The following is a 72,089-nucleotide window of genomic DNA, read 5'->3' as shown; positions in this document are numbered from 1 at the left end:
AGCATTATCCTAGTATGTATGGCCCCCTCAGCATTATCCTAGTATGTATGGCCCCCTCAGCATTATCCTAGTATGTATGGCCCCCTCAGCATTATCCTAGTATGTATGGCACTGCGGCTCCTGCTGCTGCCGGGCTATAGCGTGTGCCTGCTTATTAAAGGGAATGAATATTCACCCCCTCCCCACGGTCTGTACTGTATATATACACACCCCCCCCAACATTCGGACTATAAGACGCACCCCCCATTTTCCTCCAAAATTTTGGAGGAAAAAAGTGCGTCTTATAGTCCGAAAAATACAGTATTTATTTTTCTATTTTTATATATATATTCCTTTGGCTCAGTTTAATATGTTAAGCTGTTTGCATGTTTTGTTTAAAACCTACCTCCACCAAAAATGCTTAATGCTGTGAGAGCAGGATTTATATTTATCTATCCTGACTCCATTTTTATTTTTGTACATGTAACTTCTGCTTACCAGAATAGAATTTGTGCTAGTATGTGTGTGTGAGATAAGGAGTCTTTGGAATGTCTTTGTCTAAAGACTTAGAAAAAACGAAACTAAAAAGTGAGAGGTTCCTAAAATCCAAAAGCTGGGTGTAGACAGAATTACCTTTAGCCAATGATATGTATGTATGCTAATGTCAACACATATGTAGAGAGAAGCTGAGCCAATTATATTGTTACCATGTATAACTATAAACAAGCTAGAAGACCCTGACCAATGATGTAATAAAAACAGATCTGCCCTGATGCTCAAATGTATCAGACATGGTTTTTCCGTGCACGTATTTGAATTTTACAATTTAATTTGGAACAGGCACAACTTCTCAGAACGTCTCACATTATGTGGCGACGGCAATGCATAAATAAGGGAGCAGAACAGAGTTTATCACATAGAAATGGGAACAGAAACAAACTTACTACACAAACTCTCCAGGACCTTGAAATGATTTTTACGGAGCCACTCCTTAGTTGTCCTGGCTGTGTATTTTGGGTCATTGTCATGCTGGAAAATCCAGCCACGACCCATCTTCAATGCTCTTACTGAGGGAAGGAGGTTGTTGGCAAAATAGTCTTGGCAAAATAGCAGGGAAGAGGGAGAGGGAAAAAATATCAGCTCACCCGTTAGTAGACAGCTGGAGGCTCTGTGTTAGAGGTGATCCGACAGCGGAATAGCCTTGGTTCCAGGCAATCACTTGGAATATAGAGCAAGGAAAAGGAGAGCAGCAGGAATCCAGCGGATCTTCATTAAAATATAGCTTTTATTGAAAACATATAAAAGCAGCCATGTCACAACGACAACACACGGAGTACTAATCCACAGAGCATGGCTGTCCCAACGCGTTTCGGCTAGATGTTAGCCTTAATCATGGGATAAATTCACTGTGAAGCATAGTAGTATATATAACTAAACATACAAAGGTAACTCCACCTAGGCACATGTGGTAAATAACTAATTAGTGAATAGGAGTAAATTTAAAAGTGACATGCTCATATAACAGAATACATGTTAAAAGTAACGATATTATACCATCACAGCAAAAAACAAATCTAAGAAAAGTGTATATATAAATCATGAAACAAACAAATAAAAAGAGAGAGAATATAAGAGAAATATCCTGTGTGGGGAAAAAAAAAAAAGAAAGTTTTTTTCCTTTTCTTTCTTTCCTTTTTCTCCCCACCCTCTTCTTTGGGAAATCAATTGTTTAGTTTCTACTAAATCATTGTTTATACCAGATAGGGATTAGTTTAAATAACTTATTCATGGGAGACAATTGTTTATATTCTATAAATTTGATGAATTAACTTGCAAATATGTGGGAATTTATTTAGTAAGAGGAATATCTTTCCATCTCGATAAGTTTTTATTCAATATTCTTAGTCATTATAAATATAAAGAGACTCAAAAGATAGATTTCCAACCGATTAATTTTATGTATTATAGTATTAAATCTTATCTGATGTTCAGACCTTACAATATTCTGGTAACTGATCTAAAAATCCAAAAATGATTCTCTATTGAGAATTTTCCCTTTATGTTCCCCTCCTCTAAATGGTTAACATATTATCTCTATGTAAAATAAAACTGAAATGTTGTGCTTTTCTGGACATAGACGCATGAAATGCAGCGTGTGTGAACACAGCCATAGGAACCTCTTAATGTTGGCCAGGTATCTGACATATAATTATTTCCTGATAGAGAAAGGCTGGGGGACAGAATTGCTCCAGGAGTAGTTACCTGGGGGCTAAAAATTGTAGAGATAGATTTCCAACCCATTGAATTATGTGTATTGTAGTATTAAATCTTGTCTGATATTCAGACCTTGCGATATTCTGGTAGCTAATCTAAAAATCCAGAAGGATTCTCTATTGAGCAGTTTCCCTTTATGTTCCCCTCCTCTGAATGGTTAATATATTATCTCTATGTAAAATAAAACAGAAATGTTGTGTTTTTCTGGACATAGACGCATGAAATGCAGCGTGTGTGAACACAGCCATAGGAACCTTTTAATGTTGGCCAGGTATCTGAGATATAATTATTTACTGATAGACAAGGGCTGGGGGATAAAATTGCTCCAGGAGTAGTTACCTGAGGGCTACAAATTGTAGAGATGGATTTCCAACCCATTGGATTATGTGTATTGTAGTATTAAATCTTGTCTGATATTCAGACCTTGCGGTATTCTGGTAGCTAATCTAAAAATCCAAAAGGATTCTCTATTGAGCAATTTCCTTTTGTGTCCCCCTCCTCTAAAAGGTTTATATACTTTCTCTATGGCTTTAAATTTGAAACCTGACACATCTCCATTATGTGCACGCTGAAAGTGTCTTGATAAGGATGAACAATTAACAATTTTTAGGTTACTGGCATCAGATAGATGCCTCCTAATGCGTTTTTTTCAGTGGCCCCGTAGTGCAGCCGACATATTGTAGTTTGCACAAAAAACATTCAGCGAGATAAATCACATTGTCAGTATTGCAATTTATAAAGGATTTAATGTTATGGGTCTGACTAGTAGTATAAGACTGAAATGTTGTGCTTTTCTGGGCATAGCCGCATGAAATACAACGTGTGTGACCACAGCCATAAAAACCTTTTAATGTTAGCCAGGTATCTGAGATATAATTATTTTCTGATAGAAAGAGACTGGGAGACAAAATTGTTCCAAGGGTAGCTGCTTTGCGGGCTACAAATTGTATATTGGAAGTTTCCAAAATTTTGCAAAGTGTCTGGTCTTGATTCAAAATAGGTAGATATTTATTCACAATATTAATGATGTCCTGGTACTGTGGACTATATTGGGTGCTAAATACGATTTTATTTTTCTGAACCTGATTTCTTGCGCTTGTTTTCCTCGTAGGTTTTTTATAAGATCTGATCTATTAATTTGTGCTACAATATTGTCTGCCCTACATAGGAATTTATTAGAATAATCTCTGTGTGAAAGTCGTTTTTTAGTAGATTGGACCGCAGTGGTATAAATCTCCTGATTAGAGGAGTGTCTCTTCATCCTAATAAATTCTCCCACAGGAATGTTTTTTTATTATATGCTTGGGATGACAGGAAGAAGCTTGTAAGATAGTATTCCCTGCTGTGGGCTTTCTAAAGGGAAGAATTATGATTCTCTCCGTATATTCATCACCAGTTAAAGTAATATCTAAAAAATTAATGGTGTGTTTTTGAAGGCAAAAAGTAAATTTCAGATTATAATCATTATTATTTAGATAATCCACAAATGTTGAGACTTTTGAAACAGTACCCTTCCAAATAAAAAGTAGGTCATCTATATATCTAGCATACCATTCTATATCCTTTAAGAAAGGATTATTATCTGAGAAAATATATTTTTCTTCCCACACTGACATAACAATGTTTGCCAGAGAGGGGGAAAATTTGCCCCCCATACTGACTCCCTGTTTTTGGAAATAAAAATCTCTGTCAAATGAAAAAAAGTTATTTTTTAATAGAAATTCAGTAGAAAGTAATAAAAAATCTTGGATGCATATAGTATATTTGCTATACTTGTGTAGAAAGAATTTGAGACAGCGTAACGCTGTGCTATGTGGTATAGCAGGGTACAAGCCCACAACATCACAAGATAGCCAATTGAATGGTGGAAGCCAGGTGTACCTATCAAACGTGTTGACTACAGTGTTAGTATCTTTTATATAGCCGGGAATACTGGGGATAAGTGGTTGGAGATAGTGATCTACCCATGCTCCAAGTTTTTCACTCAGAGACCCTATCCCGGCAATAATCGGACGAAGAGGAGGTGGAAAAATATTTTTATGCACCTTCGGTAGTGAATGAAAAATGGGTACTACCGGATGATCTATGTATAAATATTCAAATATTTTTTTATTAATGGCACCCATATGTAAACCTTCATTCAAAAGAGACAACAGCTCCCTTTGTACCTGAGATGTAGGATTGTGTGTTACTTTTGTATAAATGTCATGATTGTTCAACATCTCAATATTAAGTTTTTTATAAAGACCAGCATTCATAATAACTATGTTGCCGCCTTTGTCTGCTTGGCGTACTAAAAGATCATTGTTCCCCTTCTAGTTTTTGGAGAGCCACACGTTCCTCAAATGTTATATTCGATTTATGTATATTAGGTGTTAGGTCCAGTTTAGCCAGATCTCTTTCAATATGACATTTCAGTCATATTTTACATAGAGATAATATATTAACCATTTAGCGGAGGGGAACATAAAGGGAAAATTCTCAATAGAGAATCCTTTTTGGATTTTTAGATCAGTTACCAGAATATTGTAAGGTCTGAACATCAGATAAGATTTAATACTATAATACATAAAATTAATCGGTTGGAAATTTATCTTTTGAGTCTCTTTATATTTATAATGACTAAGAATATTGAATAAAAACTTATCGAGATGGAAAGATATTCCTCTTACTAAATAAATTCCCATATATTTGCAAGTTAATTCATCAAATTTATAGAATATAAACAATTGTCTCCCATAAAAAAGTTATTTAAACTAATCCCTATCTGGTATAAACAATGATTTAGTAGAAACTAAACAATTGATTTCCCAAAGAAGAGGGTGGGGAGAAAAAGGAAAGAAAGAAAAGGAAAAAAACTTTCTTTTTTTTTTTTCCCCACACAGGATATTTCTCTTATATTCTCTCTCTTTTTATTTGTTTGTTTCATGATTTATATATACACTTTTCTTAGATTTTTTTGCTGTGATGGTATAATATCGTTACTTTTAACATGTATTCTGTTATATGAGCATGTCACTTTTAAATTTACTCCTATTCACTAATTAGTTATTTACCACCTGTGCCTAGGTGGAGTTACCTTTGTATGTTTAGTTATATATACTACTATGCTTCACAGTGAATTTATCCCATGATTAAGGCTAACATCTAGCTGAAACGCGTTGGGACGACCATGCTCTGTGGATTAGTACTCCGTGTGTTGTCGTTGTGACATGGCTGCTTTTATATGTTTTCAATAAAAGCTATATTTTAATGAAGATCCGCTGGATACCTGCTGCTCTCCTTTTCCTTGCTCTATATTCCAAGTGTTGGCCAAAATCTCTTGATACATGACCCCATCCATCCTCCCTTCAATACTGTGCAGTTGTCCTGTCCCCTTTGCAGCACCCCCAAAGTATGATGTTTTCCCCATTATGGTTCACGGTTGGGACGGTATTCTTGGGATTGTACTTATCCTTCTCTTCCTCCAAACACGGCGAGTGGAATTGATACCAAAAGTTCTATATTGGTCTCATCTGACCACATGATCTTCTCCCATGCCTCCTCTGGATTATTCAGATGGTCATTGGTGAACTTCAAATGGGCCTGGACATGTGCTGGCGTGAGCAGGGGGATCTTGCATGCCCTGCAGGATTTTAGTCTACAACGGCGTAGTGTGTTACTAACGGTAAAGTTTGAGATTGTGGTCCCAACGCACTTCAGGTCATTGGCCAGGTCCTCCTGTGTAGTTCTGGGCTGATTCATGACCTTTCTCAGAATCATCTTTACCCCACGAGGCGAGATCTTGCATGGAGCTCCAGACCGAGGAAGATTTACAGTCATCTTGTGTTTCTTGCATTTTCTAATAATTGTGCCAACAGTTGTTGCCTTCTCACCATGCTGCTTGCCTATTGTCCTGTAGCCTATCCGAGCCTTGTGCAGGTCTACAATTTTGTCCCTAGTGTCCTTGGATGGCTCTTTTGGTCTTGGTCATGGTGGAGAGGTTTGAGTGTGTTGGATTGAGTGTGTGAACAGGTGTCTTTTATACAGGTAACGAGTTCAAAAATGGGCAATTAATACAGGTAATAAGTGAGGAGTAGGAGGGCTTCTTAAAGAAAAACTATCAGGTCTGTGAGAGCCAGAATTCTTGCTGGTTGGGAGGTGATCAAATACACATTTCATGCAATAAAATGCAATGTGTTTTTTCTTTTTAGACTTTGTCTCTCACAGTTGAAGTGTACCTACGATAAAAATTACAGACCTCTCCGTTCTTTGTAAGTAGGAAAACTTGCAAAATCGTCAGTATATCTGTAGCATCGGCGTCTCTGCCCCGTGCTAGGCAGAGACGCCGTCCCTCTCACCTCCCCACTCCTGGCGCGGCGTCCTCCAGCGCTTCTCTCCCCGCTGCTTCCGGCACGCGCTCCTTCCCCGGCAGTGTGCTTAGGGCACGCGCGCACTCCCCCGCTCTTAAAGGGACCGCGCGCGTCGTCCTAAGGAGTCCCCGGCCAATAGCCGGAGGACCTCCCATTTATAAGGCACTTCCTCCAAAATGGAGGTGCCCGAGCTATGTTGTTTGCACTGTGTCTCACCTGTGCTTCAGCCCTCAGGTTCCGCTGCTAGCCTGACTTCCCGTCCTGCATGCCAGCCTGTTACTTGCCTAGTCCGTCAGACCGCTCACCTGGGAGCATCTTCTACTTACCTGCCTTGTCTGCCAGTCCGCTCACCTGGGAGCGTCCTTCAGTTACCTGCCTGTTACCTGCCTCGTCTGTCAGACCGCTCACCTGGGAGCGTACACCAGTTACTTGCCTGTTACCTGCCTTGTCTGCTGACTGCTCACCTGGGAGCGCCCACCAGTCACCTGCCTGTCTCCTGCCTCGTCTGTCAGACTGCTCACCTGGGAGCGTCCACCAGTTACCTGACTGTTTTCTGCTGTCTCAGTCTGCCCGCTCACCTGGGAGCGCCCGCCAGCTACCTGTCAGGTACCCGCCTCGCCTGTCTACGCAGAGACTGCCCCGGTCACTTGCCGTGACCACCTGCCTATCTACCCAGAGACTGCCCCGGTCACTTGCCGTGACCACCTGCCTATCTACCCAGAGACTGCCCCGGTCACTTGCCGTGACCTCCTGCCTATCTACCCAGAGACTGCCCCCATCACTTGCCGTGACCACCTGCCTGTCTTCCCAGAGACTGTCCCCCGTCACCTGCCGTGACCACCTGCCCGCTTACCCAGAGACTGTCCCCGTCACTTGCTGTGACTACCTGCTTGCCTTCCCTGGGAGTCACCCGCTTCCTTACAAGGACTTCCCCCTTGGATTGCAGCTCAGAGGTTCCACTTCCCGGACCCGTAACAGTTAGCTCGGGCCATGGAACCCGGTGGCACCCAAGCTCCCTCGCTCTCTGACCTATACCATGAACTCTCCCGTCAGAGATCCCAGCAGGAGTCCATCCTGAACCACCTGCGGAATGTCAACTCCCGCCTGGACACACTGTCTGCTCCACCAGCAACCACCGCTAGTGTCACGACTCGCACCCCGGCAGCACCGTTGCCCACCAATACCATGGCATCCTGTCCCGGACCCCGGCTGTCTGCACCTCCTCGCTTCGGAGGCGACCCCGCTCAAGCTCGGGGCTTCATAAACCAGTGCACCCTGCACTTTGAACTCTTGACTCACCAGTTTATCTCCGACCGGGCCAAAGTGGCATTCATCATGTCCCATCTCACTGGGGAGGCACTGGCATGGCTTAACCCCCTGTGGGAGAGAGGGGATCCCCTGGTGTCCGACCTGTCGTCTTTCCTCATTGCTTTCCGGAGAGTCTTCGATGAACCGGGACGAAAGACCTCATCTGCCTCCTCTTTGCTACGTCTCCGTCAAGGGAGTCTCACCGTGGGCCAATATGCCATACAGTTCCGCACCCTCGCTTCTGAGCTTGCCTGGGATAATGAGGCCCTGGTGTCCGTCTTCTGGGAGGGCCTTTCCTGTCGGATTAAAGATGAGCTCGCCGGTCGGGATATTCCTACCACCCTGGATGACCTGGTGTCGTTGGCTACCCGGATTGACATCCGGTTTCAAGAACGCACCAAAGAGACCACCCGTGAGAGAAGGTTTCCCCGCCTAGCTCCTACTTTCCAGAAACCTGTCTCCTCTTCTGTCACTCCCCGGGCACACTCACCCGAGCCCATGCAGGTCGACCAGACCAAGATGGTCAAATCTCGCCAAGAGTCTCGCCGAGCCGAGGGGAGCTGCTTCTATTGTGGCAGTAAGGAGCACTTGATTCGTTCCTGCTCGGAGAGGCCGGGAAACTCCAGTGTCTAGGACCGATCGGAGAGGTCGCCCTAGACAAAAATAAATCCTCTCCAACCCTGACTTTGTCTGTATCTATCTCGTGGGGAGAGACCCGTCACTTTGAACTCGCCCACCTGGATTCTGGATCCGCTGGAAACCTCATCTCCCAGTCCCTGGTTGAGAAATACCGTATTCCCACCAAGTCTCTGGCTGAACCCTTGTCGGTCGCCTCAGTGGATGGAAGACTCCTTCCGGTGACCATCCTGCTCGCCACGGAACCCATAACCCTGCAGGTGGGAATGCTGCACTCTGAGGTAATCTCCTTCCATGTGTTGCCCGGACTCTCCCACTCCCTATTGCTAGGTCTACCTTGGCTCCAAACACACGAACCCGTGTTGAACTGGCATTCCGGTGAAGTACTCCGGTGGGGGCCGGACTGCCATAAGACCTGCCTGGTTCCGGTTCGTCCGGATCGTCCTCCACCTACCCCAGCTAATTTACCCGGTCTTCCGGCTCCTTACTGGACCTATGCTGACGTCTTTGGTAAGAAGGAAGCAGAGACATTGCCACCTCATAGGCCATATGATTGCCCGATTGACCTGGTTCCTGGCGCCACTCCACCCCGTGGGCGTATTTATCCGTTGTCTGCGGCCGAAACCCGGGCCATGTCTGAGTACATAGAGGAGAATCTGGCCAGGGGATCATCCGGAAGTCTACTTCCCCGGCTGGAGCCGGATTCTTCTTTGTCAAAAAAAAGGATGGCTCGCTACGCCCCTGTATTGACTATAGAGGACTCAATCAGATCACGGTTAAAAATAAATACCCCCTTCCGCTCATCTCCGAGTTATTTGATCGCCTTAAAGGCGCCAGGATCTTTTCCAAGCTGGATCTACGTGGAGCGTATAACCTGGTCCGTATCCGTCAGGGAGACGAGTGGAAAACGGCATTTAATACCCGTGACGGACACTATGAGTACCGTGTGATGCCCTTCGGTCTCTGCAATGCTCCCGCCGTCTTCCAAGAACTGGTCAACGACATCTTCCGTGACCTTCTTTACTCCTGCGTGGTGGTATACCTGGACGACATCTTGGTCTTCTCTCCGGATCTTCCCTCACACCGGAGGGATGTTCGTGAGGTCCTGCTGAGGCTCAGGCAGAACCACCTCTATGCTAAATACGAGAAGTGCCTTTTTGAGCAGACCTCTCTTCCATTCCTGGGCTATGTTATCTCCCAGACGGGTTTGCGAATGGATCCCGAGAAGCTCTCTGCTGTCCTAAAGTGGCCCCGTCCGGAGGGCTTGAAGGCGATACAGCGATTCCTGGGCTTCGCTAATTACTATCGTCTCTTCATTCCTCACTTCTCGTCTCGGACTGCGCCCATATCTGCGCTCACCCGTAAGGGAGCAAATCCCAAGGTATGGCCACCCGAAGCTGAGGAGGCCTTCCTTTCCCTGAAGCAAGCCTTCTCCTCTGCCCCTGTGCTGCACCGTCCGGACTGCAACAAACAGTTCTACCTGGAGGTTGATGCTTCCTCCTCTGGAGCCGTAGCGGTGCTCACCCAAAAGTCTTCTTCCGGGAGAATGGTAACCTGCGGCTTCTTCTCTAAAATCTTCTCCTCCTCTGAGCGCAATTACTCCATAGGAGACCGAGAACTGCTAGCCGTTAAATTGGCGCTGGAGGAGTGGCGTTACCTGCTTGAAGGGGCTCTATACCCGGTGATCATCTACACGGATCACAAAAACCTGGCATATCTCCAAAATGCCCAGAGACTTAATCCACGTCAGGCCCGGTGGTCTTTGTTTTTTGCCCGCTTCGATTTCATCCTTCATTTCCGCCCGGCGGACAAGAATGTCAAAGCTGATGCCTTGTCCCGATCCTTCCTGTCCTCCGACCAAGAGGAGGAGCCTATGCACATTATCGACCCCTCCAAGGTGATGAATGTGGCCCCCCTGGATTTGACTCGTCTTCCACCTGGCAAGACGTTCGTGGCGCCTCCTGACCATAAGAAGGTTCTTCACTGGGGTCATTCTTCTAAACTTGCTGGCCATGCCGGCCAAAAAAAGACCTTCCTACTCATTTCCCGGCATTACTGGTGGCCTACCCTGCGTAAGGATGTGGTAGACTTCGTCTCTGCATGTTCATCTTGTGGCCGCAACAAGGTTCCCAGACACTTACCAGCTGGTCATCTCCTGCCACTTCCCATACCTGTTGCCCCGTGGCAACACATCGCTATGGACTTCATTACCGATCTTCCTGTCTCTGCCGGGTGTACTGTCATTTGGGTGGTCGCTGACCGCTTTTCTAAAATGGCCCACTTCATTCCCCTGCCTGGTCTTCCATCTGCACCTGAGCTGGCTAAGGACTTTATCCGCCATATCTTCCGTCTTCATGGCCTACCCCTCCACATCGTGTCGGATCGAGGAGTTCAGTTCACCTCGCGCTTCTGGAGAGCCACATGTAAACTGCTGGACGTCACCCTGGACTTCTCCTCCGCTTACCACCCTCAGTCCAATGGTCAAGTGGAGCGGATCAATCAGATCCTTACCAGCTATCTCCGGCACTTTGTTAATGCCCACCATTCTGATTGGGTGGACCTCCTCCCTTGGGCCGAGTTCTCTTACAATAACCACGAGAGCGAGTCCTCTTCCAAATCCCCGTTCTTTGTTGTCTTTGGCCAGCACCCCCGGATTCCGTTTCCCGTCTCCGCCTCTGTGGACAACCCTGCCGCGCAGTCTCTTGTCAGCGAGTTTTCTACCATTTGGGAGAGTACTAGATCCGCACTTCTTCTGTCCTCCGAGCGGATGAAGAGATATGCTGATAAGAGACATCTGGATCCGCCTCAATTCCGTCCGGGAGACAAGGTTTGGCTCTCCTCCAAACATGTACGGCTCAAGATACCCTCCTACAAGTTAGGTCCTCGCTTCATCGGCCCATTCGAAATCCTCAGGCAAATAAATCCGGTGGCCTACAAACTAAAACTCCCGGCCACCTTACGGATTCCTAACTCCTTCCATGTGTCTCTCCTCAAACCCGTTGTCTTTAACTCTTTTTCCAATAATCCAGGTGCCCCTCCTGCTCCGGTTTCCGCTGATGACGTCTTTGAGGTAGAGAGTATTCTGGCCTCCAAGAGGGTAAGAGGAGAGACCTTTTTTCTGGTAGATTGGAGGGGGTTTGGTCCTGAGGAGAGAACTTGGGAGCCCAGGGAGAACATCAACGCCCCGCTTCTCCTTGAAAAATTTCTTTCTGGCCAAAAAAAGAGGGGGCCTAAAGGGGGGGGTACTGTAGCATCGGCGTCTCTGCCCCGTGCTAGGCAGAGACGCCGTCCCTCTCACCTCCCCACTCCTGGCGCGGCGTCCTCCAGCGCTTCTCTCCCCGCTGCTTCCGGCACGCGCTCCTTCCCCGGCAGTGTGCTTAGGGCACGCGCGCGCTCCCCCGCTCTTAAAGGGACCGCGCGCGTCGTCCTAAGGAGTCCCCGGCCAATTGCCGGAGGACCTCCCATTTATAAGGCACCTCCTCCAAAATGGAGGTGCCCGAGCTATGTTGTTTGCACTGTGTCTCACCTGTGCTTCAGCCCTCAGGTTCCGCTGCTAGCCTGACTTCCCGTCCTGCATGCCAGCCTGTTACTTGCCTAGTCCATCAGACCGCTCACCTGGGAGCATCTTCTACTTACCTGCCTTGTCTGCCAGTCTGCTCACCTGGGAGCGTCCTTCAGTTACCTGCCTGTTACCTGCCTCGTCTGTCAGACCGCTCACCTGGGAGCGTACACCAGTTACTTGCCTGTTACCTGCCTTGTCTGCTGACTGCTCACCTGGGAGCGCCCACCAGTCACCTGCCTGTCTCCTGCCTCGTCTGTCAGACTGCTCACCTGGGAGCGTCCACCAGTTACCTGTCAGGTACCCGCCTCGCCTGTCTACCCAGAGACTGCCCCGGTCACTTGCCGTGACCACCTGCCTATCTACCCAGAGACTGCCCCGGTCACTTGCCGTGACCACCTGCCTATCTACCCAGAGACTGCCCCGGTCACTTGCCGTGACCTCCTGCCTATCTACCCAGAGACTGCCCCCATCACTTGCCGTGACCACCTGCCTGTCTTCCCAGAGACTGTTCCCCGTCACCTGCCGTGACCACCTGCCCGCTTACCCAGAGACTGTCCCCGTCACTTGCTGTGACTACCTGCTTGCCTTCCCTGGGAGTCACCCGCTTCCTTACAAGGACTTCCCCCTTGGATTGCAGCTCAGAGGTTCCACTTCCCGGACCCGTAACAATATCAAATACTTATTTTCCCCACTGTTTGGTACCAAACAGTGTCAAATAAGTACCATAATTTTCCAATTGAGTGCCATACAGTACTCACAAAGTGCCTCTCTGGGCCTATATTGTTCCTAAAGTGCCATGTAGTGCGAATGGATGACCATTCTGTATCCACACATTGCCAAATGGTGCCTATAAAGTGAAGTATTTTCAATTAAATAAATAGCATATACACTGTGTTTTAAATTATTATGCAAATAATATTTTCTCAGATTTTCCCAAATTACCTATATGAATTGCAGTCATTGTAATTTTCCAGTCAAATAACTATTAGAGTACAATTGAAAGGTTTCTGTACAAACTGCCTATGATAACAGTATATTTTTTTAAAAATAAAACACTCAAACTGCACTCAAAATGCATGTTCCAAATTATTATGCACAGCAGAGTTTTCAACCTTTTCATATTAATAAAGAACAAAAAAATGGTCATTTTTGAAATTATAAGCATTAGCAGGTTATTACAAACTGAAATCAAACAGTTTTCAACTCAAAACTTTATTCTAGGTGATGTAACATTTGCACATAGGACCCCTTGTTCAAAGGGAGCTTCTGAACTCTCTCATTCTTTGAATTTGTCAGGTTTTGGATGGTTTCTGCTTCAGTTGTTTTGCATGAGGACAGAATACCCTCCCAGAGCTGTTGCTTAGATGTGAACTGCCTCCCGCCATCATAGACACTCCTTTTGATGATGCTCCAGAGGTTCTCAATGGGGTTGAGGTCAGGGGAGCATGGGGGCCACACCATAAGTTTGTCCCCTTTTATGCCCACAGCAGCCAGAGATGCAGATGTGTTATGTGCAGCATGAGACGGGGCATTATCATGCATGAAATGATCTCGATGGTCCAGATGGATGGAGTGGAGGATGGCTGGTTGATGGACACCCCATGCAAACACGGCTACGGCGCCAACAAAGAGGAGGTGGAGTAATGTTTTGGGCTGGAATCATGGGGAGAGAGATTGTCGGCCCTTTTAGGATCCCTGAAGGGGTAAAGATGAACTCCATAATGTATGTTGAGATTCTCAAACAGCACTTCCTGCCATGGTTCAAGAAGAAGAACCGTGCATTCAGCAGCAAGATCATTTTCATGCATGATAATGCCCCGTCTCATGCTGCACATAACACATCTGCATCTCTCGCTGCTGTGGGCATAAAAGGGGACAAACTTATGGTGTGGCCCCCATGCTCCCCTGACCTCAACCCCATTGAGAACCACTGGAGCATCATCAAAAGGAGTGTCTATGATGGCGGGAGGCAGTTCACATCTAAGCAACAGCTCTGGAAGGGTATTCTGTCCTCATGCAAAACAACTGAAGCAGAAACCATCCAAAACCTGACAAATTCAATGAATGAGAGAGTTCAGAAGCTCCTTTCGAACAAGGGGTCCTATGTGCAAATGTTACATCACCTAGAATAAAGTTTTGAGTTGAAAACTGTTTGATTTCAGTTTGTAATAACCTGCTAATGCTTATAATTTCAAAAATGACCATTTTTTTGTTCTTTATTAAAATGAAAAGGTTGAAAACTCTGCTGTGCATAATAATTTGGAACATGCATTTTGAGTGCAGTTTGAGTTTTTTATTTTTTGAAAAATATACTGTTATCATAGGCAGTTTGTACAAAAACCTTTCAATTGTACTCTAATAGTTATTTGACTGGAAAATTACCATGACTGCAATTCATATAGGTAATTTGGGAAAATCTGAGAAAATATTATTTGCATAATAATTTGTAACACAGTGTACAGCTGAAACCAGAAGTTTACATACACTATATAAAAAGACACATATGCATGTTTTTCTCAATATCTGACATGAAATCAGAATAAACCTTACTCGTTTTAGGTCAATTAGGATTACTATAATTTTTAATATTTGCCAAATGCCAGAATAATGAGAGCGAGAGAATGTTTTAAGGCATTTTTATTACTTACTGAAAAGTCAAAAGTTTAAATACACTAAAGATTACTATGCCTTTAAACAATTCTGGGCTGCCCATATAATGATGCCATGTGTTTGGAAGCTTCTGATTACTTAGAGAGACTCCTCTGGATGTATTTTAATGCACACCTGAAACACACTGCTTCTTTGTGTAGCATAATGGGAAAGTCTAAAGAAATCATCCAAGATATCTGGAAGAGAATTGTGGACTTGCACAAGTCTGGCTCATCCTTGGGTACAATTTCAAGAGAACTGAAGGTGCCTCCTTCATCTGTACAAACAATTACAAACAAGATGGGAATGTCCAGCCATCATACCGCTCAGGAAGGAGACGGGTTCTGAGTCCCAGAGATGAACGTGCTTTGGACCGACATGTGCATAGCATCTCAAGGACAAAAGCAAAAGACCTCTTGAAGATGATGGCGGAAGCTGGTAAGATTGCATTAATATCCACAGTGAAACGAGTACTGGATCAACATGGGCTGAAAGGCCACTCTGCCAGAAGAAGCCATTACTCCAAAAGAAACCTAAAAAAGCCAGATTAATGTTTGCAAATGCACACAGGAACAAAGACCTTAATTTTTGGAGACATATCCTGTGGTCTGATGAAACTAAAATTTAACTTTTTGGGCATAATGACCATTGTTACGTTTGGTGGAAAAAGGGAGAAGCTTGGAAGTCTAAGAACACCATCCCAACTGGGAAACATGGGGGTGGCAGCATCATGTTGTGGGGTTGTTTTTCTGCAGGAGGGACTGGTGCACTTCACAAAATAGATGGCCTCATGACTATAATTATGTGGCAATACTGAAGCAACATCTCAAGACATTAGCCAGGAAGTTAAAGCTTGGGTGGAAATGGGTCTTCCAAATGAACAATGACCCGAAGCATACTGCCAAAATGGTAACAAAGTGGCTGAAGCATAACAAAATCCATGTTTTGGAGTCACCATCACAAAGCCCTGATCTCAATCCTATTGAAAATTTATAGGCTAAGCTGAAAAAGCAGGTGTGAGCAAGGCGACCTACAAACCTGGATCAGTTAAGCTATATGCCCACGATGCAGAAATGCTCAGGATTTTTTCCTGAGCGTTTCGGCATCTCCCTGGCAGAAAAAACGCATGCAGATTGTACATGCATTTTTCCTGCCAGGGACATGCGGATGTGACAAGCGCTTTCCAAGCGATTTTAGCATCACTTGGAAAGTGCTTGACAACTTGGTCACACTATATAAATCCATGCAAACGGCATGGATTTATATAGTGTGACCGTAAAAGAATGGTAAAAAATAAAAAAATAAATCTATACTTACCTTCTGATGGCCCCCGCAGTCTTGCTTTGCTCCGTCCTGGCTTGCCGGCAGCTCGCGATACACTGAAGGACCTGGCGTCACATGACTAAATGACGTCAGTGCAGGTCCTTCAGTCCACAGCGCTCTGCCGGCAAGTGAAGACAAGGAGACCACGGGCCATCAGAAGGTAAATATAATATTTATTTTTTATATTATTCTTTTTTTCACAGGTTCTATGGTACCCGGGTGTGGAGGAGAGTCCCCTCTCCTCCACACCCGGGTACCATCCGCACATAGAAACGCATATTATCTGTGTGTGCAAATGTGCTGACACGGATAATATGCGTTTCAATGCAAGTCAATGGCGGCAATTACGCTGCGTGTCCGCAAAATGAATGGATATGCTGCGTATTTTTCCGCAATGATAATCCGCAGCGGAAATTTCCGCAGCATGTGCACAGCATATGCGGATTATCATTGAGGAACATGGCAGACCTTCTACCATACGTTTTTTAAGCGTTTCTGCAGCGTTTTTGCCGCTGCGGAAACGCTTAAAAAAAAGCATCGTGGGCACACAGCCTTACACCAGTTTTGTCAGGAGAAACGGGCCCAAATTCCGACCAACTATTGTGAGAAGCTTGTGGAACGATATCCCAAATGTGTGACCCAAGTCATTCAGTTTAAGGGCAATGGTACCAAATACTAATGAAATGTATGTAAACTTTTGACTTTGCAGTAAGTAATAAAAATGCCTTTAAACATTCACTGTCTCTCATTATTCTGGCATTTGGCAAAAATTAAAAATGATGGTAATCCTAATTGACCTAAAACGGGAAAGGTTTATTCTGATTTCATGTGATCTATTGAGAAAAACATGTATATGAGTCTTTTTATATAGTGTATGTAAACTTCTGGTTTCAACTGTATATATTTTTTGTTTTCTTATAACAGCATGTGCATGGGGTTTCATATGCTTTGCAATGTACTTTTTTCACCTAAAATCTCTGGCACATGCACAACATGTAAAGTCAGCCTAATTTCTCACTGTCATAATGTTTTTATTAGTCTTGTTTAACAAATGCAGGATTCCCTAGAGGTAAAAGTTTTCTCCATAGAGAGATATAACATTTTGGTTGCATAGATCCCAGTAAAACCACTTTCTTGCTGGATAGTGTAGAAATCTACACACATAGTATTAGAATTGCTGCTACACTGCTTGCAGAAAAATGTAGACTTTTAAGGCATACATTTCAATAGCTCTTTATATTATACAGAACTATTAAAATACTGTAACTTAAATGACAAGACATTGCATAAAGAAATGCTTGCTGTGTGCAGAATAAAAAATATTATTCACTTTTGTAAAACAGCAAATGTATGTAATAATTTACAGCTGTGGAATAAAATCTTGCATTTATCTCAAAAGCCTTTAAAAGTCATTAATACAACCTATTTTGTTGTTTGCTATCTGGGCCATCTAGGTAAGGACATGACTTGAGGTACCTTGGAAACGAGTGGGGCACGGTCTGTGCTATGTACATATTCCTTAAGTTTGTTCATCTGTGGCATGTCTTCTTCCCCACCATGTATACCAAAATGGCCCTTTCGGCATAATGACATCCATATGAGAATTTCTTACCTCATCCTCGGCTCCATAATCTTGGAAGCATCTCTTGGGTATTTCTAATTGAGGATTATCTCATGTGGCCTATGTGGCACCCTGCTGTGCATTGGTGCACAGAACCCAGAAGGGTGCATGGATTGACTTCTCCACAAGAGACCCTCACACATTCACACACCACCCTACCACCTCAGACCAGCAGAGGGAGCCTGCTAGGGATATATATAGGGAGGGTGCAGCCAGGCTACTCAGTAAGAAATTAGTTTAGTGTTTAGTCTGAAGTGAGTGCAGACAGTTTAGTGTTCAGAGAGGAACACAGCTCAGAGTTGAGCAGAGAGCGTGCTGACGCTCAGAGAGCAGAGAAGAGGCAGCGAGCTGGCTGCTGTGCTTAGGCGAGCCAAGGCCTACAGTATGTGTGAAAGCCTAGTGAGGGCCTTGAGTGGGCCGAAGGCGAGAGGAGAAGGAAGAAGTAGTGAGGGGGCAGAGGAGCATACCAGGCTCACCCTGAGTTATATACCGGACACCGGGTCCGCGCCTACAGGGACATTTATACTCAGTAGGAACCACAGGTCCCAGGTTCACCAAATGCTGATTACAGTACCAGGGCTAGGAGTCACGGAGGTCCCAGCGTCCAGGGAGAGTGATCTCCAAAGAGAAGGCCCTACCACCAGGTCAGCAGGTGCAAAGAGAGACCGTAACCAAGCTAGGCCTAGCTCCTGGCAGGTCAGAAGCTTAGAGAAGAAAGCAACGGATCAGTAGGCCCTATACCCGCTCACTGGGGAGAGTCCAAAAGTGCGCCCTTCACCTGGAGTACCCTGGACCGTGCCTGCAGCATCACCAGTAAAGGTACTGAAGCTTACCCCCGTGTGAGTGTCAGTCTTTCCTCTGGGACCGTCCTGCCATCACTCCCCTGCACCACCATCCATTATATCCCACGCTGCCCTGGAGCTAGCTGTACCTGTGGAGAGCTACACCATCCCTGCTGCCATAACACCAGCTCCAGAGGACTGCTCCGCAGCGGCGGCACCCCTTAGCCGCATTCCACAGGTGGGGTCACAAACTGTCCAAATCCCCCATATCTATCCCCCTTTTCACTGACCGCCCTGGGTCATGGACAGGGCCTGCCACCGTGATATCCTGCAGCAATCAGAGGCCCGGCTGCCGAGTACCCCACGGCCCAGGGGGCACGTCACCTACTCTTATGACAAAGGCGTCTTGATAACATGCTTTACCACTTTTTTGCTGCATCAGCCAGTTTTAACTGGCGATTTTTTTGCGTACTCTTCACTATATATGTGCTACATATGTGACCATAACCATTTGCGCTTGTGTATTTCTTATTCACAGCCTGTGTTATTCCATCACCGCACAGGGAGGGGACATGTATGACTTACATGTTACATTAATTCCATTTATTGTACAAAGGTATGCATGATCAATGTACTCTCTGGATAAGAATCTATGCATCTCTTTAATATGAAGATGCTTCAACTATATATGATCATATATGAAACAGCTTCCCCTCTGTACTTAGACATGCTCTAAAATATTTTGCTATGGGTCTATTTCTCATCCTATCTAGGGTTCCATTGGGGATCACATGGCTATTTAGGGAACTTTTCCCATACTATGCATGTCCGCCTATGGTCCCGATTGGAGGGGTCTGGCTAAAACAGATGAGCCTCTACCCTATGTGACCACAAGGGGAGGCATCTGCGGTAGTGTTTGGCGCTAGCGCTTATTGAAATTTCGTCCAGGGCATATCACAGACATGTCCCCTTTCTATTACATGCGCATGTGCCATGTGTCTTAGAGAGCCGCTTTAACCCTTATAAGCTGTGCATGCATATTAGCAAGTATGGGCAAACGATAATCTTTTCTGCCCACTTGCCTGAGCTTTGACTTGTGACTCCGCCCCTTTTGAACACATAATCACAGGCACGTGATCATGACCACTTCCGGTCCTTTTGGACGCCCACCGCATACCGTTCGCACCAGTTAGTACTCAGCTAATTTAATTGACCAGTATATATATGTTTATTGTACCACTTGGTGACGCATATTCCCCTGACTAAGCCGTCTGTGTCACGGCGATATGCGTGGGGTCTCTTATTTTAGTTTTGAAAAAAAAATACTGTTATCATTGGGAGGTTTGTCCAATAAATGGTTGATGATTTGAACATTATACTAACTCATCGCATCGACCATTTAGGAAAATCAGAGGAAGTATGCAAATGCTAATAATTTGGAAAGTGGTGTATGACTGTTAGTTTTATTACATGATAGGAATACAACAGAATATTCCCAAACAAGAAAATACACAGTATAATGGTTTGTTCAGGTGAGTCTATTATACGTACATATGCTGCCCATGTTAAAAATTGATAGCACACTGGCTAGTGTGATTAAATAGGGTTGCTCAGGTTTTTTCATACAGACCGAGAGTTTGTGTGAAATAAATATCATAGCATGCACTAATCTCTTCTGTATTTCAGATGAAATTCACCTATTCAAATCTTTGGGTGCGCAAAAAGTGGGCTCCTCATACAGATCATCCATATTGCATCCAATTTTTACGGACGCATTGCAATTCTTAACACAGGACACTGTATTTGGACTTGCAACTTTTTTTTAAAATTTTGATGTATAAAAACTGATGCCATAGAGATAAGAAAAGGATACACAGATGGCATACACATGTCAACGCGGATGAAAAGCATTTTTTTCTGGTTAAAAATCTGGCGAATTTTCATACACTCATCTGAATCCAGTTGAAAGTTCATAAAATACATGTGTTATGTATCATTTCCAGTGTAGAATGAGTTGGTTTCAATATTAATCAGACATCGTCTTTCGTAGTCCAACAAATGTAACATAGTTGCAATCATCACTTTATGTTCTTTAAGGCTATGTGCCCACGATGCAGAAATGCTCAGGATTTTTTCCTGAGCGTTTCTGCATCTCCCTGGCAGAAAAAACTCATGCGGATTGTACATGCGGATTGTACATGCGTTTTCATGCCAGGGACATGCGGATGTGAAGCGTTATTCACTGACATTTCCACATGTGGATTGACCAGCACTTTCCAAGCGATTAGCATCACTTGGAAAGTGCTTGTGACAACTAGGTCACACTATATAAATCCATGCAACCAGCATGGATTTATATAGTGTGACCCGAGAGAGTGGTAAAAATAAAAAATAAATGTATACTTACCCTCCGATGGCCCGCGCTGGCTTGTTTCGCTCCGTCGCGGCTGCCGGCAGCAGTGAATTGAAAGACCTGCCGACGTCAGCGTCGCGTGACCTGTCACATGACTCTGACGTCAGCGCAGGTCCTTCAATTCACTGCAAAGTGCCAGGAAGCTAGTAGGAGCGGTGCGCGGGCCGACAGAAGGTAAGTATACATTTATTTTTTATTTTATTCTTTTTTTACAGATTTTTTAATGGTACCTGGGTGTGGAGGAGACTCTCCTCTCATCTACACCCGAGTACCATCCGCACATTAGAACGCTTGGATTACGCATCTACATACAGTGCCTACAAGTAGTATTCAACCCCCTGCAGATTTAGCTGGTTTGATAAGATGCAAATAAGTTAGAGCCTTCAAACTGCAAACGAGAGTAGGTTTTATGAACAGAAGCATAAATCTTACAAACCAAAAAGTTATGTTGCTCAGTTGAATTTTATTAAATTTTAAACATAAAAGTGTGGGTCAATTATTATACAACCCCTATGTTTAATATTTTGTGGAATAACCCTTGTTTGCAATTACAGCTAATAATCGTCTTTTATAAGACCTGATCAGGCCGGCACAGGTCTGTGGAGTTATCTTGGCCCACTCCTCCATGCAGATCTTCTCCAAGTTATCTAGGTTCTTTGGGTGTCTCATGTGGACTTTATTCTTGAGCTCCTTCCACAAGTTTTCAATTGGGTTAAGGTCAGGAGACTGACTAGGCCACTCCAACACCTTGACTTTTTCCCTCTTGAACCAGGCCTTGGTTTTCTTGGCTGTGTGCTTTGGGTCGTTGTCTTGTTGGAAGATGAAATTACGACCCATCTTAAGATCCTTGATGGAGGAGCGGAGGTTCTTGGCCAAAATCTCCAGGTAGGCCGTGCTATCCATCTTCCCATGGATGCGGACCAGATGGCCAGGCCCCTTGGCAGAGAAACAGCCCCACAGCATGATGCTGCCACCACCATGCTTGACTGTAGGGATGGTATTCTTGGGGTCGTATGCAGTGCCATCCAGTCTCCAAACGTCACGTGTGTGGTTGGCACCAAAGATCTCAATCTTGGTCTCATCAGACCATAGAACCTTGAACCAGTCTGTCTCAGAGTCCTCCAAGTAATCATGAGCAAACTGTAGACGAGCCTTGACATGACGCTTTGAAAGTAAAGGTACCTTACGGGCTCGTCTGGAACGGAGACCATTGCGGTGGAGTACGTTACTTATGGTATTGACTGAAACCAATGTCCCCACTGCCATGAGATCTTCCCGGAGCTCCTTCCTTGTTGTCCTTGGGTTAGCCTTGACTCTTCGGACAAGCCTGGCCTCGGCACGGGAGGACACTTTCAAAGGCTGTCCTGGTCGTGGAAGGCTAACAGTAGTTCCATAAGCCTTCCACTTACGGATGATGCTCCCAACAGTGGAGACAGGTAGGCCCAACTCCTTGGAAAGGGTTTTTTACCCCTTGCCAGCCTTGTGACCCTCCATGATCTTGTCTCTGATGGCCTTGGAATGCTCCTTTGTCTTTCCCATGTTGACCATGTCTGAGTGCTGTTCACAAGTTTGGGGAGGGTCTTAAATAGTCAGAATAGCCTGGCAAAAGAGATCTTTAATCCACACATGTGAAGCTCATTATTCTTGGTGCCTGAACTACTTCTTAATACTTTTGGGGGACCAAACAGAATTCTTGTGGTTTGAAGGGTTGAATAATAAATGACACTCTGAATTAACTTTTAACGTTTAAAAAAAAAAAAAAAAAAAAAATTTGCTGCAGTGCATTTCCCACTTCCAGGCTGATCTACAGTACAAATGTCACAATGCCAAGTTAATTCCGCATGTGTCAACCAGCTAAATCTGCAGGGGGTTGAATACTACTTGTAGGCACTGTATACAGTGATGCGTAATCCATGCGATCTAATGCAAGTCAATGGCGGCGAAGACGCAGCACTTCCGCAAAATAATTGGTAGTGCTGCGTTTTTTTCCGCAATGATAATCCGCAGCGGAAATTTCCGCTGCATGTGCACAGCACATGCGGATTATCATTGGGGAACATTGCTGCCCTTCTACCATGTGTTTTTAATGCTTTTTAAATGCGTTTCCGCAGCTGCAAAAACGCTGCGGAAACGCATTAAAAACACATCGTGGGCACACAGCCTAAGGCTTAGTGCCCACGATGCAGAAATGAAGCAGAAATTTTTCTGAGCATTTCTGCATCTCCTTGGCAGAAAAACGCATGCGTTTTACATGTGTTTTTGATGCGTTTTTGCCTTGCGTTTTTCCAATGCATTGTATAGGCAAATCTGCATGCAGAAACGCACAAGAATTGGTCATGTCAGGATTTTTTCTGTGAGTAAAATTCGGGAAGAAAAAATCCTGACTATGTGCACAGAACTTGCAGAATGTCATAGGAAGTCATGGGAAAAGGTATGCAATGCGCTTCTGGAGCGTTTCTGCGCTGTAAATCTTCATCAAAAAACGCATCATGGGCACACAGCCTAATGGTTTGTTTGTGCAAAGTGGGTCAAGGCGTTTATTCAGAAACCCAGGAAACAACCGACATTACTGCAGCTATACAGGGTACTTGTTATATTCACAGAAACAAGACTTGAACAGTCATAGGAAGAATATAGAGAGTATTTCTTGGGAAACACTCTTGCATTCTGGTGTGTACATTTCCTTTTAATACATTACAATTCCCGGCAGGATTTTCTGGCACTGAATAGGTTAAGGTAATTGCTGCAGGCGCGGTTAGTTCAATAAACGGAAAGCATCTCTAGGGAAGGCTGTCATAACCCAGTGAAGCACAGCATACAAATTGTTCAAGGCAGCCAATCACAAGCACAGTGGAAAGGGCTGGAGCGTATCCCAGCGCACTTCCATCCATAAAGCAGACATGACACATCAACTAGTGGTGGCTGTGTCGTCTGGCTGGTAATAACTGGTTACATAATAAGGCTGCGTGAGCACCAGATTCTCCATTTATTAGTAGTCTGTTATCAAGTGTACTGCTAATAGCAATACAGTAATGTGTTATAGTAGCTTTTCTCATCATGCCATTAAATGATGGATAGTAATAGACAATAGGAGTGGATACTGCAAGCAAGAGAAATTCTGGGTCAAAATGAAAGCATGCATCCACCTAGTAATACAGTGGAATATGTAGCTGCAATAACTAAAGGAGATGCATGTGATAAAAGAAAATCTGCTCTAGTGCCTCTCTGGAACATAGGGTTGTGTCTGGTATTGCAGCAAAGCACCATTGCTGATGAGATCATCAGGACCTCTCTGTATGTTCCCACACTCCCATACACGTGCTGCAGAGCTTATTCACAACATTAATAATCAGCACTGCGGATTCGAAATGCGAAGGGTGAAGTGTGCTGCCAAACACCACCTACATTGGTATCTAAGAATAAGGATTACACTGTGGCCTTTCCACTGTACAAGGTCTACAGCGGACATGCTATGTGGAAACATACCCTAATAGGGCTGCAATGTAGCACAACTAAAGTGAGTACATCTACATATGCAAATTGCCTCTTCAGAGAGGAAGAAGACTAGAACTCTAGTACCAAAAATTGGAAGTAGCAATCCTAAAAGTCAATATCGACCCTTTAACGAGCCTTGTAATGTGACTTAGAATAAAAGGCAAACCAGAATTTCAATTTGCAGACAGTGTTTTGGGGTATTGTCTCTCATCAGTGCAAAATATGAGATACAGTAGGATAAAAGTCTCTCACCTAGCCAAATCATATCTCATACTTTGCACTGATGAGGGACAATACCCCAAAACACTGTCTGCAAATTGAAATTCTGGTTTGCCTTTTATTCTAAGTCACATTACAAGGCTCGTTAAAGGGTCGATATTGACTTTTAGGATTGCTACTTCCAATTTTTGGTACTAGAGTTCTTGTCCTCTTCCTCTCTGAAGAGGATATTTGCATATTTAATTTCCCAGAGGAGCATGAATAGCTTTTAAGTCTTTTCACTCTGGTAGGCCAGACCTGGCTTCTCACGCTCCACAAGGAGAAATGTTACCCCTTAGATCAGGGGTCTCAAACATGTGGGTCGCATGTGGCCCCTCAGACTGCTTCATGAGGCCCGCAGGCACTATAGACCCCTTAACAGGAGCCGCGGACAACAGCACTTTATTTCAGTTGAATGTGCTTTCTGTATAGCAATACCAATGCAACCCGCTGGCCTATCAGAGACCAGCAGCTGACATGTGCGTCCCGGCGCAGCGTCATATGACGTCACTGCCATGTAGAGATGTCAGCTGCAGGCCTCTGATAGGCTGGTGGCTGGCATTGGTATTGCTATGCGGAAAGCATGTCTCTGCACGGCAATACACTGAAATAAAGTGCTGATGTCCGTGGTTCCTGGACCAGGCCGCGATCGTTAAGGGGTCTATGGTGCCTGCAGGCCGCGTGTGCAGAAAGGACGCAAAGGGAATGGAGGACAGGTGCGAATAATCTTTTTTTTTTCTCTTTTATGTGTATGTGAAGAACGGCACAGGGGATATATCTACAATATGGGGATCTGGATCGGGACATACCTACAATATTGGGACCTGGATGGAACATATCTACAATATGAGGACCTGGATGGGGACATATCTACAATATGGGGACCTGGATCAGGACCCATCTGCAATATAGGGACCTGGATGGGGACCCATCTACTATATGGGGACCTGGATGCGGACATACCTACAATATGGGGAGCTGGATGGGGACATACTTACAATATGGGTACCTGGATGGAACATATCTACAATATGGGGACTTGGATGGGGACATTACGACAAGATGGGGACCAGGATGGGGCACATTACTACAAGATAGGGACCAGGATGGGGCACATTACTAGAAGATGAGGCCCAGGATGGGGCAATACTACAGGATGAGGACCTGGATGGAGAAATATCTACAATATGGGGACCTAGATGGGGACATACCTAGAATATGGTGACTAGGATGGGGCATTACTACAACATGAGGACCAGGATGGGGCATTACTACAAGATGGGGACCAGGGTGGGGGACATTACTACAAGATGGTGACCAGGCTGGGGGACATTACTACAAGATGAGGACCAGGATGGGGCATTACTACAAGATGGGGACCAGTATGGAGGACATTACGACAGATGAGAACCAGGATGGGGCACATTACTACAAGATGTTTGCCAGAATTACTATATGGTGCTAATTGTAAGACAATATTACTGTATGTGGCCAATTGGGGGAAACAAAATTGTAAAAAAAAAATAAAAAATTCTAAATAAAGCATGAAAAAATATTTTGCCACTAAAAATGCTGTTTTATATATAAACTAAAGTAAATGAAAGGGGTTGTCCGGTACTTTAAAAAAAAATGGCAGTGTGTTTTAATGATGCATACAAGCTTCTTTCTATTTACCTTGCGCTGCTGATACTGCCTGTGAGTGGCGCTATCGGTGGCCGCTCACAGGCAGCACGTGACCCCCAGCTGACGTCACGAGAAGTGAGGCGTGACTCAGCGCTGGGGTCCCCACGGTGGCTAATGGGTTGTGGGCGGGGTTATTCCCCTGCGTCACACCCAGCATCCACTGCGCTCTTTCCCAGTGAATGAGGACAGGGAGAGCGCGCTTTGGATGCCGGGTGTGACGCAGGGGAATAACCCCGCCCACAACCCAGCAGCCACGGGGGGAACGCGGAAGAGGGATCCCCGGATGCAGCTGCAACTTGTCGTGACGTCAGCGGATGTCCGAGACGGCTGCTGCCAGGGGTCAAGTGATGCCTGTGAGCGGCCACCGATAACGCCGCTCACAGGCAGTATCTGCAGCGTAAGATAATTAGAAAGAAGCTTATATGTATCATTAAAACACACTGCCATTTTTTTAAAAGTACCGGACAACCCCTTTAAAAAAGTGCACGTTTGTTATTGCCACCTCCGTAACAACTCAAGCTATAAAAAAATAAAATAAAGCACTGCAAAAATGTTCAAAAGGTGTATAGAAAAAAAAATGGTATCACTCAAAATTTCACTTTGTCCTGCAAAGAATGCGGCCCCCCCAAATTAAATTTTTTTCTGTGTGAGGCCAATATACCTAGCCGAGTTTGAGACCCCTGCCTTAGATCCTACATCTACATAAACACATATGTCAGCCAGTAAAAGTTGGGGGTTGGTTGATAAAACATTGTAATTTTAACTTTAAAATAAGCAATACAAAAACAAACATTGTTGAGTATAATAGGTATTTACCAGTTCCCTATATACAGTAAATGTATTTGCACAAAATAATATAACAACTTTTTTATTGACCAGGAAGCAGAGAAATATGCATAGGTGTATAAGGCTTCTTGTCACTTAAGGCTGCGTGCCGACTATGCTTTTTTTAAGCAATTGCGCCGCGGAAACGCTTAAAAAATGCTTGGTAGAAGGTCTGCAATGCTCCCCGTTGATAATCCGCATGTGCTGTGCACATGCTGCAGAAATTTCCGCTACAGATTATCATTGCGGAAAAATCCGCAGCACTACCATTAATTTTGCGTAATCTCGGCGTTTTCGCCATCATTGACTTGCATTGCATTGAATCGCATAATATCCGCATGACTACACTGTGTTCCAAATTATTATGCAAATAATATTTTCTCCGATTTTCCCAAATTACCTATATGAATTGCAGTCATTGTAATTTTCCAGTCAAATAACTATTAGAGTACAATTGAAAGGTTTTTGTACAAACTGCCTATGATAACAGTATATTTTTCAAAAAATAAAAAACTCAAACTGCACTCAAAATGCATGCTCCAAATTATTATGCTCAGCAGAGTTTTCAACCTTTTCATTTTAATAAAGAACAAAAAATGGTAATTTTTGAAATGATAAGCATTAGCAGGTTATTACAAACTGAAATCAAACAGTTTTCAACTCAAAACTTTATTCTAGGTGATGTTACATTTGCACATAGGACCCCTTGTTCGAAAGGAGCTTCTGAACTCTCTCATTCTTTGAATTTGTCAGGTTTTGGATGGTTTCTGCTTCAATTGTTTTGCATGAGGACAGAATGCCCTCCCAGAGCTGTTGCTTAGATGTGAACTGCCTCCCGCCATCATAGACACTCCTTTTGATGATGCTCCAGAGGTTCTCAATGGGGTTGAGGTCAGGGGAGCATGGGTGCCACACCATAAGTTTGTCCCCTTTTATGCCCATAGCAGCCAGAGATGCAGATGTGTTATGTGCAGCATGAGACTGGGCATGACCCCAAACACACCTCCAGGCTGTGTAAGGGCTATTTGACCAAGAAGGAGAGTGATGGGGTGTTACGCCAGATGACCTGGCCTCCACAGTCACCAGACCTGAACCAAATCGAGATGGTTTGGGGTGAGCTGGACCGCAGAGTGAAGGCAAAAGGGCCAACAAGTGCTAAGCATCTCTGGGAACTCCTTCAAGATTGTTGGAAGACCATTTTCGGTGACTACCTCTTGAATCTCATCAAGAGAATACCAAGAGTGTGCAAAGCAGTCATCAAAGCAAAAGGTGGCTACTTTGAAGAACCTAGAATATAAGACATATTTTCAGTTGTTTCACACTTTTTTGTTAAGTATATAATTCCACATGTGTTAATTCATAGTTTTGATGCCTTCAGTGTGAATGTACAATTTTCAAAGTCATGAAAATACAGAAAAATCTTTAAATGAGAAGGTGTGTCCAAACTTTTAGTCTGTACTGTATTTCAACACCCATATGACAATTTATAAGTAATAAATATTCTCACTTGTATTTCTGAGGATTTATCAGCATCATAGGAATAAACGTTAAAAAAAAGCCTAATTAAATTTGAACCATGCTCTAGTTATGAATTATCATTATATGCTTTCCTTTTATATGTCCCTTTATGGGTATTGTTTGCATTCCTCTTGTAGTTGCTCTCTAATTGTACATTAGGATTAGGGAAATACAGAGGCATTATAAATAAGGATTTTGTGCATTAGCCAGGGTCGAGCTTGCTAAAATTCTACCAGCACTTCATTGCATCCCTCAGGAGTGCTCTGCCGAGACTGCAGACTACAGGAAAGCCATGTGATGTGTTAGTGCAACTGTAATGAACACAGGGCCAGCGTCAGCACCCGGGTAGGTGTCGGGGCCCTGAGCAGGCGGGGGGCCCCACTTGCCGTCGGACACCCCGCCGCACTATGGGACCCGTGAGCGGAGGAGAGTGGTGTCAGCGCCCAATCCCCCTGCTTGCTAAGGGCCCCGGCACAATTCTTACCTCTCCCCATGCCTCCGCAGCAGCTCTGGTCTCTTACGCGTACTCTGACTGTGACGTCTCAGGTCAGAGGGTGCGGTGACGTCTTTCCACCACGCTCTCTCCTGAGCCGTCACAGCGCAGAGCGGGAAGACGCCGGTGACGCTGGAGTCCAGAGCAGCGGCAGTATGTGAAAAGTGAGGTGAGTATTTGATTTTTTTTTTTTTTTAATGTATGGAGGAGTGGGGCATTATAAGGGGGGGGGAACAAGTGACATTCTGCATGGGGCATTATAAGGGGGGGGTGAAATCCTGCATGGGGCATTATAAGGGGGGGTGAAATCCTGCATGGGGCATTAAAAGGGGGGAGTGACATACTGCATGGGGCATTATAAGGGAGGGGGGGTGACATCCTATATGGGTCATTAAAGGGGGGGGGAGTGACATCCTGTATGGGGCATTATAAGGGAGGAGGGGGTGACATCCTGCATGGGGCATTATAAGGGGGGGAGTGACATCCTGCATGGGGCATTATAAGGGGGGAGTGACATCCTGCATGGGGCATTATAAGGGAGGGGGGAAGTGACATCCTGCATGGGGTATTAAAAGGGGGGGAGTGACATCCTGCATTGGGCATTAAAAGGGGGGGAAGTGACATCCTGCATGGGGCATTATGTGGGGGGGAGTGACATCCTGCATGGGGCATTAAAAGGGGGGGAGTGACATCATGTCCTGCATGGGGCATTAAAAGGGGGTGGGGGTGACATCCTGCATGGGACATTATAAGGGGGGGTAACATCCTGCATGGGGTATTATAAGGGGGGTGACATCCTGCATGGGGCATTATAAGGGGGGTGACATCCTGCATGGGGCATTATAAGGGGGGTGACATCCTGCATGGGGCATTATAAGAGGGGAACAGCCTGCGTGGGGCATTATGTGGGGGGGGCAGCCTGCGTGGGGCATTATGTGGGGGGCACAGCCTGCATGGAGCGTTATATGGAGGCCAGTATTCTGTATGGAGCGTTATATGGGGGCCAGCATCCTGTATGGAGCATTATATGGGGGCCAGTATCTTATATGGAGCGTTATAAGGGGGCCAGTATCCTGTATGGAGCTTTATATGGGGGCCAGTATCCTGTATGGAGCTTTATATGGGGGCCAGTATTCTGTATGGAGCGATTCGCCGGTTTCTGAGCTATTGTGGAATTTACAATAGATATCGGTCATGTAATGTAAGAAGTGAAATCTTTGGCCTTGTACTATATATATATATATATATTTTTCTGCGGTATCTGTGCATCATGAATGGTGGTATGTGTTAAAGGGGCCCACTGAGACTCTTTTGCCCAGGGCCCACAAAAACCTGGAGCCGGTCCTGAATGAACATCAACCCTCTACATTCACAAGGCACCACATTTTATCCTACAGGATGAACTGTCTATCTCTCTGCTAGTTCCCAACTTAAATTGTTAGTTCTACAATATACTTTGTGAGATTTATGTCCTGTTAAATATGATACAGCAATTGGTCGCATGCATGTGTGTCAGATTAGAATAGAATGTTTGAGACAGATTCCACCATCCAATAGAAATACATGATTGTTATAAAGTGGCATCAGAATGTATATGTTGATTGATAATACATATTTATACTGCCAATGTTATTAAAGGGAATTTATCATCAGGTTTTGCTACCAAATCTGAGAGCAGCATGATGTAGAGATAGAGACCCTAATTACAGTGATGTGTCAATTACTGGGCTGCTTGCTTTAGTTTTTATAAAATCACGGTTTTATTGGCAGGTGATTGTCACTAGAGGACTATTTGGCCTGCTGCCATGCTGTCCAACCACACCCCCACCACTGATTGGCAGATTTCTGCTTATGCACAATCTACACAGAAAGCTGCCAATCAGTGATGTGGGCGGGTTTATACCAAGCTCATCATTCAGAGACCTGGTTGAGCTGCAGCAGATTTTATTTATTTTACTCGCTTATGTAGAATCATTAATTTCACAGCGCTTTCCAGATATTATTATAAGGCCACAGCCCCACTATCAGTATTTGGTCAGTATTTTTTCTCAGGAGTGGGAATCAAAACCAGGAGTGGGTGATAAATGCAGTGTGACTTATTTCTATTATATCTTTTCTCTGTTTCTTCCTCACGTGGTTTTGGCTCCCACTGCTGAGAAAAAATACTGATCGAATACTGACCAAATACTGAGAGTGGGGCCGTGGCCTAAAACAGTTTTTAATCAAAACTGTTGCACCCAGTAAAGTAAGTGACACTTCACTAAAATCAGGGTGTTTACCCTAAACATCATGCTGCTCTCAGATGGTGTAGCAAAAACCCGGTGACAGATCCCCTTTAAGAACTACCTTCAATGTTAAGAATAACAAGGAGTCCTAGTGTTATGCACCTAGGTGGCGCATGTGGTTCGTGGACCCACTGTGCCACAGGCCTGACTTACCCTGGAGGAGCGTGACTAAGCAGCTACCTTGATGTTTTCTGGAGCCTCTAGTGATGAGGTCAAGCTTGTGCAGCAGGTAGTTGCCAGGTACTACTCCAGGGTGACGTCCGTCTGTAGCTGCTGACACCATAGGACAGAGACAACGACTTGGGACATGTTCAGACAGGACAGCCACTTGGAACAGGATTAAGACTCACCGGTCTCGGGTAATGAGCTGGTACTGCCGATGTGGCCATGGGATACAGATACCGCTGACGCAGTTTCAGGTTCAAGGTTCCTGCCTGAGTACTTAGCCCCCAGGGTGGCAGACAGGTGCTGCAGATGCGATTTCAGGATACTGACACTGCCAAAGTGGTCACAGGAACAAGGGCAAACTAGACTAGACTAAAGGTCTCAGGATACAGGACACGGGATAACTATAACAGGCTAGGGACGGGGATCTGGCAACATACAGTTTCTCACACTAATCACCTACATAACTATAGTGGTTTCTCAGGCACCTCCCAATTGGAGAGGGTGCCTATTATACTAGATATCTCCCAGCTATTGGCTGGGAGACACCTTGCAGGTGAACAAACATCTGACTAAATGCCTCCCAGCAGTTGCGAGGAGCATTTACCATGTGCGTGCGCTGCCCCTTTAAGAACAGGGGAGCACAAGCACGCTCGCCCTAGCAACGCCGCCGAGACACAGTGCGGCAGGAGGAAGGAGGCAGGAGCATGTCGGGGGCCTCGTCGCAGGCCGGAGTGGTGAGTAAACCGGCGTCCCTGGATGCAGGGAGAGGGGGACAACTTGCAGCAGTGCTGGGTATACTGTTACACCTGGAAGTTGTGCTATGGTATAAAATGAAGGTTTTTCTTAAAAAGTGTTTTGGCGCTGCACTAGTGCCTTTTTCAAGATAAAAAATCGGGAGGAATAAAGTTCATTTCTTTTAGGTAGCCGGACTTTCAGTGCTGCGGTGGTAGAGCTTTAGTATACTATTAACCCCTTATCCACACGTTAATAGTGTTTTGGAACATGACAGGTTCCCTCTAAGGAAAACATTTCCGCACCAACACTATAAAACTAAATTTCTGTATTATGAAATGTATCATTTCATAAAATACTTTGGCCATTATTTTTGATTTTAAGTCTAATTTTATCAGAAATTAAATCTAACATGCTTTATATTTGCATAAGATTTTGAAATATTTATCTTCTCACATCAAAAGAAAACATATAAGAATAGCACGTGTTTTCAAACTGTAGTTGTCTGTTAGGCCCATTTATTAAAAAAATGTTTAAAAAATAATGACTAAGGGACCTTTTTCAACGCTTAGGAAGCCTTTGCAGGTGTTTTTTTGTTAATTATTCTAATTTACTGAGATAATGACTTTTGTGTTTTCATTGGCTGTAAGCCATAATCATCAACATTAACAGAAATAAGCACTTGAAATAGATCACTCTGTTTGTGATGACTCTATATAATATATGAGTTTCACTTTTTGAATTGAAGAACTGAAATAAATAAACTTTTTGATGATATTCTAATTTTGTGAGAAGCACTTGTAGTAAGGGTCGGACTGGGACACCGAGACACCAGAGAATCCTCCGGTGGGCCCGCCCCCAGTTCCTGCCTCCTTCATTCATGCTAACAGCTGTGCACACTTTATTCGGTGGTGGGCAGCCTGCAAAAGTGATGTGAAGTGCAGTGGCAGCGCCATCACATCTCCTGTCACCGCTGACGGCTTCTCTTGATCTGGGGTGCCTGCCGACTCTCACTGCAGCCAGCACAGTCACAGCTGACTGTGTGAGGCTGCCTCTGTGAGGAGGCATGCATGCTCAGCGCACAGCAACAGGCAACAGCTGATCCACAGTCCACAGAGCATAGTTACCACCTGTTTCCAGTGTCTCCGGCTCTTCTACTACAGGACCCTGGATAGCGGTGGTCTAACGCTGATTGGCTGCAATGCAATGCAGCCAATCACCGTTAGTTTTCTTTGTGTGACCTCACTGTACAGCTCAGGCAACCAGCTGTGCTGTGGTTTGTCAAGGTCCTGGCCAAGCAGCACACAGCCATATATTGTAGAGGAGCAGAGGGAGTCTGAAGGTTGCAGCCTGCAGTGTGAGTGTGGCAGTCTGACTGTAAGTAAATAAAATATATCATGCCTGCTACGTGCAGTCTTAGTAGTTCTCCAGGCACTGAGGCAGTTAGGGGAGGGGGCCCTCATCAATCTAAAGGTGACACAAGGGAGGGGGCCCACAACAAGTTTCAAATTTCCTGTGGGCTCCCTTCTCCGTTGTGTCAACCACCTCTAGTTTACCATGGGTCCCCTTATCCCTTCTGAGCGGACCCACAGCAAATTAGGTGACACAGAGGGAGAGGGGGCCCACAGCAAACTAGGTGACACAGTGGGGGACGGAGCCCACAGCAAACTAGGTGACCCAGTGGGGAAAGGGGCCCACAGGAAGCTAGGTGACACAGTAGGGAGGTGGCCCACAGGAAAGTAGGTGACACAATGGGGAAGGAGGGTCACAGGAAACTAGGTGACACAATGGGGTAGTGGGCCCACAGGTATTTCACTTCTTCGTGACAGCCGCCTTGCATGTATAGCGTATGTTAAATGCCACTGTCAATCTCTGACAGCGTCATTTAACACGTTCTGACATGCGTGGGCATCATTCTCTTGCCCATCGGCTAGCCCGTGACGTGATTGCGAGTCTCCGATGGGTTATCATGACAGCTGGGGGTCTACAGATGACCCCTGTGTCTGGTATTACAGAGCACCTTGAAAACACAGTATTTGTCCGGGCTCCAATGGAGACAGTGATTTCTGCTATATACAGCGATGCTGTGGTATCGCTGTGTATAGTACAAGCAATCGGATGATCGCAGCTTCAAGGCCCCTTAGGAGGCTAACGATAACAGTGAAAGTTAAAAAAAAAATGAAAACAAAGTAAAAAAAAACAAAAATGTCCAGTGATATCATAGTTTATGTAAATGACACTTAACTTTAATTAGCTTTGCACTTTGGAGCCTCACATAATTATGGCAAATGTCAATATTTTCATAAATCAGTTCCCTTAAAGTATTACTCTGGGGTATTTTTTATTTCACCACCGGAGTGGTATCAGCAATGTAAGTTCCCTGTGTGTAATAAAATACTTAGCAGTCGCTGTCTTCTGCAACTGTGTCATTGCTTTGGTCCTCATCGTTGCCAGAAGCAGTTGAATACGGCCAGTAGTATATAGGAGACCTCTCGTGTGGTGTAGAATATAGAGGATCTGTCATGTCTCCTGTGTGGTGTCGTATATAGAGTATCTTTCAGCTCTCCTGCGTGGTGTAGTATATAGATGGTCTGTCAGCTCTCCTGCGTGGTGTAGTATATAGAGGATGTGTCAGCTCTCCTGTGTGGTGTAGAATATAGAGGATGTGTCAGCTCTCCTGTGTGGTGTAGTATATAGATGATCTGTCAGCTCTCCTGTGTGGTGTAGAATATAGAGGATGTGTCAGCTCTCCTGTGTGGTGTAGTATATAGATGATCTGTCAGCTCTCCTGTGTGGTGTAGTATATAGAGAATCTGTCAGCTCTCCCGTGTGGTGTAGAATATAGAGGATGTGTCCTGTGTGGTGTAGTATATAGAGGATCTGTCAGCTCTCCCTTGTGGTGTAGTAGATAGAGGATGTGTCCTGTGTGGTGTAGTATATAGAGGATCTGTCAGCTCTCCTGTGTGGTGCGGTATATAGAGGATCTGTCAGCTCTCCCGTTTGGTGTAGTAGATATAGGATGTGTCCTGTGTGGTGTAGTATATACATAATCTCTCAGCTCTCCTGTGTGGTGCAGTATATAGAGGATCTGTCAGCTCTCCCGTGTGGTGTAGTAGATATAGGATGTGTCCTGTGTAGCGTAGTATATAGATAACCTCTCAGCTCTCCTGTGTGGTGCAGTATATAGAGGATCTGTCAGCTCTCCCGTGTGGTGTAGTAGATAGAGGATGTGTCCTGTGTGGTGTAGTATATAGAGGATCTGTCAGCTCTCCTGTGTGGTGCAGTATATAGAGGATCTGTCAGCTCTCCCGTGTGGTGTAGTAGATATAAGATGTGTCCTGTGTGGTGTAGTATATACATAATCTCTCAGCTCTCCTGTGTGGTGCAGTATATAGAGGATCTGTCAGCTCTCCTGTGTGGTGTAGTTTATAGAGGATCTGTCAGCTGTCCTGTGTGGTTCAGTATATAGAGGATCAGTCAGCTCTCCTGTGTGGTGTAGTATATAGAGGATGTGTCCTGTGTGGTGTAGTAGATATAGGATGTGTCCTGTGTGGTGTAGTATATACATAATCTCTCAGCTCTCCTGTGTGGTGCAGTATATAGAGGATCTGTCAGCTCTCCCGTGTGGTGTAGTAGATAGAGGATGTGTCCTGTGTAGTGTAGTATATAGAGGATTTGTCAGCTCTCCTGTATGGTGTAGTATATAGAGGATCTGTCAGCTCTCCCGTGTGGTGTAGTAGATAGAGGATGTGTCCTGTGTGGTGTAGTATATAGAGGATCTGTCAGCTCTCCTGTGTGGTGCAGTATATAGAGGATCTGTCAGCTCTCCCGTGTGGTGTAGTAGATATAGGATGTGTCCTGTGTGGTGTAGTATATACATAATCTCTCAGCTCTCCTGTGTGGTGCAGTATATAGAGGATCTGTCAGCTCTCCCGTGTGGTATAGTAGATAGAGGATGTGTCCTGTGTGGTGTAGATTATAGCGGATCTGTCAGATCTCCTGTGTGGTGTAGTATATAGAGGATCTGTCAGCTCTCCTGTGTGGTGTAGTTTATAGAGGATCTGTCAGCTCTCCTGTGTGGTGTAGTATATAGATGATCTTTCAGCTCTCATATGTGGTGTAGTATATCGAGGATCTGTCAGCTCTCCTGTGTGGTGTAGTATATAGAGGATCTGTCAGTTCTCCTGTGTGGTGTAGTATATAGAGGATCTGTCAGCTCTCCTGTGTGGTGTAGTGGATAGAGGATGTGTCCTGTGTGGTGTAATATATAGAGGATTTGTCAGCTGTCCTGTGTGATGTAGTATATAGAGGATCTGTCAGCTCTCCTGTGTGGTGTAGTATATAGCGGATCTGTCAGCTCTCCTGTGTGGTGCAGTATATAGGGGATCTGTCAGCTATCCCATGTGGTGTAGTATATAGAGGATGTGTCCTGTGTGGTGTAGTATATAGAGGATCTGTCAGCTCTCCTGTGTGGTGTAGTATATAGAGGATCTGTCAGTTCTCCTATGTGGTGTAGTATATCGAGGATCTGTCAGCTCTCCTGTGTGGTGTAGTATATAGAGGATCTGTCAGCTCTCCCGTGTGGTGTAGTAGATATAGGATATGTCCTGTGTGGTGTAGTATATACATAATCTCTCAGCTCTCCTGTGTGGTGCAGTATATAGAGGATCTGTCAGCTCTCCCGTGTGGTGTAATAGATATAGGATGTGTCCTGTGTAGTGTAGTATATAGATAACCTCTCAGCTCTCCTGTGTGGTGCAGTATATAGAGGATCTGTCAGCTCTCCCGTGTGGTGTAGTAGATAGAGGATGTGTCCTGTGTAGTGTAGTATATAGAGGATTTGTCAGCTCTCCTGTATGGTGTAGTATATAGAGGATCCTTCAGCTCTCCCGTGTGGTGTAGTAGATAGAGGATGTGTCCGGTGTGGTGTAGCATATAGAGGATCTGTCAGCTCTCCTGTGTGGTGCAGTATATAGAGGATCTGTCAGCTCTCCCGTGTGGTGTAGTAGATATAGGATGTGTCCTGTGTGGTGTAGTATATACATAATCTCTCAGCTCTCCTGTGTGGTGCAGTGTATAGAGGATCTGTCAGCTCTCCCGTGTGGTGTAGTAGATATAGGATGTGTCCTGTGTGGTGTAGTATATACATAATCTCTCAGCTCTCCTGTGTGCTGCAGTATATAGAGGATCTGTCAGCTCTCCCGTGTGGTGTAGTAGATATAGGATGTGTCCTGTGTAGTGTAGTATATAGATAACCTCTCAGCTCTCCTGTGTGGTGCAGTATATAGAGGATCTGTCAGCTCTCCCGTGTGGTTTAGTAGATAGAGGATGTGTCCTGTGTGGTGTAGATTATAGCGGATCTGTCAGATCTCCTGTGTGGTGTAGTATATAGAGGATCTGTCAGCTCTCCTGTGTGGTGTAGTATATAGAGGATCTGTCAGCTCTCCTGTGTGGTATAGTATATAGATGATCTTTCAGCTCTCATATGTGGTGTAGTATGTCGAGGATCTGTCAGCTCTCCTGTGTGGTGTAGTATATAGAGGATCTGTCAGTTCTCCTATGTGGTGTAGTATATAGAGGATCTGTCAGCTCTCCTGTGTGGTGTAGTATATAGAGGATCTGTCAGCTCTCCTGTGTGGTGTAGTGGATAGAGGATGTGTCCTGTGTGGTGTAGTATATAGAGGATCTGTCAGCTCTCCTGTGTGGTGTAGTATATAGCGGATCTGTCAGCTCTCCTGTGTGGTGCAGTATATAGAGAATCTGTCAGCTATCCCATGTGGTGTAGTATATAGAGGATCTGTCAGCTCTCCTGTGTGGTGCAGTATATAGAAGATCTGTCAGCTCTCCCGTGTGGTGTAGTAGATAGAGGATGTGTCCTGTGTGGTGTAGTATATACATAATCTCTCAGCTCTCCTGTGTGCTGCAGTATATAGAGGATCTGTCAGCTCTCCCGTGTGGTGTAGTAGATATAGGATGTGTCCTGTGTAGTGTAGTATATAGATAACCTCTCAGCTCTCCTGTGTGGTGCAGTATATAGAGGATCTGTCAGCTCTCCCGTGTGGTTTAGTAGATAGAGGATGTGTCCTGTGTGGTGTAGATTATAGCGGATCTGTCAGATCTCCTGTGTGGTGTAGTATATAGAGGATCTGTAAGCTCTCCTGTGTGGTGTAGTATATAGAGGATCTGTCAGCTCTCCTGTGTGGTATAGTATATAGATGATCTTTCAGCTCTCATATGTGGTGTAGTATGTCGAGGATCTGTCAGCTCTCCTGTGTGGTGTAGTATATAGAGGATCTGTCAGTTCTCCTATGTGGTGTAGTATATAGAGGATCTGTCAGCTCTCCTGTGTGGTGTAGTATATAGAGGATCTGTCAGCTCTCCTGTGTGGTGTAGTGGATAGAGGATGTGTCCTGTGTGGTGTAGTATATAGAGGATCTGTCAGCTCTCTTGTGTGGTGCAGTATATAGAGGATCTGTCAGCTATCCCATGTGGTGTAGTATATAGAGGATCTGTCAGCTCTCCTGTGTGGTGCAGTATATAGAAGATCTGTCAGCTCTCCCGTGTGGTGTAGTAGATAGAGGATGTGTCCTGTGTGGTGTAGATTATAGCGGATCTGTCAGCTCTCCTGTGTGGTGTAGTATATAGAGGATTTGTCAGCTCTCCTGTGTGGTGCAGTATACAGAGGATCTGTCAGCTCTCCCGTGTGGTATAGTATATAGAGGATGTGTCCTGTGTGGTGCAGTATATAGAGGATCTGTCAGCTCTCCCATGTGGTGTAGTATATAGAGGTTGTGTCCTATTTGGTGTAGTATATAGAGGATCTGTCAGCTGTCCTATGTGGTGCAGTATATAGAGGATCTGTCAGCTGTCCTGTGTGGTGTAGTTTATAGAGGATATGTCCTGTGTAGTGTAGTATATAGATGATCTGTCAGCTCTCCTGTGTGGTGTAGTATATACATGATCTGTAAGCTCTCCTGTGTGGTGTACTAGATAGAAGATTTGTCAGCTCTCCGGTGTGGTGTAGTATATAGATGATCTGTCAGCTCTCCTGTGTGGTGTAGTATATAGAGGATCTATCAGCTCTCCTGTGTGGTGTAGTATATAGAGGATCTGTCAGCTCTCCTTTGTGGTGTAGTAGTTAGAGGATGTGTCCTGTGTGGTGTAGTATATAGAGGATCTGTCAGCTCTTCTGTGTGGTGCAGTATATAAAGGATCTGTCATCTCTCCCGTGTGGTGTAGTAGATAGAGGATGTGTCTGTTCTCCTGTGTGGTGTAGTATATAGAGGATCTGTCAGTTCTCGTGTGGTGTAGTATATAGAGGATTTGTCAGCTCTCCTGTTTGGTGCAGTATATAAGAAGGTCTGTCGGCTCTCCTGTGTGGTGTAGTAAATAGAGGATGTGTCCTGTGTGATGTAGTATATAGAGGATCTCTGAGCTGTGCTGTGTGGTGTTGTATGTAGAGGATCTGTCAGCTCTCCTGTGTGGTGTAGTAGATAGAGGATGTGTCCTGTGTGGTGTAGATTATAGCGGATCTGTCAGATCTCCTGTGTGGTGTAGTATATAGAGGATTTGTCAGCTCTCCTGTGTGGTTCAGTATACAGAGGATCTGTCAGCTCTCCCGTGTGGTATAGTATATAGAGGATGTGTCCTGTGTGGTGCAGTATATAGATGATCTGTCAGCTTTCCCATGTGGTGTAGTATATAGAGGTTGTGTCCTATTTGGTGTAGTATATAGAGGATCTGTCAGCTGTCCTGTGTGGTGTAGTAGATAGAGGATGTGTCCTGTGTAGTGTAGTATATAGAGGATCTGTCAGCTCTCTTGTGTGGTGTAGGATATAGAAGATCTGTCAGCTGTCCTGTGTGGTGTAGTATATAGAGGATCTGTCCTGTGTGGTGTAGTATATAGAGGATCTGTCAGCTCTCCTGTGTGGTGCAGTATATAGATGATCTGTCAGCTCTCCTGTGTGGTGTAGTATATAAAGGATCTGTCGGCTCTCCAGTGTGGTGCAGTTTATAGAGGATCTGTCAGCTCTCCCATGTGGTGTAGTATATAGAGGATGTGTCCTGTGTGGTGTAATATATAGAGGATCTGTAAGCTCTCCTGTATGGTGTAGTATATAGAGGATCTGTCAGCTCTCCTGTGTGGTGTAGTATATAGAGGATCTGTCAGCTCTCCAGTGTGGTTTAGTATATAGTGGATCTGTCAGCTTTCCTGTGTGGTGCAGTATATAGAGGATCTGTCAGCTTTCCCGTGTGGTATAGTATATAGAGGATGTGTCCTGTGTGGTGTAGTATATAGAGGATCTGTCAGCTCTCCCGTGTGGTGTAGTAGATAGAGGATGTGTCTGTTCTCCTGTGTGGTGTAGTATATAGAGGATCTGTCAGTTCTCATGTGGTGTAGTATATAGAGGATCTGTCAGCTCTCCTGTTTGGTGCAGTATATAAGAAGATCTGTCGGCTCTCCTGTGTGGTGTAGTAAATAGAGGATGTGTCCTGTGTGATGTAGTATATAGAGGATCTCTGAGCTGTGCTGTGTGGTGTCGTATGTAGAGGATCTGTCAGCTCTCCTGTGTGGTGTAGTAGATAGAGGATGTGTCCTGTGTGGTGTAGTATATAGAGGATGTGTCTTGTGTGGTGTAGTAAATAGAGGATGTGTCCTGTGTGGTGTAGTATATAGAGGATCTCTGAGCTGTGCTGTGTGGTGTCGTATGTAGAGGATCTGTCAGCTCTCCTGTGTGGTGTAGTAGATAGAGGATGTGTCCTGTGTGGTGTAGATTATAGCGGATCTGTCAGCTCTCCTGTGTGGTGTAGTATATAGAGGACCTGTCTGCTCTCCTGTGTGTTGTAGTATATAGAGAATCTGTCTGCTCTCCTGTGTGTTGTAGTAGATAGAGAATGTGTCCTGTGCGGTGTGGTATATAGATGATCTTTCAGCTCTCATATGTGGTGTAGTATATCGAGGATCTCTCAGCTGTCCTGTGTGGTGTGGTATATAGAGGATCTGTCAGTTCTCCTGTGTGGTGTAGTATATAGAGGATCTGTCAGCTCTCCTGTGTGGTGTAGTGGATAGAGGATGTGTCCTGTGTGGTGTAATATATAGAGGATTTGTCAGCTGTCCTGTGTGATGTAGTATATAGAGGATCTGTCAGCTCTCCTGTGTGGTGTAGTATATAGCGGATCTGTCAGCTCTCCTGTGTGGTGCAGTATATAGGGGATCTGTCAGCTATCCCATGTGGTGTAGAATATAGAGGATGTGTCCTGTGTGGTGTAGTATATAGAGGATCTGTCAGCTCTCCTGTGTGGTGTAGTATATAGAGGATCTGTCAGTTCTCCTATGTGGTGTAGCATATCGAGGATCTGTCAGCTCTCCTGTGTGGTGCAGTATATAGAGGATCTGTCAGCTCTCCCGTGTGGTGTAGTAGATATAGGATGTGTCCTGTGTGGTGTAGTATATACATAATCTCTCAGCTCTCCTGTGTGGTGCAGTGTATAGAGGATCTGTCAGCTCTCCCGTGTGGTGTAGTAGATATAGGATGTGTCCTGTGTGGTGTAGTATATACATAATCTCTCAGCTCTCCTGTGTGCTGCAGTATATAGAGGATCTGTCAGCTCTCCCGTGTGGTGTAGTAGATATAGGATGTGTCCTGTGTAGTGTAGTATATAGATAACCTCTCAGCTCTCCTGTGTGGTGCAGTATATAGAGGATCTGTCAGCTCTCCCGTGTGGTTTAGTAGATAGAGGATGTGTCCTGTGTGGTGTAGATTATAGCGGATCTGTCAGATCTCCTGTGTGGTGTAGTATATAGAGGATCTGTCAGCTCTCCTGTGTGGTGTAGTATATAGAGGATCTGTCAGCTCTCCTGTGTGGTATAGTATATAGATGATCTTTCAGCTCTCATATGTGGTGTAGTATGTCGAGGATCTGTCAGCTCTCCTGTGTGGTGTAGTATATAGAGGATCTGTCAGTTCTCCTATGTGGTGTAGTATATAGAGGATCTGTCAGCTCTCCTGTGTGGTGTAGTATATAGAGGATCTGTCAGCTCTCCTGTGTGGTGTAGTGGATAGAGGATGTGTCCTGTGTGGTGTAGTATATAGAGGATCTGTCAGCTCTCCTGTGTGGTGTAGTATATAGCGGATCTGTCAGCTCTCCTGTGTGGTGCAGTATATAGAGGATCTGTCAGCTATCCCATGTGGTGTAGTATATAGAGGATCTGTCAGCTCTCCTGTGTGGTGCAGTATATAGAAGATCTGTCAGCTCTCCCGTGTGGTGTAGTAGATAGAGGATGTGTCCTGTGTGGTGTAGTATATACATAATCTCTCAGCTCTCCTGTGTGCTGCAGTATATAGAGGATCTGTCAGCTCTCCCGTGTGGTGTAGTAGATATAGGATGTGTCCTGTGTAGTGTAGTATATAGATAACCTCTCAGCTCTCCTGTGTGGTGCAGTATATAGAGGATCTGTCAGCTCTCCCGTGTGGTTTAGTAGATAGAGGATGTGTCCTGTGTGGTGTAGATTATAGCGGATCTGTCAGATCTCCTGTGTGGTGTAGTATATAGAGGATCTGTCAGCTCTCCTGTGTGGTGTAGTATATAGAGGATCTGTCAGCTCTCCTGTGTGGTATAGTATATAGATGATCTTTCAGCTCTCATATGTGGTGTAGTATGTCGAGGATCTGTCAGCTCTCCTGTGTGGTGTAGTATATAGAGGATCTGTCAGTTCTCCTATGTGGTGTAGTATATAGAGGATCTGTCAGCTCTCCTGTGTGGTGTAGTATATAGAGAATCTGTCAGCTCTCTTGTGTGGTGTAGTGGATAGAGGATGTGTCCTGTGTGGTGTAGTATATAGAGGATCTGTCAGCTCTCTTGTGTGGTGCAGTATATAGAGGATCTGTCAGCTATCCCATGTGGTGTAGTATATAGAGGATCTGTCAGCTCTCCTGTGTGGTGCAGTATATAGAAGATCTGTCAGCTCTCCCGTGTGGTGTATTAGATAGAGGATGTGTCCTGTGTGGTGTAGATTATAGCGGATCTGTCAGCTCTCCTGTGTGGTGTAGTATATAGAGGATTTGTCAGCTCTCCTGTGTGGTGCAGTATACAGAGGATCTGTCAGCTCTCCCGTGTGGTATAGTATATAGAGGATGTGTCCTGTGTGGTGCAGTATATAGAGGATCTGTCAGCTCTCCCATGTGGTGTAGTATATAGAGGTTGTGTCCTATTTGGTGTAGTATATAGAGGATCTGTCAGCTGTCCTATGTGGTGCAGTATATAGAGGATCTGTCAGCTGTCCTGTGTGGTGTAGTTTATAGAGGATGTGTCCTGTGTAGTGTAGTATATAGATGATCTGTCAGCTCTCCTGTGTGGTGTAGTATATACATGATCTGTAAGCTCTCCTGTGTGGTGTACTAGATAGAAGATTTGTCAGCTCTCCGGTGTGGTGTAGTATATAGATGATCTGTCAGCTCTCCTGTGTGGTGTAGTATATAGAGGATCTATCAGCTCTCCTGTGTGGTGTAGTATATAGAGGATCTGTCAGCTCTCCTTTGTGGTGTAGTAGTTAGAGGATGTGTCCTGTGTGGTGTAGTATATAGAGGATCTGTCAGCTCTTCTGTGTGGTGCAGTATATAAAGGATCTGTCATCTCTCCCGTGTGGTGTAGTAGATAGAGGATGTGTCTGTTCTCCTGTGTGGTGTAGTATATAGAGGATCTGTCAGTTCTCGTGTGGTGTAGTATATAGAGGATCTGTCAGCTCTCCTGTTTGGTGCAGTATATAAGAAGATCTGTCGGCTCTCCTGTGTGGTGTAGTAAATAGAGGATGTGTCCTGTGTGATGTAGTATATAGAGGATCTCTGAGCTGTGCTGTGTGGTGTTGTATGTAGAGGATCTGTCAGCTCTCCTGTGTGGTGTAGTAGATAGAGGATGTGTCCTGTGTGGTGTAGATTATAGCGGATCTGTCAGATCTCCTGTGTGGTGTAGTATATAGAGGATTTGTCAGCTCTCCTGTGTGGTTCAGTATACAGAGGATCTGTCAGCTCTCCCGTGTGGTATAGTATATAGAGGATGTGTCCTGTGTGGTGCAGTATATAGATGATCTGTCAGCTTTCCCATGTGGTGTAGTATATAGAGGTTGTGTCCTATTTGGTGTAGTATATAGAGGATCTGTCAGCTGTCCTGTGTGGTGTAGTAGATAGAGGATGTGTCCTGTGTAGTGTAGTATATAGAGGATCTGTCAGCTCTCTTGTGTGGTGTAGGATATAGAAGATCTGTCAGCTGTCCTGTGTGGTGTAGTATATAGAGGATCTGTCCTGTGTGGTGTAGTATATAGAGGATCTGTCCTGTGTGGTGTAGTATATAGAGGATCTGTCAGCTCTCCTGTGTGGTGCAGTATATAGATGATCTGTCAGCTCTCCTGTGTGGTGTAGTATATAAAGGATCTGTCGGCTCTCCAGTGTGGTGCAGTTTATAGAGGATCTGTCAGCTCTCCCATGTGGTGTAGTATATAGAGGATGTGTCCTGTGTGGTGTAATATATAGAGGATCTGTAAGCTCTCCTGTATGGTGTAGTATATAGAGGATCTGTCAGCTCTCCTGTGTGGTGTAGTATATAGAGGATCTGTCAGCTCTCCAGTGTAGTTTAGTATATAGTGGATCTGTCAGCTTTCCTGTGTGGTGCAGTATATAGAGGATCTGTCAGCTTTCCCGTGTGGTATAGTATATAGAGGATGTGTCCTGTGTGGTGTAGTATATAGAGGATCTGTCAGCTCTCCCGTGTGGTGTAGTAGATAGAGGATGTGTCTGTTCTCCTGTGTGGTGTAGTATATAGAGGATCTGTCAGTTCTCATGTGGTGTAGTATATAGAGGATCTGTCAGCTCTCCTGTTTGGTGCAGTATATAAGAAGATCTGTCGGCTCTCCTGTGTGGTGTAGTAAATAGAGGATGTGTCCTGTGTGATGTAGTATATAGAGGATCTCTGAGCTGTGCTGTGTGGTGTCGTATGTAGAGGATCTGTCAGCTCTCCTGTGTGGTGTAGTATATAGAGGATGTGTCTTGTGTGGTGTAGTAAATAGAGGATGTGTCCTGTGTGGTGTAGTATATAGAGGATCTCTGAGCTGTGCTGTGTGGTGTCGTATGTAGAGGATCTGTCAGCTCTCCTGTGTGGTGTAGTAGATGGAGGATGTGTCCTGTGTGGTGTAGATTATAGCGGATCTGTCAGCTCTCCTGTGTGGTGTAGTATATAGAGGACCTGTCTGCTCTCCTGTGTGGTGTAGTATATAGAGGATCTGTCAGCTCTCCTGTGTGTTGTAGTAGATAGAGAATGTGTCCTGTGCAGTGTGGTATATAGAGGATCTGTCAGCTTTCTTGTGCGGTGTAGTATATAGAGGATCTCTCAGCTGTCCTGTGTGGTGTGGTATATAGAGGATCTGTCAGCTCTCTTGTGCTCTGTGCAGTAAAGAGAGGATGTATCCTGTGTCGTATTTTTACATTTTTACACAACTGCATGGTGGGCCCCAAGAATGATTTTTCTCTGGTGGGCCCAAGGTAGTCCAGTCCGACTCTGCCTGTAGTTCACCAATTCTAAGGCTATGTGCCCACGTTGCGGAACTGAAGCATATTTTTTACGCTTCTCCCTGGCGGGAAAATCGCATGCGGATTTTACATGCGGTTTTCCCGCCAGGTAGAAGCGTTTGTGAGGCGTCTTTGCAGCGTCTTTGCATGCATTTCCGCATGCGGGTTATCAAGCACTTCTGCAAGTGATTTTAGCATCACTTGGAAAAGTGCTTGACAACTTGTTCACACTATATAAATCCATGCAACCGGCATGGATTTATATAGTGTGACAAAGTAATAGTTAAAAAAAAAAAGAATCCGAATGGTAAAAAATAAAAAAATAAAGTTTATACTCACCTTCCGATGCATTCTCTGCCCCGTCCGGAGTCTTGAGCAGCTCACGCTGTTGTGTGCAGGACCTGTGGTGACGTCATTGAGTCATGTGATGGGTCACATAACTCAATGACGTGGCAGGTCCTTCACACAACAGCGCGACGGCGGGAAAACACCGGGAAGACATCAGAAGATAAGTATAAACTTTATTTTTTCTTTTTTTTACAGGTTCTTTGGTACCCAGGTCTGGATGAGAGTCTCCTCTCATCCAGACTTGGGTACCATCCGCACATTGATTCCGCTGCGCTTCCGCAAAATTAATGAACATGCTGCGGATTTTTGACCTCAGCATATATGCTGCGGAAAAATCCGCAGCATGGGCATTGACATTGCGGAATGCCATTGGGGACCATGGGGTGCGGATATACATGCGTTTTACAAGCGTTTACGCTGCGGAAATTCCGCAGCATATACGCTTGTAATACGCAACGTGGGCACGCAGCCTAACAGGAGGAGTGAGGTTCCTGCTCGCAAGAGCTTACAAATTATAAGGTAGCAGAGATGACCTAAAATGTGAAAAGTGCTTGTAGTATAGGGTTCAGCCAACTTTATAATACATAAGGTAACAAATTTAACCCCTTAATGCCCAAGCCAATTTTAACCTTAATAACCAGGCCAAATTTTTGAATTCTGACCAGTGTCAATTCATGTGGTAATAACTCTGGAACGCTTCAACGGATCCCGCTGTTTGTGAGATGGTTTTTTCGTGACATATTGTACTTCATGATAGTAGTAAAATTTATTTGATAAGACTTGCGTTTATTTGTGAAATTATTGGAAATTTAGCGAAAATTTAGAAAATTTCACAATTTTCAAACTTTAAATTCTCATGCCCATAAACCAGAGTTATGTCACACAAAATAGTTTATAAATAACATTTACCACATGTCTACTTTACATCAGCACAATTTTTGAAACATAATTTTTTTTGTTAGGAAGTTAAAAGGGTTAAAAGTTGACCAGCAATTTGTTATTCTTCCAACAAAATTTACAAAACTTTTTTTAGGGATCACATCACATTTGAAGTGACTTTGGGGGGCTTATATGATAGAAAATACCCAAAAGTGGCACCATTCTAAAAACTGCACCCCTCAAAGTTCTGACAACCACATTCAACAAGTTTATTAACCCTTTAGGTGCTTCACAGGAACAAAATCAATTTTCACAAAAATGTTACTTTAGCCCCAATTTTTTTATTTTCACAATGGTAACAGGATAAAATGTTCCACAAAATCTGTTAAGCTATTTCTCCTGAGCATGCCGATTGTTAGAACTCTCCTGTTAGTTTTTTTCTATTTTCCTGGTCACATGACCTTTTTGCCTATTTAATCCTGCTCCGCCCTTCTGGCCATGCTGGACTTCATTGTAATTTCTACTCTTAAGCTAGCCAGGTGCTTTGTAACCTTTCTCAGTCAGTTTAGCTAGGTCTTTTGACCTTTATGTTCTATGTTGTGTGTTTGTCTTTTTACTGCTAAAATTTCTGCTAGGAGGTGTCCATCTTTCTCCCAGTCCCTAGTTCTTGTAGGGATCCCTCCCTCACATCTATAGGTCTTCGTTCAGACTAGCTGAGGACTTTAGCTAGTCGTAGGGATCTAGCTTAGTTCTATTGTAGGGACAGATCTCCTGTCTTTCCTTAGTGCTTGTAGCCTATCATAACAGTAAGTCCAGCCCAAAAATATCTCTAAGGAAAGACCTCCAGTTTCCATCATGATGTCGGTTCAGGATTTGGCTCAACGCCTGCAGGGACTCTCTCTGGAGGTGGCCGAGCTCCAACAACACATGAGTAGCTGTTTTCTGGAGCGCATTTTGTGGAGCCAATGGTACGATTGCCTGATTTATTTTTTGGTGAACAACAAGATTTTTTTTCCTTTAAAAATGCTTGTTTACTGTATTTTCGTTTGAGACCCAGATCCTCTGGTGATTAATCACAGCGCATAGGGTTCATAATGTCACTTTTGCGCAAAGAACCTCAGGGATGGGCCTTTTCTCTCCAACCTAGTGATCCGTGCTTTAGATCAGTGGATAGTTTTTTTTTCTGCTTTGGGGTTGTTGTATGATGATCCTGATCGTGTCTCATCAGCTGAGACGGAATTGAGACTTTTGAGACAGGGATCAGGTAATGTGGAAAATTATTGTACTCACTTCCGTTGGTGGGGTGGAATGATTCAGCTCTGAAAAGTTTGCTTCTTGCTGGGCTAGGTGAAAGGGTTAAGGATCTGCTTATTGCTTATCCTACACCTGGAAACTTGCAGGAGGCAATGCAATTAGCTATACGGGTGGACAGGAGACTGCATGCAAGGGTTAATGAGAGTAAATCCTTTGCCATGTCAGCTCCTAGTCTTGAGAGGGTCTGTACTGACATTGGAGAGCCAATGGAGATTGGGGAGATGTCACCCCGCTCTCAGAAAAAAGACCGCAGGTTTTCTGAAGGTTTGTGCTTTTATTGCGGAAAATCTGACCATTTCATTAAGAACTGTGTGCTTCATATGAACAGAGAAAAAAAAAAGGTCAGTTACACCCTTATAGCCTGTTTAAACACTAAGGGGGTATTTCTTTCTGCTACTACTGCAGCTCAGGAAGAATTAATTGAATTTCGGGTATTTGTGGATTGTGGTTCTACTCTAAATGTGATTGATGGGGGATTCTTGGAAAAACTTAAATTAAAACCCAAACCTTTGTCATCCCCTATTGCCGTGGTTTCTGTCGATGGCTCTCCCTTGAAATGTGTTACTCACAAGGTTTATGAATTTCCCCTCACTATTAATGGTATTTACCAAGAAAATTTGGATTTGGTAGTATTAAATAATTTGCCTTCTCCAGTAATTTTGGGGTTACCCTGGTTAAAATTGCACAATCCTGTACTGGATTGGTCTACTAATGAAATTAAGTCCTGGAGCCCTAAGTGTTATGACAAGTGTTGTAACGGGCACATTGCTGCTGTGGATAAAGGGGAATTACCTGTACCTGTTCAAGATTTTTGGAAAGTTTTTTCTGAGGAGGAGTCGCAAATTTTGCCTCCCCATAGCAACTATGATTGTACCATTGAATTTGTCCTTGGAGCGACTCTTCCTCAAAGTCGTTTATTTAATCTTACTATTCCTGAGAGAAAGGCTTTGGAGGAATACATACAGACGAGCTTGGCTGCCGGTCATATCAGACCCTCTAAGTCACCTGTGGCTGTTGGATTTTTTTTTGCTAAAAAAAAGGACGGCGGTTTACGTCCTTGTCTGGACTTTCGCGAGATTAATAAAATTACTGTACGTAATCCCTACCCACTACCATTGATTCCTGATTTGTTTAACCAGTTAGTGGGGGCCAAGTGGTTCTCTAAAATTGATCTCCGGGGGGCATACAATTTGTTGGAGGAGGGTGATGAATGGAAGACTGCTGATAACACTCCTGTGGGTCATTTTGAGAATCTGGTTATGCCTTTTGGTCTTACCAATGCACCAGCATTTTTTCAGAATCTTATTAATGACATCCTTAGACCTTTGATCGGCAAAAATGTGGTTGTGTATTTGGATGACATTTTGATTTATTCGCCTGATCTGGAGTCTCATTGGCGGAGCGTACGTGAGGTATTACAGTTATTAATTGACAATTCGCTTTTTGCTAAGCTAGAGAAATGTGAGTTCGCTGTACAGAGAATTAGCTTTTTGGGCTACATTATCTCCAGCGAGGGTTTTGAGATGGACCCGGTGAAAGTTCAAGCTGTGCAGGAATGGCCTAGGCCTATTGGTTTGAAATCGATACAGAGGTTTTTGGGTTTCGCCAATTATTGCAGAAAATTCATTAAAAAATTTTCTGTTATTGTTAAACCACTGACCGATCTCACCAGGAAAGGTGCTAATACGGTTCAGTGGACTACTGAGGCCATTGAAGCATTTGTGTTTCTAAAGGAGAGGTTCAGCTCTGCCCCCATCCTTATGCAGCCTGATGTGACTAAGCCGTTTTTGGTTGAGGTTGATGCTTCTTCTGTGGGGGTCGGTGCGGTGTTGTCTCAGGAAAACAAGGATGGAGTACATCCCTGTGCCTTTTTTTCAAAAAAATTTTCTGAGACTGAACTTAATTACGATATTGGTAATCGGGAATTGCTGGCTATTAAACTCGCATTTGAACACTGGCGTCATCTCTTGGAAGGTGCTGAATTTCCCATTCAGGTTTTCACTGATCATAAAAATCTGATCTATCTTGATGCTGCCAAGCGCTTGAATGCCCGTCAGGCTAGGTGGGCACTTTTTTTTTTGCGGTTTAATTTTTCCGTTACTTACATCCCGGGTACCAAGAATGTTAAAGCTGATGCGTTGTCTCGCAGCTTTTCTCCCATGGTCAGTGCTGAGGAGGAGGAGAGCATTTTACAAGAGGGTGTTGTGATTGCTGCATTGGACTCCGTTTTGGAAGATGAGATTCTTAAAGCACAGGAGAATGCCCCATCTAACACTCCCCATGGGAGGTTGTTTGTGCCTAGGACCTTTAGGAGAGATTTGTTTGTTGAGTGTCATGAGTCTCGGTTGGCAGGTCATCCAGGAATTTCTGAGACCAAGAGACTTGTGGGTCGCAGTTTTTGGTGGCCTGGATGGCAGAAGGAAGTCATTAAGTGGGTGCATCAATGTACTGTGTGTACTAGATCTAAGTCTTCTCATAATCCTGCTGTGGGGTTGCTTTGCCCTCTGGAGGTTCCTAGTGCACCTTGGACACATCTGGCTATGGACTTTATTACTGACCTTCCCTCCTCTGAGGGTTTCACGGTCATCTGGGTGGTCGTGGACCGTTTTAGCAAGATGTGTCACTTGGTTCCCTTCATCAAACTGCCCTGCGCTAAGACACTCGCTAAGGCCTTTGTCAAGGAAATTGTCAGACTCCATGGTGTTCCTACTGACATTGTTTCTGATAGGGGACCTCAGTTCGTGGCTCGTTTTTGGCGTGCCTTTTGTGACAGGTTGGGAGTTCATTTGTCCTTTTCATCTGGATATCATCCTGAGTCTAATGGCCAGACAGAAAGGAAGAATCAGGATGTTGAGCAGTTCTTGCGTTGTTTTGTGGCAGACAATCAAGAGGGGTGGTCTGAGTTTCTGCCGCTTGCCGAATTTGCTCTTAACAACCATACATCCTCTTCTGCTGGGTGTTCGCCTTTTTTTTGTTGTTCTGAGAGACATCCGTCTTTTGGGTCATTCTCCAAATTGGTATCGGCTGTGCCTGAGGAGGAGAGTTTTTCCGGTGATTTGGAGAGAGTTTGGACGGATGTGCATGGTAATCTTCAGGTGGCTAACAAAAAATCTAAGAGGTACTTTGACAGGAAACGTCAAGAGGTTTTGTTTACAGATGGCGACATGGTTTGGTTGTCCTCTAAGAATCTGCGGTTGAGGATTCCTTCTAAAAAATTGGGTCCCACGTTTGTAGGGCCCTTTAAGGTGCTTCAGGTAATTAACCAATCTGCTGTTAGGTTGGAGGTTCCTACCTCCTGGAAGATTAATCCGGTGTTTCATGTTTCTCTATTGAAAAAAGCTGATGTATCAGATAGAGACGCCACTGCCACTGTTCCTCCGGTGGTGGAGGACGGGGAATATGAAATTTCCTGCATCCTTAATTCTAGACGGTATAGGGGGAGTTTGCAGTATCTCGTCGCTTGGAAGGGTTTCGGTCCCGAGGATAACTCATGGGTGAGGGCGGATGATGTTTCTGCTTCCAGACTTGTCAGAGCGTTTCACAAGAGGTTTCCTGATAAGCCTGGGCCTAGGGGATCCGGAGGATCCTCTTAGAAGAGGGGGTACTGTTAGAACTCTCCTGTTAGGTTTTTTCTATTCTGCTGGTCACATGACCTTTTTGCCTATTTAATCCTGCTCCACCCTTCTGGCCATGCTGGACTTCATTGTAATTTCTACTCTTAAGCTAGCCAGGTGCTTTGTAACCTTTCTCAGTCAGTTTAGCTAGGTCTTTTGACCTTTATGTTCTATGTTGTGTGTTTGTCTTTTTACTGCTACAATTTCTGCTAGGAGGTGTCCATCTTTCTCCCAGTCCCTAGTTCTTGTAGGGATCCCTCCCTCACATCTATAGGTCTTCGTTCAGACTAGCTGAGGACTTTAGCGGGTCTGATCGCAGGATCAGGTTCCCCGTTACATCGTAGGGATCTAGCTTAGTTCTATTGTAGGGACAGATCTCCTGTCTTTCCTTAGTGCTTGTAGCCTATCATAACACCGATACCCCATATGTGGGGGAAAACTATTGTTTGGGTGCATGGCAGGGCTCAGAAGAGAAGGAGCACTGTTTTGACTTTTTGAACGCAAAAATGTCTGGAATCGAAAGCGTAGGCCATGTCGCTTTTGGAGGGCCCCTGATGTGCCTAAACAGTAAAAATCCTTCACAAGTGACCCCATTTTGGAAACTAGACCCTTCAAAGAATGTACCTAGATGTATGGTGAGCACTTAGAACCCCCAGGTGCTTCACAGAAGTTTATAACGTAGAGCCGTGAAAATAAGAAAATCACATTTTTCCCACAAAAATGTATTTTTAGCCCCTATTTTTTTTATTTTCACAAGGGTAACAGGAGAAAATGGACCCCAAAATTTGTTGTGCAATTTCTTCCGAGTATGTTGATTACTCATATGTAGGGGAAAACTACTGTTTGCTGCTCGGAAGGGAAGGAGCACCGTTTGACTTTTTGAACACAAAAATGGCTGGAATCGAGAGCGGACGCCATGTCGCGTTTGGAGAGAACTTTATGTGCCTAAACAATGGAAACGCCCAACAAGTGACCCCATTTTGGAAACTAAACCCCTCAAGGAATGTATATAGGTGTGTGGTGAGCACGCTGAACCCCCAGGTGCTTCACAAAAGTTTATAACGTAGAGCTGTGAAAATAAAAACATCACATTTTTTGGCCAAAAATGTACTTTTAGCCCCAATTTTTTTATTTTCACAAGGGTAACAGAGAAAATGGACCCCAAAATTTGTTGTGCAATTTCTCCTGAGTACACTGGTACCCCATATCAATTGGAAAACTATTGTTTGGGCGCACGGCAGGGCTCGGAAAGTAACGTTTTGGAAAATATCTCGTTTGGAGAGCCCTCAACAGTGGAAACCCCCCACAAGTGACCCCATTTTGGAAACTACACCACTCAAGGATTTTATACAAGGGTATATTGAGCATTTTAAACCCACAGGTACTACACAGAATTTGATAACATTAGGTCGTCATATGGAAAAATTTTATTTTTTCACAAAAATGTTTTAGCCCCAAATTTGTAATTTTCACAATGGGTAATAGGTAAAATGGACACCATAATTGGTTATGCAATTTCTCCTGAACGTGATGATACTCCATATGTGGTCAAAAACTTCTGTTTGGACATGTGGCTGGGCTAGGAAAGGAAAGAGCGCTATTTGTCTGAAATAGATTGTGAATGCCAAGTCGCATTTGGAGAGCCCCTGAAATTCGAAAATAGCAAAAAAAAACACAAGTGACCCCATTTTGGAAACTAGACCCCTCAAGTGTACTGAGCATTTTTAACCTACAGGTGATTCATAAAATTTTATAACATTTAGATGTGAGAGCAAAAAAAATATTTTTTCCCCACTAAAATACTGTTTTAGCACCAAATTTATAATTTACATGAGGGGTAATGGGAGAAATTGGAACCAACAATTTGTTATTCAATTTCTCCTGAATGTGACAGTACCTCATATGTGGTTGTACACTACTGTTTGAGCACACAAAAGGGATTGGATGGGAAGGAGCCCTACTTAGCTTTTAGAACGCATATTTAGTTTGAATAGATTGTGGACTTCATTACCTGAGGTGCCGGAACAGCAGAACCCCTCCCCCAGCTGACCCCCATATTGGAAAATCCACTGCCTAAGGAATTCATCTAGGGGTGTAGTGAGTATTTTGAACCCATAGGTGCCTCACAGAATTTTATAACATTGAGACATGGAAATATTACATTTTAGTGGTATAAATGTAATTATTGTATTTGCTGCAAATTTTTCTGGTATACAAGCATTAATAGGTGAAATAATTTATTGCACAATTTCTCCCGAACGCAATGATGTTGACAGAAATTACTGTTAGGTCATACATCAGAGCTGAGAAGGAAGGAGCACTATTTGGCTTTAGGAGCATAGATTTTGGTGGAATAGTTTGTAGATGACATTTGTGTAGCCCCAATGGTACTAAAACAGCAGAAAAAAAAAACAAAATTACCCCATTGTAGAAATTGCACCTTTCAAAGAATTAATCAATGGCTGCAGTGACTATTTTGTAACATCAACGCCAGGCTTTAATCTGGAGAATTGCAAATATGCCAGTTTAGTGCCCATACATTGTGCCCCCATACAGTGTAGAGCCCCCATATATTGTAGCGCGCCCATACATTGTGCGCAGCTTGTGCTTCTGGCGATACTTACCCGGCAAATTGTTAAGTGATCTCTCCCCACTACAATAATGCCAACTGTATTGCGACTTACTGCAGTTTAGGTACAGTGGGGCTCAGAAGGAGAGGGGCATTTGGATTTGGGAGCACAAAATTCACTGGATTTTATTTGAGGGGGCAAGAGCCATGTCGCTTTTCCAGATTATCTGTTCTACCAGTAATATGGGAATCGCCTGTAGTTCCAGTGACAGATGACGGACCTGAGTGGGGGCTGATTTTGTGTGGGATAAATTAGGTTTTTAATTGGTAACGTTTTGGGGTACATAATATTTTTTTATCGCTTCCAGAATGAGGGTGGATCACATTCTTGTAGTCTACCCTGAGCACTTACGTCGGGGTTTCCATGTAAATCCCACAAAAATATGATGCAGACGAAACCCTGAATGAAACCACCCACCATAATGAGGCAGATATAGACACTTTGGGCTCCGTTTGCCGCCTGTTCCGTTTTTTTCCATCTTTTTTGGCGTGCACAGATCTGTGGTCGCCCACATTTGTGTGCTAAAAAGACACCTAAAATGATAAGACACCGCCGGAACACAGACCAGTCCAAAGTGACTCCTTCAGCCTCATAAGTGAGTGGTTCTGTCCGGTGTTTTGTGTGAATCGTGGTTTTGGAGAATGTACACGGAAACCCCGACATAAGCGCTCAGCGTAGAGCACAGGATAAATGTGAGCCAAGCCTCATTCTGATTTTTGGGAGGCAAGAAGAAAAATAGAGAGCAGTACCAGAATAGTTGTTATTTTTGTGCGGTTCATCGTGTGGTATTAGTGATAAGGCGGATTTATTCTTCGGGTCGGTGCGATTACAGCGATACCAGATTTATACCGGGTTTTTTTAGGTTTTGCTGCTGTCACACAGTAAAAATGCGGATTTATTCTGAGAACTGTAACTTTTTTATTTTTTGCGAACAGCGCTGTATGCGGGCTTATTTTTTGCGGGATGAATTGCAGATTTTTTTGGTACCATTTTGGGGTACATAATATTTTTAATCGCTTTTTATTCAGATTTTCAGACACAGAATGAACAAAAAACAGCAATTCAGTTATTATTTTTATTTTTTATTTTTTGCGCCGTTCACCATGCGGTAAAAGTAATAAGAATAATTTGTCTGTGATACCAGATTTATATTATTTTTTACGATTTGCTATTTTTACAGACTCAAAACAATATTTTACAAAAATCAATTTGTTTTTGCATCATCATATTCTGAGAGCTGTAACTTTTTTTTTTCCCAAAATGAGCCATATCAGGATTTATTTTTTGCGGGTTTGGCGTTTTCATTTATACAATTTTTTTTTACATATGAGTTTTTGATCGATTTTTATTCACTTTTTTGTGAGTCAGTATGATGGAAATGCGACATTTTTGGCGTGTTTTTTATTGTTTTTTTTATGGTGTTTGCCAAACGGTTTAAATAATGTGCGAGTTTTATAGAGCGGTTTGTTCCAGATGCGGCAATACCAATTATGTGTACTTTTTTTGTTTATTTCTGTTTCATCACAAATGCTGCGTTTTGAGTGGTGAAATGATTTTAGTGATTTGTGTGTGCTTTTTGTTTTTTTTACTATTTTACATATTTTATTTAACTTTTTTTTACTTTTTCACTAAGTCCCACTGTGCATAATTTTTTTTTATCACTGGTCTCATACACTGCAGTACTCGTGTACTGCAGTGCATGAGAGCAGTCAGTGAGTCACTAACTGTGCCTGTGAGACCCAGTTTATAGCTGGATCTCACAGGCTACCGTACCCTGAGGTCATCACATGACCTCAAGGTACCATGGTCACCATTGGGACCCATGATTCTCATTGCGGGGGTCTGATGGTTACTAAGTGGGTCCTGTGACACCCTTGTAACAACTTAAATACCGCTGTTGCAATTGAAAGCGGTATTTAAGGGGTTAATCGGCCCCAATTGGTCACAAAACCAGCCAGGGCCGATACTACAGCTGACACCCACGGAAATTCCCTTATTCTCAATTGCTGTTTTAAAACGTCAATGAGGGAATAAGGCCCCTTAACAACCGCAGTTTTAATGCGTATGTGTATATAATTTTAGTACGGGGGATAGCTGAACAGTTGGGTGCCACCTTGACTATGACCTTTCAGAATAGACTCGCCCTTCACATGATCCTGCAAGAGAGGGGAGGGGTCAGTAAGATGGTTGGGGCATTATGCTTTATTTCCAACAACACTGCTCCGGATGGTAGCATAAGTAAAGCCCTGAGAGGAATTGATGCCCTGTCCAACGAACTAGCTGAAAACTCAGGTATTAGTAACCCCTTCTATAAGTGGTTAGAAAAAACATTTGGTAAATGGGGATCCCTTCTTAGTAACATAGCATGTACGTTGGTGATAGTTCTGGTGGCCACCATTGCGGCACTTGGTTGTCTTCCTCGTACCTTGTGTTCGGGGCATTATTTCAAAAGCTGTAGACAAGGCCATAGAGACAAGACCTGTTGCCGGATTGCACCCTGTGTTAGTGAAAGATGACGAGTACTATGACCAACTGTTGGATGCTAACTCTGATTAGCACAAAAATTTCCTTGCTTGTTGTGGCTTGTGTGTGTGTCCATCCGATGGTGTGATAGACAAGCCGATCCAAAGAATCCGGTGTAGGAAGACCAGCTTCTTCTATTAGGGGAGGAGAATGTATCTGGGGGAGTCGTGCACTTTGGCTGGAACTGCCACCCACTGCCACAAGACAAGGGAATTGTGAAAGCAGGATTTATTTATCTATCTTGACTCCATTTTGGTTATTCTATGTGCATCTCCTTGCTTTCCAAAATGGAGTCTGTGTATGTTTTGAGATAAGGAGTCTAAGGAATTTCTTTGTCTAACGGAACTTAGAGATAACATATAGGGAAGTGAAAGTAGAGAAGTAGAGCCACACCAAGACCCTAAAGCTGTGTGTTGATAGTGTAAACTTTAGCCAATTAGATCTATGTATGCTAATGCCAGCACATACAGACGTGGTCAAAATTGTTGGTACCTCTTGTTTCATGGAAGAAAAATCCACAATGGTCACAGAAATAACTTGAATCTGACAAAAGTAATAATAAATTAAAAATCTATGAAAATTAACAAATGAAAGTCAGACATTGCTTTTCAACCCTGCTTCCACAGAATTTAAAAAAAAATTAAACTCATGAAATAGGCCTGGACAGAAATGATGGTACTCTTAACTTAATATTTTGTTGAATAACCTTTTGAGGCAATCACTGCAATCAAACGATTCCTGTAACTGTCAATAAGACTTCTGCACCTCTCGACAGGTATTTTGGTCCACTCCTCATAAGCAAACTCCTACAGTTGTCTCGTGTTTGAAGGTTGCCTTTTCCAGACAGCATGTTTCAGCTCTTTCCAAAGATGCTCAATAGGATTTAGGTCAGGGCTCATAGAAGGCCACTTCAGAATAGTCCAATGTTTTCCTCTTAGCCATTCTTGGGTGTTTTTAGCTGTGTGTTTTGGGTCATTATCCTGTTGCAAGACCCATGACCTGCGACCGAGACCAAGTTTTCTGAAACTGGGCATCACATTTCTCTCTAGAATCCCTTGATAGTCTTGAGATTTCATTGTATCCTGCACAGATTCAAGACACCCTGTGCCAGATGCAGCAAAGCAGCCCCAGAACATAACAGTGCGTCCTCCATGTTTCACAGTAGGGACAGTATTCTTTTCTTGATATGCTTAATTTTTCCATCTATGAACATAGAGCTGATGTGCCTTGCCAAAAACTTCCATTTTTGTCTCATCTGTCCATAGAACATTCTCCCAGAAGCTTTGTGGCTTGTCAACATGTAGTTTGGCAAATTCGACTCTGGCTTTTTTATGATTTTTTTTCAACAATGGTGTTCTCCTTGGTCGTCTCCCATGAAGTCCACTTTGGATCAAACAGCGACGGATGGTGCGATCTGACACCGATGTTCCTTGAGCTTGAAGTTCACCTTTAATCTCTTTAGAAGTTATCCTGGGCTCTTTTGTTACCATTCTTAATATCTGTATCTTTGATTTGTCATCAATTTTCCTCCTGCGGCCACGTCCTGGAAGGTTGGCTACAGTCCCATGGATCTTAAATTTCTGAATAATATGTGCAACTGTTGTCACAGGAACATCAAGCTGCTTGGAGATGGTCTTATAACCTTTACCTTTAACATGTTTGTCTATAATTTTCTTTCTAATCTCATGAGACAACTCTTTCCTTTGCTTCCTCTGGTCCATGTTAAGTGTGGTATACCCCATGTCACCAAACAGCACAGTGAGTATCTGTAGCCCTATATATAGGCCCACTGACTGATTACAAGATTGTAGACACCTGTGATGCTAATTAGTGGACACAACATGATTAAACATGTCCCTTTAGCCACATTATTTTCAAGGGTACCATCATTTCTGTCCAGAGCCTATTTCATGAGTTTATTTTATTTTTTTAAATTCTGTGGAAGTAGGGTTGAAAAGCAATGTCTAACTTTCATCTGTTCATTTTCATAGATTTTTAATTTATCATTACTTTTGTCAGATTCAAATGATTTCTGTGACCATTGTGGGATTTTCTTTAATTAAATGAGGGGTACCAACAATTTTGATCACATGTATATGTAGAGATAAGCTGAGCCAATTATATTGTTATAATGTATGTCCATTAAAAATCTATATAAATCCTGGCCGATTATGTCATAAAGAGTTCTGTTCAGATACATGAGTGTATGTCTGCATGACTCTCTTCTGTACGTACTTGGATTTTACATTTACGTCTTAGAACGTCCCACATTATGTGGGGACGACACCACTCTATCTAACTAACAAAAAAACTCTGCACTCTGAAAGGCTATAATATGTAAACATTATTTATTTGGAATTGGAACTTCATTACTGCTTGTTGAAAAATGAAGGTACTTAGCGCACAAATTGGCCAATTCGTGTGAGCCCAACAGCCAGCGACAAGCTGTAGTAGATCATCACGTGATCAGTGATTGGCTATTGCAGGCACATGTTTGGGTTGGGACGTCATCACTGGAGCGGGAAGTAAGTAATCAGAAAGACTAGTGTTGCACCAATAAACTATGGTTTTTTGTTATTTTATAACATACTTAAATATTTTAAAAATGTTTTTCCCTGGCAGGAAAACCCCTTTAAATGTTTGTGTCAATGTCTATGCCTCTCTGAAAATCCCATTCCAAAGAGTTGCATACACAGTAGTTTATCTCTTGTCTTTTATAGTACTGTCTATTGTTTTAAACATACAGTACAGACCAAAAGTTTGGACACACCTTCTCATTTATAGATTTTTCTGTATTTTCATGACTATGAAAATTGTACATTCACACTAAAGGCATCAAAACTATGAATTAACACATGTGGAATTATATACTTAACAAAAAAGTGTGAAACTACTGAATATATGTCTTATATTCAAGGTTCTTCAAAGTAGCCACCTTTTGCTTTGATGACTGCTTTGCACACTCTTGGTATTCTCTTGATGTGCTTCAAGAGGTAGTCACCGGAAATGGTCTTCCAACAATCTTGAAGGAGTTCCCAGAGATGCTTAGCACTTGTTGGCCCTTTTGCCTTCACTCTGCGGTCCAGCTCACCCCAAACCATCTCGATTGGGTTCAGGTCTGGTGACTGTGGAGGCCAGGTCATCTGGCATAGCACCCCATCACTTCCCCTCTTGGTCAAATAGCCCTTACACAGCCTGGAGGTGTGTTTGGGGTCATTGTCCTGTTGAAAAATAAATGATGGTCCAACTAAACGCAAACCGGATGGAATAGCATGCCGCTGCATGATGCTGTGGTAGCCATGCTGGTTCAGTATGCCTTCAATTTTGAATAAATCCCTAACAGTGTCACCAGCAAAGCACCCCCACACCATCACACCTCCTCCTCCATGCTTCACGGTGGGAACCAGGCATGTAGAGTCCATCCGTTCACCTTTTCTGCGTTGCACAAAGACACAGTGGTTGGAACCAAAGATCTCAAATTTGGACTCATCAGACCAAAGGACAGATTTCCACTGGTCTAATGTCCATTCCTTGTGTTCTTTAGCCCAAACAAGTCTCTTCTGCTTGTTGCCTGTCCTTAGCAGTGGTTTCCTAGCAGCTATTTTACCATGAAGGCCTGCTGCACAAAGTCTCCTCTTGACAGTTGTTGAAGAGATGTGTCTGCTGCTAGAACTCTGTGTGCATTGACCTGATCTCTAATCTGAGCTGCTGTTAACCTGAGATTTCTGAGGCAGGTGACTCGGATAAACTTATCCTCAGAAGCAGAGGTGACTCTTGGTCTTCCTTTCCTGGGGCGGTCCTCATGTGAGCCAGTTTCTTTGTAGCGCTTGATGGTTTTTGCCACTGCACTTGGGGACACTTTCAAAGTTTGCCCAATTTTTCGCACTGACTGACCTTCATTTATTAAGGTAATGATGGCCACTCGCTTTTCTTTACTTAGCTGCTTTTTTCTTGCCATAATACAAATTCTAACAGTCTATTCAGTAGGACTATCAGCTGTGTATCCACCTGACTTCTGCACAACACAACTGATGGTCCCAACCCCATTTATAAGGCAAGAAATCCCACTTATTAAACCTGACAGGGCACACCTGTGAAGTGAAAACCATTTCCGGTGACTACCTCTTGAAGCTCATCAAGAGAATGCCAAGAGTGTGCAAAGCAGTCATCAAAGCAAAAGGTGGCTACTTTGAAGAACCTAGAATATAAGACATATTTTCTGTTGTTTCACACTTTTTTGTTAAGTATATAATTCCACATGTGTTAATTCATAGTTTTGATGCCTTCAGTGTGAATGTACAATTTTCATAGTCATGAAAATACAGAAAAATCTTTAAATGAGAAGGTGTGTCCAAACTTTTGTTCTGTACTGTATTATTTTAGTAGTCACAAGGAAGTTTCATATTTCTGTCATAATAATGCAATTTACAGAGAACATGACCAGTTCACATCAGGATAAGTAGTATTAAGTTATGGAAGTAATGAGAAGTTACTTAATGTGATTCAGCGTATAATGAAGTAGAAATAGTCACTGAGCAATATTCCGATAAATGTTAAGCGGAATGTACCAACCAACTTAGAATTACTGTATTAAAAAAGAAAGATAGAAAGATCCTCATAAATAAAACATTATTATGTGCGATGAAATGAGCGGATGTATCCATAAAGGACCGAATTACAGTCAAATTTCCTGAAATCCTTGGTTTCACTTGAATTCGAACATTGAGATTCGATTTAAAAAAAACAAACAGTTGCACGGTCTCATTTCCCACACTGTTGAAGCATCAAAGAGCAGGCAAACATTATTTTTCTTTACAGTGTGGGCCTTCCTATAATGCCCTAAAGCTGTGCCATCACAGATCAGCCTGATGAAGGCAGCAGACCGCTGCAGAAACGCGTTGTGGGCATTAATACTTCTATAAAGAGGTTTGTTTTATCCTTTTCCAGCGCCTTATCCAGTTTCTAGCGCCCCACTGACCACTTCAATTTGCACACTGATCACAGATCAGCCTTTCTCAGTGGAGCACTGTTTGTACAGCAGAGTCATTTTCCATCTCCAGAGTCACTGAGTAAGTCTATCTCTTCTGTAGACTGTAAGCTGTTGTTGTCAGCAGGGTCCTCTCTCTCTTTCTCCCCTGTAGAGGGTAGGCTCTTACAGTCAACTCAGCTGTGTTCTCTCCGTGGGCTGGCGGGAACAGAATCAAGCTGGCTGCATAAATATGGCACCAGAACTGAGATTACTACATAAATACAGGAACAGAAAGGAGCTTAATGCATAGATAAGGGAGCAGAACAGAGTTTACCACATAGAAATGGGAACAAAAACAAACCTATTACACAGATACGAGAACATAACTGAGCTTAGCACTCCAATATGGAAACAAAACCGCGCTTACTATATAGTTACAGCAACAGAATTGCACACAGATAAGGTAACATCCAAGTTTACTGCACACATATAGGAACAGAACTAAGCTTACTACATAGATACAGAACCAGAACTGAGCTTACTGCATAGACACAGGAGCAAAACCAAGCTTTCTACAGAGATATGGGAACAGAATTTTGGTGGCATTTTTACCCATTTCACCATGTGAGAATGTAAAATCTGGGGCTAAAACAACATTTTTGTAGTAAACATGTAATTATTTTTTCTTCAACACCCAATATTATAAGTTTCTGGGACACACCTGTGGTTTCAATATGATCACTGCACCCCTAGATAAATTTATTGAGAGTTGTAATTTGTAAAATGAAAAATGAGGTCACTTATGGGGAGGATTCTGCTGTTCTGGCACCTCAGGGGCTCTGACAATGTGACATGCCATACTGAAACCTGCACTACAATATGGTGCTCCTTGCCTTCTGAGCTTTGAACTGTGCCTCAAAAGTAGTTTTCAATCACATATGAGGTAGTGGAGTACTCAGGAGAAATTGTGTAAAATACTTTGTAACATTTTAGTGGAAAAATTTACATTTTCCATTGACTTAGCCTAATGTTATACAACTCTGTGAATCGCTTGAGGGTTAAAAATGCTCACTACACCACTAGATGAGTTCCTCAAGATGTATAGTTTACAAAATGGGATCATTTGTGGGGGTTTCTGCTGTTTTGGTTTGTCAGGGGCTCTTCAACTGTGAAATAGCATCTGTAATCTGTTCCAGCCAAAATTGCACTCCCTCCCTTCCAAACCCTGCCGTGCGCCCAAACAGTAGTTTTCTACCACGTATGGGGGTATCAGTGTTCTCAGGACAAATCGCGCAACAAATTGTATGGTCCATTTTCTCCTGTTACCCTTGTGAAAATGAAAAATTTGGAGCAAAAAATGTTTATGGGAAAAATGTATTTTTTCCATTTTCACGGTTCAACGTTTTCCACCGCATTTGGGGCATCGGCATATTCAGGACAAATTGCACAACAAATTGTATGGTCCATTTTCTCCTTTAACCTTGTGAAAATGAAAAGTTTGGGGCAAAATGAACATGTTTGTTAAAATGTTAATTTTTTACTTTCACATTGCTTCCATTCCTGTGAAGCAGCTAAAGGGTTAATAAATAGGGATGAGCGAATGTGCTCAGTGATACTCGCGTATCACTTGAGTATCTGGGTGCTCAGATGTGCTCTGCACTCGGCGAGTATTAGCCCGTGCTTGAATTTGAAACTGAAATCCCCGCCTCGCATGTGTGGTGCCTGTTTGACAGCCAATAAGCATGCAGGGATTGCCTGCCAGTCACTGTAACGCCGTAGTCATCTTGGTAGTGGCATTGCTGTGATTGGCTGGCCATATGACATCATCATGGGTTATAAAAGAACAGGCGCCGCCACGCCACTGACGCCATTGCACAGCTCAGAGACAGTTCTTATTGGAGGGGGAGAGTGCTTGTTCAGGCCCGTGTGTGCACAGTTTAATGAATCAGAGTCCTCTAGCGTTAATACTGGTGCTGATGTTGAGCCATCATACTAACAGTCCTTCTAAGGGCTAATCTTGAGCTTTGCTGTTTGTATCATTCTGCATTATGCATAGGGATGGACAGTTCCAGGAACAGGGAAAGTGGCAGAAGGGCTTTACAGTTTTTGCTAAATATATAGCTGCAGCAGTTGACCACATTCTTTTTTTTATTGGGTGAAAAAATTAACCAGATTGTCATCCATGGAGTCTTACGTGCTTAGTTGTACATTTCTGTGGTATATAACACTCCAGAAAAGCGTTGACATTTTTTCTGGATTCAATTACTCATCCATAGAGTATTATGTGCTTTGTGGTACATCACAGTGGTATTAAACTCCAAAAAACACTTTGACTGCTGCAGGTGACCAATTTTTTTTAATTAAAATAAGCTTGGTTTCAAGACGCCTAGCAATTAGAAAATGCGCAAGGCATGCGGTAAGGGATAGGGATTTTGAAGTGCTGATGATGGTGCATGGAGATGCCTAGGACATGGGGCAGGTGCGACTACACCTGTTGCTGGAGCCCAAAAAAGACGCCCATCCACAACACATAGCTTCCTGTTCCAATTTGCAGGGTGGCACGGTGCACCACTTCTGAAACCAGAGCAGTGCGAACAGGTGATCGGTTGGATAGCAGAAAATGCTTCCAGAATGCTTGGCAGCACCACCCAGTCTTCCACATGGTCCAGTCTCACCAGCCTACAGTCTGGATCACTTAATCCTCACCCTGATCCTCCTTCCTCCCACTGGGGATCCCACAATAAGACACTCTGAGTAGCTCTTTACAACATAATTTCTTGATTGTGGCCTCTCACCCTGCATGTTCCAAGAGGGACAGGAGGAGATGCTGTTTAGTGATGCACAAAACTTAGAGCAGCCACGGCCACAAGAAGATGACGGTGGGAAACGACAAATTGTGTCTAAGGAGGAAGATGATGATGAGACACAGTTGCCGATAAGTCATGTTGTTGATAAGTCACCAAGTCAGGAGGATCAGGGTGCGGCGGCGGAAGATGAGGTGGTGGATGATGTAGTCACCCACCCAACCTAGGAATCTAGCATGCAGAGCGAGGCCAGCAGCGCTGAGGGGAAGGTATCGGCAGCAACAAAACAGGCAGGAAGAGGCAGTGGGGTGACCACTAGTCTGGGACTTTTTTTTAAAGAGAGTTCTGAGACAAAAAAATGGTAATTTTAAACCTGTGCCATGCCAGGATCAGCAAGGGCCTGACAACTAAGAGCCTTACCACCACCAGAATGATCAGGCACCTGTCACCTAAGCATCTGGCTTGGGCCGAATGCCTGGGTCTGCAATTGGTGCCAGCGGGTGACACCACTGCCTCTTCCCCTGTGCTAGGTGCTTCCCAATCTCCTGTCCTTGACACTGGCGCAGATGCCTCCCGCCCTGCACCTGTCCTTTCACATTCTGATGCACCATCATCAGGCACTACCAAATCCTGGTCCCAGAACAGGGTTCAGCTGTCGATACCCCAGGCCTTGGAATGAAAGAGAAAGTTTCCAGCCAGCCACCCACAGGCCCAAACACTAAATGGGCATTGTTTCAGGTTGCTTGCCTTTGCAAGGGTTCCATTTAGGCTTGTTGACACGGAGGATTTCTGCTGACTCATGGAGCAGTCGTCCCTCGGTACCCGGTCCCCAGCTGCCACTGTTTCTCCCGGTATGGCGTCCCCACCTTGTACCAGCATGTTTCCAGGAACATCACCTGTGCCCTTAGCAACTTGGTTACTGGGATTGTCCACTTAACGACTGACATATGGACAAGCGCTTATAGCCAGGGATGCTACATTTCCCTGACAGCACACTGGGTGAAGGCTGGGGCCGAGACCCACCATGGCACGGCACATGTGTTCCCGATGCTGAGGATTGCTGGCCCTACTTCTATCAGGTTTTCCTCCACCTCCTACATCAGTTTCTGCACCCCTCCTGCTCCTCCTCATCCTCCATCTCCGATGTGTTATCTGAGAGCATGTCGTCCACATCAGCCAGAAGCTGAATGCTCTGCAGCACTGCCTCAGCGAAGCAGCAACAGGCTTTGCTTAAGCTAATTTGCCTAGGAGACATATGGCACTCTGCGGCAGAGTTACTTAAAGGAATAACAGATTAGACAGATATGTGGCTTTTGCCGCTGAACTTCCAACAAGGCATCGTCGTGTCTGATAATGGGCGTAATATGGTGGCAGCTGTGAAGCTTGGCAAGCTCATACACGTACCACAATTGGCACATGTGCTCAACTTGGTAGTTCAGCGGTTTCTGAGAACATACCAAGATTTGCGTGAGTTTCTGATCAAGGTACACCGCGTCAGCATCCATTTTTGCAAATTGACTACAGCTGCCACCGCTCTGGCAGTGCTGCAGCAGCGCATGCAAGTGCCAGCTCACCGACTGGTGTGCGACATGCCCACGTGCTGAAACTCCACACTGCACATACTGGAAAGGATTTGTGAGCAGCAGAGGGCAGTTGTTGAGTATCAGCTCCAACACGCCCTTCGGTATTCTGGTCAGCCTCCACACATAACAACTGAAGAATGGGCATGGATGTCTGACATTTGTGTGGTTCTCCAAGACTTTGAGAACTCCACAAAGATGGTGAGCGGCGATGACACCATAGTCAGCGTAACAATCCTGCTTCTGTGCCTACTTAAACAGTCGCTGCTCACAATTAAACATTAAGCAATGCATGCAGAATGTTTCTTAACATTTTTTTCCTGAAAAGTCCAATATCTCGTCGATTTTGAATGTTTTATTGTCAGTCTTTACAGTGGAATAAAAATGTGGCACCATTCTTCTCAGCAGCGATCTGGGAGTAAGAGATGCTTCCAGGGATCTTTCCCATGCTGTTCTAATTCCATTCAGCACTTTTTCCATCTATTTTTACATTTTCACTGCCCCCCCAGACCTCCTTCTGGGTTTGCCAGAAAAATGCTTGGATATAAAAAAGGCATTAGGATTGAAATGTGAGGATGTGAAAAGAAATCCATTTGTGTTAACATATTGCCCAGCCAATGGATGGATAGCGGGCATTTTGAAAAGACATGAGCCCTTATTACATAAGGGTCTACCTTCAATACCTGATTTTGCTTTTTGGCCTCTTCTTTCTTATAGACGGGGCTGTAATTTAAAAAGATTTATAAAAGATTTTGACTCATCAAAGGTGTCGTTACAAGCCACACTTAGCACTCCCAGGTTGGGAAATTTTCCCTGCCTGGGTTGTGCATGTTGTGGTAACATGATTAAGGGGGACTCTTTTCATCATCCCCATACTGGAAAGCGATATTCCCTAAAAGAGAGATACATATTCTCATCGAGTTTTGTTGTGTATATGGTCTCCTGCCCATGTGGGTTGGTTTATGTGAGGGAGACTATGATGGAGATCAGGGCTTGCATTAGCAAGCTCAAAAGCACTATAAGGACTGGACTCACCCATTTGCCTGTTCCAAAACATTTTTTAGAGAACAGACATTCGGTGAACCAATTGAGATTAGGTTATATAGAAAGTGTTCCTGTGCAGAGGAGAGGTGGGGACAGACTTAAACTCATGAAAAGAAATTAATTGAGATGGATTTTTGAGTTAGGGAATCTGCAGCCTAAAGGTTTAAATATTGAAAATTACTTACATAATTGTTTGCCCTAAACCTCTTCTATTTTTTGTTACACATTTTTTGTCTTCAGTATATGTTTGTAATTTTTGTTTTTTTAATTGTAGATGGTTTTTCTTCTTACAAGATCGAGATGGAGTTGGACTAAGGTGTGGGGACTGAAAATATGTTTATTATGGATATAATGTACATACAGTTGAAACCACAAGTTTGCATACACTATATAAAAAGACACATACGCATGTCTTTCTCAATATCTGACATGAAATCAGAATAAACCTTTCCTGCTTTAGGTCAATTAGGATTACCATAATTTTTAATATTTGCTAAATGCCAGAATAATGAGAGAGAATGTTTTAAGGCATCTTTCTTACTTACTGCAAAGTCAAAGTTTACATATATTTCATTAGTATTTGGTACCATTGCCCTTAAACTGAATGACTTGGGTCAAACGTTTGGGATATCCTTCCACAAGCTTCTCACAATAGTTGGTCGGAATTTGGGCCCATTCCTCCTGACTAGTGATGAGTGAGTGTGCTCGCAACTGCTCGGTACTCGCTCGACAATATCACTGCTTGAGATGCTCGGTGCTCGGCGAGTACTTCTTAAATGTTTGGGCGGGAGCTCGAGTGCCCGCCCGCATGTTTGGCGCTGTTTTAACAGCGAATAAACATTCGGGATTGCCTGCCTCTTACTATAATGCCATAGCCATGTTGGTTGTGGCATTACAGTGATTGGCTAGCCCCATAGCGTCATCGGGTCTATATCAGACCCAGTGACCCTATGCCTCGTCACAGTCTACCCTTCAGACAGGTAGAGTAGGGAGAACTGCAGATAAATGAGGGAAAGAACTGGCGGTTGATTTAGTCAGGTATTCCACAGCAATATACATCTAAATCTGTATCTGACAGAAGGCAACTGAACAGGATTCAGATCAGGAGTGAAACTAAACACAGGTCAGATAAACTCCCTGATCTCAGTGAATAAGGGCTTTTGCCAGAAACGCGTTGAGATGTATCCCCAACCTGTATGATCTTTTAATTATTTTCTAATAAATTGAGGATTTTAATTATTCTTGGGACTCACTAAATTTATTTTTCTTATTCCACAGCAATATACATCTAAATCTGGATCTGACAGAAGGCAACTGAACATGATTCAGATCAGGAGTGAAACTAAACACAGGTCAGATAAACTCCCTGATCTAACAGTGCAGAGTATTATGGGGCAGGAAGATAAGGAATGGAAGGAATTGTGTCACAGGGATCATCTCCCTCATCAAACCCCTACCCCCTCCATCTCCATGCAAGATAAAGAATGCTGTGTACTATTGTGTCCTTGTGAAGGAAAAGCCTGTGGTTGTGTATGCATAGAAGTGTGCTGCCAAGAGATCTAATCTATGCTGAATTATGCTACTGAATGGACTGTAATACTGTGCCTTGTGAAGAAACTACTGTATTGTTACTGGAGCCGGTTGCTCAAGAAACTCAGACTATACTGTAATGAAGATTGTTGCTGTAATATCCCTGAATTGCACTGGCCGTGGTTCAGATTAAATTCCACTGTTAAACTGTTGAAAAAGACTCTTGCCAGATGTGTCTGGTCGGCAAGTGAGTTCATCGTGTGCCTGAGAGAAGCTGCAGCCTATGGTCGCCCTGAGTAACGGTTCCCCCAGGATTCCAAAGAATTCATGAAACTAGTGTTGAGCGAGTATGTTCTATTAACCCTTTAGCCGAGTATGCTTGGGCCGTGCTCCGAGTATTTACAGCTGCTCGGTGATATGTTTGAATCGCTCCTGTGTGCATGATTTGCGACTGTTTGACAGTTTTAATCCATGTGAGGAATGTCTATTTCTTACACATTCCTCACATGTAATAAAGCTGTCAAACAGTTGCAAATCATGCACACGGGAGCGATTCAAACATATCACCGAGCAGCTGTAAATACTCGGAGCTCGGCCCGAGCATACTCTGAACAGAACATACTCGCTCAACACTACATGAAAGCCATCTCGCCCTTTCTGAACCTAGCGGTGTGCGTGTAACATTGGTGGCCCGAACGGGGAATCCTGAGTGGGAATTAGCGTGTAGAGAGAGAAGAGGAAAAGTGTCTGGAAAAACACAGCAGAAAAGCACCTCAATTCAACTCTGCTACACTAGTTAAAGGGGACCAGCCCTAAAGAAAACTCACTAGCAGCAATGGATGTGGAAATACAAATGGACAGAATTGGTGAGCTGCTTCTTCAGTTAACCTGTGAAGAATTGAGAACAGTAGCAGAACATATAAAGATGTCAGAAAAACAGATTTCTAAAGCACACAACCGCAGGCAACTGTTAGCTGTCATTAATGCAAAAATGGATGAGCTGGGGGAGAAAGAAGCTGAAGACGTCATGGGGATGTTCCTCCAGGAGCTAGCACAGTTTCTAACCAGGTTGAAGTTGGAGGATGGAGGGGCAGCACCAATTACCAAAAGCAGGAATCTCCGCCCGCAGACAGAACTACATGAATTGAAAGAACAATTCAAAGCCCTAACAACAGCCCTGCAGAAATCAACCAAAACCTCTGAACGGGTGACAGACTCAGACAGGACCTTTACCCTGCTCGGGTTACATAAATCAGGAAGACAGTCCTCTCTAACACCACAAATCACCATAAGGAAAGAATTCAAGATCCTGGGACAGATTGGAGAGTGTGAACAGAAAGAGAAACTGTCTTATATGAACTTGTTGTGTAGCACCCTGAGGATTCGGCTGCTACAGGGGTATTGCACCTCAACCCAGAGGTGTGATATTCCACTCCCGGGTAAGGATGGAGTGTGGAACTGAGCTCGGTAGGCTGCATGCACTACATACATCCCATTTCCGAGGAACAGGCCGACGGTACTCCCACTTAGAAATGTGCAGGTACGACCGAGTCTGTTCCTGGCTGGAGTGGGAGGGGGGTGGTACATCCCATGTAGTGTAGGGGCAGATAGGGGGAGCAGCCTGGGTAAAGTTAGGAGCTCATTGGGTGCTGGTCACCTGAGCTCACACATAGAGGGATATATAAGGTGGGCACCAACTAGAATCAGGGTCAGATGCAGAGGATCAGATGCAGAGAGTCAGTCAGCTGCAGAAAACAAGTTAGGAGAGGAGAGAAGAAAGACCAAGACCCAGAGTGAGAGAGGAGAAAAGAGAAAGACCCAGAGCACAGAAGAGAAGGGACCCAAGAACCCAAATCAGAGCACCGGGTGAGGAGTCAGCATCAGGGTACCGGAACCCAAGCTGGTGGGGGTAAAAACAATCCCCAGCCAGAGACCGGAGACCGTGGGCAGTGTCTGTCACGGTCACCCACCACATTCACCCCGAAGGCACACCACATGAAGGGTCAGGGAACCCAGGGCCAAGGGTGTCCCAACAGAAGGCCCGAGGGAGCTGGACCTAGGTGGATCACTGGTGGGGACGGCTGAAGAAAGGACAGAGGGAGAGCTCAGGGCCACGCTCCGGACTTGTTTGGGGGTTGGCTGGATCCAGGACCTGGTGGATGCAGCACGGCTCGGGTGGTCACTAGCAGCTGGAGTGACCAGTACAACATCTGCAGTAAGTAAACACCCTTAACTGCACAACCCGACTCTGTCTTCACTGCCGTCTGCACTACACCACCACAACCCCCATCCTCTGCGCCTGTCCCCTCTGAGGCTATACCCCTCCCGTTGGGGGTTATCCCACCAAGCTGCGCACCCACCATCAGCCTCAGCGGACCCTGCTGCAGCGGCGGCCACAGTGACCGCATCACAACGGGTGGCGTAGTCGACACAAAAGAACTTTAGTAACATCTGTAGGACTGCCACATCACACTGAGCTTGACGCCCTGGGCACGGGACCGGGTCACAGCCGCTCGGAGACTACAACCCCCCCCATCTGATCCGGTGCCGGGTATTCCCCTCAAAAAGGAATATGTCCCAGGGGGCGCGTCAGTTGCACCAGATCGATGCAGGCTTACTGAAAGGCTACCAGCTAGATGAGATCGTTGAGGGGGTGGTGAAAGCGATCAGCCCAGGACTGAACCTCCGTAGTATGCTAAAAATGAAGAGTCAATTGACCTTGCAACAGCTGAAGATGATTTTAAAAGGGCACTATAAAGAAGAGAGTACTTCAGAATTGTTCCACCGACTCATTAACCTCTCACAGAAAAATAATGAATCACCCCAAAGTTTCTTGTTCAGAGCAATTGAACTGAAGGATAGGCTGTTGTTTGCATCTTGAGATGTAGAAGCGGAGGAGAAGTTTGATGCTGGACTAATCCAGAAGAAATTCTTGAGAT

The 72,089-nt window shown here is 44.1% G+C and overlaps 1 long non-coding RNA gene across 1 annotated transcript; it reads left to right on the top strand.

Annotated features, from left to right (window-relative positions):
• The first annotated feature begins 33,600 nt into the window (after window positions 1-33,600).
• LOC141252802 (uncharacterized) lies at window positions 33,601-69,490 on the top strand. The gene is made up of 3 exons (XR_012314116.1): window positions 33,601-33,733; window positions 67,895-67,936; window positions 68,899-69,490. It is a non-coding gene; the product is annotated as an uncharacterized lncRNA (long non-coding RNA).
• The last annotated feature ends 2,599 nt before the right edge of the window (window positions 69,491-72,089 follow it).

This window comes from Phyllobates terribilis, unplaced genomic scaffold (assembly GCF_046119375.1).
Source record: "Phyllobates terribilis strain yellow unplaced genomic scaffold, ASM4611937v1 Scaffold_2__4_contigs__length_985480577, whole genome shotgun sequence".
Classification (NCBI taxonomy): domain Eukaryota; kingdom Metazoa; phylum Chordata; class Amphibia; order Anura; family Dendrobatidae; genus Phyllobates; species Phyllobates terribilis.
This window is presented reverse-complemented; position numbering and strand designations above follow the sequence as displayed.